The sequence below is a fragment of the Sprattus sprattus genome, assembly GCF_963457725.1.
Source record: "Sprattus sprattus genome assembly, chromosome: 6".
NCBI lineage: Eukaryota > Metazoa > Chordata > Actinopteri > Clupeiformes > Clupeidae > Sprattus > Sprattus sprattus.
Genome location: NC_137925.1, coordinates 21,712,321 through 21,769,820, shown reverse-complemented (window position 1 = coordinate 21,769,820; position 57,500 = coordinate 21,712,321). Strand labels below are relative to the sequence as shown.

At 42.5% G+C, this 57,500-nt stretch overlaps 2 protein-coding genes across 3 annotated transcripts; both read left to right on the top strand.

The window, feature by feature from the left end:
* Positions 1 to 4,735: 4,735 nt before the first annotated feature.
* On the top strand, positions 4,736 to 20,589 carry sh3rf2 (SH3 domain containing ring finger 2; the record flags this gene model as incomplete). Its single annotated transcript, XM_080840894.1, has 11 exons — positions 4,736 to 5,092; positions 7,046 to 7,330; positions 8,154 to 8,249; positions 9,487 to 9,822; positions 14,584 to 14,702; positions 16,677 to 16,847; positions 18,136 to 18,335; positions 18,828 to 19,114; positions 19,291 to 19,580; positions 19,855 to 20,005; positions 20,563 to 20,589. The coding sequence occupies 11 exons, from the start codon at positions 4,736 to 4,738 to the stop codon at positions 20,587 to 20,589; spliced, it is 2,319 nt and encodes a 772-aa protein (XP_080697020.1).
* Positions 20,590 to 20,948: 359 nt separating this feature from the next.
* On the top strand, positions 20,949 to 48,460 carry kif3a (kinesin family member 3A). Of its 2 annotated transcripts, XM_080840579.1 has the most exons (18): positions 20,949 to 21,109; positions 21,894 to 22,176; positions 22,402 to 22,546; positions 22,864 to 22,948; positions 23,421 to 23,526; positions 23,939 to 24,078; positions 24,895 to 25,092; positions 25,305 to 25,479; positions 25,964 to 26,062; positions 27,236 to 27,322; positions 30,626 to 30,782; positions 31,952 to 32,132; positions 37,140 to 37,250; positions 37,660 to 37,785; positions 38,224 to 38,277; positions 41,054 to 41,122; positions 41,294 to 41,421; positions 47,513 to 48,460. In XM_080840579.1, exons 1-18 carry the CDS (start codon positions 21,104 to 21,106, stop codon positions 47,559 to 47,561), a joined length of 2,199 nt encoding a protein of 732 aa, XP_080696705.1. In that variant the 5' UTR covers positions 20,949 to 21,103; the 3' UTR covers positions 47,562 to 48,460. The 2 variants fall into 2 exon arrangements, with proteins under 2 accessions (XP_080696705.1, XP_080696706.1); XM_080840580.1 differs by lacking the exon at positions 27,236 to 27,322.
* Positions 48,461 to 57,500: the final 9,040 nt, after the last annotated feature.

Genomic DNA, 57,500 nt, shown 5'->3' with positions numbered 1-57,500 from the left:
ATACTTCTATAAACATACCACAGAATATATGTTTGTCTTTTTGAATAAATCAAGAAAGACAGAAATAGATCAGGTCCAGAAAAAGAAAAACTATTCCTTGATTTCTTACAATGCTCCAGCACCTAGTCACATGAAATGTGACCAACTGTTATTAATCAGTGCCTCAAACCACCCGACAACTCTCTACCTACTAACAATGTTCCTAATATGTCAGTCATCAATTTTGCTCAATACTGCACTAACCAACGGCTGCCCAATATACTCACAGCATACATAAACCCACGACTGAGAATGTGCTATTTTCAGTGTGCATCTTCAGCAGATCTAAGTCCTGTTGGCATCCAGAGACATAAAATCTGGAATGTATATGTTTGAGGAGGTCCCCATGATGGAAGACGTTGAGGATTATGGTAAGTGACTAGCTGTCAACACCACAAGGTGAAAAAGCCACAGGCCAAGACATCATGCCTAGAGGTCAAACGGGTTGTCATTATAGACTGTGATGTCACAAAGCCCATTTTGACATGACGACTTGATCTCACTGCTGTAAGTTCGGTTTAAAAAATGTCTTCAACAAACCCACTCTTACTCGTTCTGACAGTCCGTATTAAAAACAACGTGTAAAACAAGGCATGTGTCTGATGATGACAAGCGTAAACTATTGGGATTTCCATTTTGGTTCCACCAGACGGTGTACGCTTTAAAAAGAAAAATGCTTCTACCTGACCTCCTTAAACAGGCTGGGAAACAGTGCAAGTGCACAGGTGTCCCACAGATGGATATTAAAGACATTTGGCAGACAACCACCTGCTACCGCGTCTGCACACATGTGGTTTTCAAATTAAATTCAAGGCCCTACAGACAAGGATAGTTGAACTTATCTAAAGTGACAACTCTACAAGCGCCTACGTTCATTGTTCCTCTTGTCTTGGGAACCACCGGCACACAAGTCATAGAAAGACTCTTTTTATAGTGCAGAAGGTAAACGCAATGTGGACATGCAGGTTATTCCTGTGCAGCCAGAATCTCCCTTCCTTCACCTGTGTCAAAACGGGAACCTGCCCACCTATGGAATGACACCCAGATGACTAACCTGACATATGCGAGGGTTTTTACTAAATGGGGTTAGATTAACAGGCAAGTGTGCTGCAAATTAGCATTCCCAGAAATGGCTGCAAGGAGCATTGCCTTAGAAGAGATTAACTCCCCACAACAGAAAATCTTAATTACATTGCTGTGGTTCCAAAAAAATGCAATTAGATTTACTGTTAATCCGTATCTAGCAAGAATTACACTGATAAGGCTTTTCACTGACAGGTTTAATATAATGAGTGGCCAGCCATACGCGCTGTAGCCAGTAGTCATTGCAGGAGTAAATTTAGAACTGGCAAACTCAAAGACAAGTGTCCTTCAAAATACATTCATGAGCTTAGAACCGTCACCCGATATGCTGCTCCTTAACTCTCTGAGCTGAGAAGAGTTCCAGCAAAGCCACAAGGTCAGGACTACATATCCTAAACATCTACTACATAAGCAAATGTAAACAGCATTTACAAAATGACAAAGACGTCTTCAGCCAAAAAAAAGTCACATTGTAGTAGCAATATCACAAAGGTATAATATCAAGTGGAAGGTAGAAATGCTAGTTCACGTTGATCCGCTGACTCTTTTTTGAAGCTTTCAACTAATTAACATATACGCCTTTGGCAGATGCTTTTACTTGAAGGGACATATAGTACAGGGAAGGTACAGGCTATTAGTAAGGATGCTCCCAGGGTATTTAACCCCTGACCCTAATGTTGTTAGCAGCTCCGAATGCAAGCTGAGCTACTGGAACCAATTAGACGCTTTAACCGAAAGCGATTAGTGGGAGGATAATTTCACAGAATAAGATGATAAAAGGCACTTTGCTGTGGTCTTAATTATTAATTAATTACTAAGAGTGATTCACATTATAGGTATGGTGTACATTATTTTATCAGTAGGCCAATGTATGCTCCCAGGGAAATGAACCCCTGACACTGGTGTTCTTAGCACCCCGCTCTTTAAACTGAACTACAGGAACTAATAAGTTGATAAGATAATATCTGTACTTTTATGATTAATGCATAAATGCTGTCTACAGTGACACTATGCATATATTTTGATCAAGTTCACAAAACTGTGCCTGATTGTGCCAGCTGTGCTCCGCAGGGAGCAGTAACACACCCAGACGTGAACTACGCGGAGCAGAAACACACCCAGACGTGAACTACACAGAGCAGAAACACACCCAGACGTGAACTACACGGAGCAGAAACACACCCAGACGTGAACTACACGGAGCAGTAACACACCCACACGTGAACTACACGGAGCAGAAACACACCCAGACGTGAACTACACGGAGCAGAAACACACCCAGACGTGAACTACACGGAGCAGTAACACACCCACACGTGAACTACAGGGAGCAGAAACACACCCAGACAGCCACGTCCTTCACATCCTTTTTCACGGTGGGAATGATATTAAAATTGATCAAACATTTGAGACCTAATCTCCCAGCACTAAAACCCTTTCCTTTTAAAGCTTATCTTAGCCTCATCTTCCCCTGGCTGTCAGCATATTACCGTCTAGACTTGGCTGAACCACCACATTATCTCCACAGAGGAGATGCCATTTTAATGGCAATGTTATTAGTGCTTCCAGCAATTAAATGGCTAATGCTACAGAGTCCATTAACAGCCATTGATCTTCAACCACCTCCCTCCCTCTGACTCGTCACGATCTCCCAGACTGCCCTTATGCTATTATGGCTATCATCCATGTCTAATCATACTCCATTGATCCCCAAAGTACAGAGAAGAGGAGGAGAAATGTAAGGGATGGTTAAAAAGGATTTGATGCCAAAATTGTCTTCAGCATACAGTGAAGGGGCGTGTTCTTGTTGACCAGACATAGGAAACATTGGCACTCTTTAACCACACAGATTGTGTGATACCTCTGCTTAAATATGACTCGTGTTTAATTGAACAAATGAACCAAAGAAAATGTGTTTTTTCAGTGTTTAGTGAATGTTAATGTGTTTTTCGAAGGTCCCTCAAACATTAGCAACTTGCATAAGAGCTAAAAAATGAATGCTTGTTTAAAAAATTCAAGTGGATGTCCTGAACTTGTGCAGAGCACAGAGTCAGTGTTGATAAATAATTGAAGCCTGGGATGTTAGAGGGAACGTGGGCTTCAGGGACAAGCAAGAGTGAAATACTGAGGCATCAAGATGGCTGTCATGAGCAAGTGTGGGGGGAGAACGGGGGAGGCCTGTCTTCACTATTCCTCTCCTCCATACTGCCACAACTGTCTGATTGTCAACATTACCAGGCATCATCGTCGCCATCTTCAATTTCATCACTGTCGTCACTGTCATTAATGCTGCCATCTCTACGAGCATCAGTAGTGTCACCACCACTATAATGAATATCATAAATATCTTATCAATATGAAGTGGAGAAAAATCGTATTTTTATTGGCAATGTGCCATCTGTAAGACACTGTATCTGTAAGACACAATTGTAGGATTTTGTACTTCTCTAGTTAGTGTGAACAACTCCTCAAAGCTTCATCGTTTAGTGTGATGTCCAATATACCACAAGAGGGCAGCAAAGCTCCAGCTTTCATGCATAGGCATCGGCTGTCCTTGAAGATAGTCTTTTCAAACTATTAGATGATTTTAAGATTTAGGGCATATGACAACTGGACAAATAGTTAGTGTTTACTATTCGGAAAGGTGTGTATAATCAAAACAAAAACAATAAGCGTGAAATGAATGGTTCCTTCCATTGGAATTGAGATTTGGCAGAATAACTGATTGTTCTTTTAGATGAGGACTCATGTAATTGTAGGTTGTTAGCCATTACTTTATACACACAACAAGCAGTTTCCAGAGCGGAGGTGAAGAGTTTGGCTAAATTCTCAAGTGTGTACTTTTTCATTACCTGTCAGAGTTTCACTACTGACTGCCACTGAATCGGTGCCAGAGTTCACAATGCGGCGTGTAAGATGATATGTGCCCAGGATTGTGGCGCAGTTTTCAGGCGGTTTAGTTTCCTGCTCGTCCAGCATTGCCTGTGCATCCTGGAGCCTTGACGTTGACAGCAAAATACTGCATTTATTTGAATGTAGTGGTAGCGTACACTTTCGTTGGTGAACACAGTCAGCGCATCACACGAGGATGACAAAACCTCCAATGGTTCTTCTGGGGTTTCTTTCAGGTAGTCTTAGCACTTTGTCTTTCTTCGAGCAAAGCTAATGTGCTACGCTGTGACTCAATTTGCCGTGCTTAGATACTATTATAAAATCCACGTCGTGTAGTTTATAATGTGTATAACCTGTTCGCATGCTAACAAAATATTACCGTTACGAGTGCATATGTTGGCCATCTTGTGATATACATGTTATCTCTCCTACTTTCAGCAGGTGGTGACACCTGTAGAACCAGGTGAAAATGCGTAATATTTACGGAAGTGCCTGTTTGGCCATGTAGGCTATTCCTGACATCGGTTTTCTCCCTTGTGAAGACAAACTACTCTTATAGTTGTTGGTGTCAACTCCGTTCAGTAGACATTTAATAGACAAAGAAAGCGCTCTTAGATGTTGGTTTAGGAAGTTGAAATGGTCTGTGTGGCTCGTGTTCTTGAGACTGTGTGAAGCATTCATTCTAAGTAATAGAATCCTAGATGTAGGGTGGAATAATAGAATGGACGACCTGGCTTTGCTGGACTTGCTGGAATGTCCTATTTGTCTGGAACCTCTTGATGTGACAGCTAAGGTACTGCCGTGCCAGCACACGTTCTGCAAGCCCTGTCTTCAGCTTCAAGAGTCATCGCGCTCGGCCTTGCGCTGCCCGGAGTGTCGTTGTCCCGTAGCAGGAACAGTGGAGGAGCTTCCCACTAATCCGCTGTTAGTAAGACTTCTGGAGGGACTTCAGGATAGACCTCAGGGGCCAGCAAAAGACAAGGGACACGTGGACCGCGTTACCAAAGACTGCACCCCATGGAAAGGACACCAGGACACCCAGTCCAACCAACATACGCAAGAGCTGGAATCTGACAGGGTAAGTGTAGGCTACGGTCTCGCGGTGCAATATCTCTCAAACCCACTAAATCTATTAATCTGTGATTAAACTGGGCACACGTGACTGGTTTAGAAATTCCTGTCACATCAAATTATACAGTTCCATCCGTAAACTCTTAACCAACAACATGTTGTTTCTACAAAGCAATGGGCACGGCCATTTAGTGCCCGAGGGTAAACCTACCGAGAATACTTGAAATTTAGGAAGATCATGAATACTTAAGATTACACAAGAATATTGAAACAATCTATATTATTTCGAGAGAATGTGTATGTGTAGAGTAATTTTTTAGCAGACAAACAAACAAACACTCAAATGAAACACACATCGTACATTCATAAAACCTTTGTTCTTAAAACCTGGACAGACTCATGTCAGACCGTTTCCCTGAACTCCCTGAAGGAGAGCATTGTTAATCATTTCCCTTTGTGGTTTTGTGAAGAGCGGTATCATCTGTCATCAAGGTTTTAAAATAGCATAGCCAGAATGACATTGCTTTGACTCATCAAAAATTACAGCACAGAAAAGGGAAACTATAGTATGTGATTTTCCTGTGTCTGTGTAGTTTTTGGCCTTATGCTTTATGGTCCCTATTAATTTGCTCTCATGCCTGGAGAGACTTCATCGCCCAGGATGCCCTAGTTCTGTGGTAATGCTGCTCTGTCTCAGCTGTTCTTGGATCAGATGAAGGCTGGTATTTGTGTGTGCCCTTTATCTCCATGACTGCTGGTTAACAAAGCCCTCTGTGGCCCTGTGGGTCCCGGTGTCTCCCTGGGTTTTCATTTGGCAGTGGAGAAAGAAATCAGATATTTCGGGTTTAACCGGAGACAGGAACATGTGCAAGAGCAAAAGGGTGGACACATTTAAAGAACTGGTTAGAGCGTGAGAATAAAATGTGTGTTTTTTCTTTTTCTTTTTCTTTTTTTCATCCTAAGGGTAGCTCCTAAATCCCAAAATAGCATTTTACTCAATAATGAGGCGATACCAGATTACCCAGATTAGGCCAGACTAAGGCCGAATCTCGATTCTTCCCCTTGCCCTTTTTGCTTTGTCTTTGTCTTTGTCTTAACCCTAGCACTTGCAAGTGTAAGGGCCAAGGGCTGAAAACTTTCCCCTATGAAATGAGACGCCACTCGGTTTCGGGTACGTCATGAGTGACTGTATGAGCTATGAAACTAGCGATTTAAAAAAAGTTTCAATGAAGAACATGGTTGCAAATCTATATGTTTACAACTGTGTAGAGCATGAAACAAGACTGTCGTCATTTTTAAATTAATTATAAGCCAAAAATACTTACATGTAGTGTATGTAGCATCTAGCTGGCAAGCTACCATATAAGCCAATGGAGTGGTGGTATAAGCGCTAATTGTACCCTAAAACTACCGTTTGAAAGCTTCAGTTAAGACCTACAATACTATGATTCGTTCGTGTAGCACATTTCAGATCAAACCGAGTCATTATAAACATATAAAAAGTTGTGTAGATAGCTTTATTCATGTAAAATATTCCTCGCTTCAAGCAGCCATGTTTTTTTGAAAATTCCCGAGCTGGTTTCGCTGTGTGCTCTGGGATAGCCCTTGGAGGAGCAAGTGAGCTCTGCGAAAATCTTAAAACCAAGGGGTACATAGCCCTCAATCTTATCCCTTAATCTTGATCAAATTGGGTATTGAGACACCACTAGCTCTCACATGAATGCGCAATTTCAAGGGTAAGGGGGAAGATAAGGGGTAAGGGGAAGTATTGAGATTGGGCCTAAGGCCTGATCAAACCAGTTTCAACTGCTATCTAGATCTGTGTCTGTGCAGTATGGATGAAAGGACTGACATGGCTGGCCAGAGAGTATTTCGACAACTCATATCTACTGTTTGTTGTTACTGCATTGGAAAATATGTGACAACGTAACCAATCAGGCTGATTGTGCTGTCTCTTCAGTTCTACTCAAGAACCATCGTCAGCAGAGAACAGCGAGATAAACCTGGAGGTCTCGACATGAAATCGGGAGAGGGCGTTGACGAGGGCCGAAAGGAGGACGACAACCAGCGTTGTTACGCTCACATAAAGGCAGGCGGTGGCCTCCGCCCTGCTAATGCTGTACAGCAGACCGACCAGTCCCTGCCTCAGCCCCAGCAGCAGTTGCCCCTCTGCACTGCCTTGTACGACTTTGACGTGAGCAAGCTGGACCCACAGCACTGCAAAGACTGCTTGACCTTCTTCAAGGTCAGTGTTGTATTGTGTCAGCACTAGCATCTGCCTGTCAGCGACTGCAACCCAATGCATTGATAGTCCAGGTGCATTTAAGAAACCAACCACTCAAGGCTCAGGGAATTGAATTATTTGACCCTTCGGTCAGGAAATTGCAGAGGTTGTCGAGGTTAATTACCCTCTGCGGAATTCACCAGCAAAGGCTGATTTACCCTTGCTTTTGAGGATAATCTGCCATCGGTTGTGGTCATTGAATTGCACAAAGTGAATTACTTCGTATTCATTGTATTTTGACTTATACTAAACTGATGTGTTTAGCATGTGGAATAATTTGCTTTGATTAATTGGATCTTCTCTCCTTTTACAGTCCTAGACAACTTTCAGAGTGAATGCATGTTGTGAGCTGATTTTGAATAGTGGTTTTATTGGATTAGTTATGCTAATAGCATCTTTGATTAGTGCTAAATGCGCATTTCTTATGGAATTTCGCTTGCCTCATGAAATATAAATATTTCTGCATAGTAACAAATCCTTTTTGCAACAGCTCTTTTGGGATTGTCTACACTAATGTTTTGTGAATAGAGCGGTTTAAGCTCTTTGTGGCCAAAATGTTTGACCTTGAAGAACTAGAATCAAGGGTATCTAAGAACTGTCTAATACAGCGATACTTGAACCTCCTCTGCAATGTAGGGTTCAGCATTTTACCCCAACATGATCTCGCTGTGAAGGATGTATTGGCAGATTTTAAATACATTTTCTCCAAGCACAATTACTCAAGGCACTTTTTCTTTTCCCACTCTGACACATGGAAGTCTTCTGTTTACGTTTCCTTTCACAGGGAGATGTCATCACAGTCATTAGACGAGTGGACGACAGCTGGATCGAGGGGAAGTTAAGAGATAGAGTGGGGATAGTTCCTCTGCAATTCACAGAGGTTTGAGTTTTGTCTTTCTTTCTTTCTTTCTTTCTTTCTTTCTTTCTCTCTTTCTTCCTGACACAGAAATGTGCTTTCAAGAAAACACGAGGCCAGTAACGAGCAGGCCTGTCTTTATTCTGCAGCAGCAGCATGCTATGTCATGTGAAAAAGTCATTGTTTATTTCCATCGTTTGTTTGTTGTTTTTTTTCCTCATTGACGCTCTGGCATGGTGCATCTGTGGTGAATTTCGCACAGTGGTTATGAAACAGGATGCTAACCTCTCGCCTCTGGTTGGGTCTCCACGTCCATCACTCCAACGCTTGCTTAAGCAGCGGCGCGGTGAAAGCTGCCTGTTTGCTAAATTAGATTCAAATGAATGACAGCAGCCCCAGTGGAGTGGGGTGGAGCCGAGCAAAGAGCCATGTGCGTGTCTGGAGAGAACCGCTCTGATTCCAGTTCCAGTTCTGGTTTCCAATCTGTTGTTTGTCAGAGTGCCTGTTGTTTTCAGACGACTCCCTAAATCTGTCTGTCTCAGTCTCCGTCCATACGTATCTCTCTCCATATCCTCAGAGTGTTTCTCCCTCTGTCTTTTTTTCCATTGTGCTTTCTCAGTTTACGTCTTAATTTCAGCCAGCTCACTGTTTTTGTCTCTTTTTGTTTTCTCTCTTTCTTGTTCCCTATCTCTTTATCTCTCTTTCTCTGTCATTCTCCCCCCCCTCTCTCTCTCTCTGTTGCTCTTTCTCTCTTTCTCTCTCTCTGTCTCCCTTTCTCTCTCTCTCCACCCTCCGTACAAGCTTCATTGAGCCTGCCATCTCGATACTGGGCAGCCAGGCGTGAAGGCACAGTAATGCTGTATTTGCTGTAGTGCCACAACAGCTACGCATCACTGTAGGGGAAGAGAAAGCATCAATCCCTGCCTGCCTGCCTGTCTGCCTGTCTGCCTGCCTGCCTGCCTGCCTGCCTTCTCTCCCAGGCTCCACCACTGCATCGCTCTGTCGGCGAGCTGCGTAGCAACTCTGGAACAGAGACAACTAAGGGATAAGCGTGTGCGAGACAGACAGACAGACAAACGGTTGGTACCAGGAGAGAAGGATGGGGATGGGGAGAGCTCCAGCAGGTTCAAGCAGGTTGCAGATAGTGGCCTAAGGAGGGTGCGATGTGACTGCATGTGTGCCGCTGGCTGCGTCGTAATTTGTGGCTGTGCTTTCGATGATATCTTAAAATATCCCTTTTCATCTTCATCTTTTTTTCCAGCCCAACTCCGTGGCGAACCAGCTCCTGGAGAGACGGAGGGAGGGCGAGTCGGCAGAGTCGAGGGCACCGATCGCTAGGAGGAGCAACGGGGGTGAACACGGAGCCAACACGTCTGTCCCACGGCACGCCTCGCTGTCAACTCCTCACGGAAATGCCAGGCCCTCCTATGTCACCCTCCTCAACAGTCTGAACCGGCCCTTGGTGGGCCCCCCTGCCCAGCCGTCGGCCCCTAAAGTGGCCCCCGCCACCGTCCACTCAGCGCCCAGCAAGCTGCACCGGCCGGCCCCAAGGGCCAAACACCACAGATCCAGCAGCCTTCGCAGAGGCCTGCATCGGGTAAGATCGCTGTTTCGGGACGGGTTGTGTTGCCAGTGTTACAGCCACTGTGTGTTTGTGTGTGTGTGTGTGTGCGTGTGAGTGTGCGTGTGCGTGTACTTGTGCTTGTGCGTGTGCGTGTGCGTGTGCGTGTGCGTGTGCGTGTGAATACATGCCTGTATCTGTCTATCTGTGTTTGTAAAAGTTTGCACAACACAGCCGGAAGGTGTAAAAGTATGAATGAGTAGAAACTGCCAAATTATTTCTGTCAGGTTGCTGCGTAGTTCACAATCATTCACATTCACACCACACAGTCTTGCATCACTGCGTCAGCTCTGTTTGATATTAATTGTAATCCCTGTGAAGAGAAAAGGGTGGCTTTTTTCATTATGTCAAAAGACAATGAGTGTCACAGAGGAGTTGGCAAACCTGTTGTACTGTTTACTGAAACACGGAGTGTGAAGCGCAGGCTGTTTCTCCCACACAGAAACACAAGAGGAGGGACTCCGAAGTCTTATTTTAGGGGGGGAATGGGAGGGACTGCTTGTGATGTACGTGCCTGGACACTATTAGGCTGACTTTAGTGGTGGCTCTGACGACTGCAGGACCTGGGATTGGGAAGCCGGAAACAAAAGGAGATTTTCCACTGAAATGTTATGGATCAGAATCGTCAATTGTTTTATAGACAGGTAGGGGAGATGGATTATTTTGGGGGGGTTACAGGGTGATATGTCTGAGACAGCCTAGATGCAGTCTTTATGTTCTACCAGAGAACATTTACATGGTAGTAACACACTTAATGCCGTTTGCTGTTTTGGGGATATCTACTGCATCACAGAGGCTGTCTGTCTTATATTATTACTATGACTTAACACATTACTTTGGCTAAACATGGGGTGACATTCAACAAACATCCTCAGAAGCAAAGGTCATCACAAATGCCTTTACAGTAAGGTGTAGTGCTATTTGATTGCTTTGCATAAATGGTGTATTGTTCTGTGAGATATTTGTGATTTTTAATGGCATAGATTTACTTGTTGGAGAGCCAAAAAAACAAAAATCCTCTGCCACTGTTGCTCTGTGCGTAGTGAGTCATATTGGGGGGGGGGGGGGTAGGTTACATAACACACTCTCTTATCTTATTGAAAGGCTCATTCTTCTCGGCTGAGCAGTCTCTCTCCCTCTCTCCCTCTGGCCCTCTATTCCTCTTCTCCTTTTCTTCATCTCGCATTCTCTCTCTCTCTCTTCCCTCTACCCCCTCCTTCCTTCTCCTTTTCTTCATCTCACCCTCTTGCTTCCTCTCTCTCTCTCTCTCTCTTTTCCCTCCACTCCCCCTCTTCTCCATTACCCCCTCCCTCTCACTCTTCTTTTTTACCTCTCATCAGCTCAGCTGTTCCATTAATAGAAGGCAAAGAGCTTCTTGTGTTTCTTCACTTAAGAGATTTTTTTACTCTCTCTCCTACTCTATTTTTTCTCCCTCCCTCTCTTGCTCTCTCTCTTTCTCTCTCTCTCTCTGTCTCTCTTTCTGAATCTGACGTCACTGGAAGGCAACTTTCATGTTCACAACTGAGTTTTAACAAGTTCTGCAAGCATCCAGTCATTGTTTGGTTTTGTGGTATTGTAAAGAAGATGTATTCGTTGTGCTAACATACCACTCTACACAAGTCAGTTATTTTATGGCGGCTCCTGAAAAAATTCTCAGGGGTGGCAATTTTTTTGATAATGATTAAGGCGACCCATTCATTAGGTACATTAAGCAAGACAATTTTATCAATTTGTTGTTAGCTGATTAACTTATACAGCAATAACTCTTTGTCCACTTGATGGCAGCACACAACATAAATATTTCCCCTCTAGCTACATAGAGTAGTTAGTTACAGGTGGGAAGCTATTGAAGAAAGTTGCATCAAGGAGACTTCATAAGCAAACATGATGTGGTTCCACATTAAATGATACCCATTTTTCATTATCCACATGTCTCAAATGTCTTACGATGTAACATAGCTTAACAGGACACATGACATGTTCAGTACCACATAAAGATGGGGCAAAATATAAGTCAAACCCGACCATATTTATTGACGGATCTTGAACGTATTGGCTTACAAAAGAAAAATAAGTCATCACATAGAAAATAACTCGGTGTTAGTGCAGGAAGCGAACATTCTCGCTGTGAAACCTATGAAAAGTGTCAGTGGTATATAGACATACAGACCGTGTTAGCCACTTCACAGCCTGCTAGCCACGATTTTCTTTCGTTTCAATTGTTGGATGTAGGATCTCCCCCCCTTTGTAGAAACCTGTTGAATGGATACATTTGGTCTAGGAAGTCTAGGAATTTCTTTCAAAGACCTTATTGAGTTGTTGCACTGAACTACATTAGCACTGAATGTCTTAACAGATATGCCTTGGAAGCCATAGAGAAATAATTGAGACGGTCTAGTGGTAGAATTCCGACAGAATTCTGTTGCCTCAATCGCCCGTCATGGACAATCGGCCCCTGGTATAGAGGAATGTATAGGAATATAGGATACATAGGATAGGATAACATTATGCATATCATTCTTTAAAATCATGAAATCCGGTTTATGTTTTGGGTGGTTTTGCACCGGGATGGCAGGACGGACAGACAGACAGACAGACAGACAGACAGACAGACAGACAGACAGACAGACAGACAGACAGACAGACAGACAGACAGACAGACAGACAGACAGACAGACAGACAGACAGACAGACAGACAGACAGACAGACGCTCAGGAAAAGTAGGGCTGTGTTATATTTAGTACGTGTCTGATGATGAGTCTCAAGGCCAGGTGTGCTGAAGTAGCACGAGTCAGCTGCAGCGTCTGCCATTGACAGAAGGAGAACAAACCTCCTCCGACACCCAGGATAGGAGAGTGCAGGGCCAACTGGAGTTCACAGGTGTAGAGTTAGTTGTTGTATCTGACGGTGCTAATGTAGGCGCAAGACACCTTTTTACTGTGAGGTGATCTCCCAATGAAAGGGAGGCCAATTTAAAGTGCTCTTAATGTTCCTACTACATAAAAGCCTCACAGTACATGACCCCACACTTAAGACGTCTTACGACACATCCTCTACATCTTGCATACAGTATAACGAAATTACACACTTGGAAGAACAAGTGGAGAGATCACCTCCCACACTGCCGCACGAACTCAAACGCGTACAGTCACACACACACGTGTACACTTATACACACACACACACACACACACACACACACACACGTTATACCCTGGAAACACTGTCCTCTCATCCTCAAGATAAGAAACGCTTATTTAGTTCTTTACTTCAGGTTGAGCGTGTTTTTAAATGTATAGCGCTCTGTGGTGACACTGAAATAGCAGGGTCATGAGCACAGACCTTGGTGTGACTCCCCAGTCTTCCCTCTAGCTGTGGAGCCCCACTGACTTGAGCTGAAAGATGCTCTGAACTGGAAAGAGAAAGATGCACACCAGGGTGGCGTTGGGAGTCTACAGTGCGTTTGTTTGGACTGCCGTCGGCAACAGGCACCTGGGATAAGCCGTTAATTCTGTCATGTCAGGTGTGGCAGCTCACAGATGGCTTTGCAACTTGAACGCAACGCCGGTGCCATTAACACGCCTCCCCTATTACCAAAGGCGTGACTTTCCCTGATAAATCTAGCACTGGCATGGTGTAATTATCAGGCACAACGGTGATAAGGTTAGAGTCTCACAGAGAGCGAGAGAGAGAGAGAGTGAGAAAGAGAGAGAGAGCGAGAGAGAGCGATAGAGAGCGAGAGAGAGAGAGAGAGAGAGAGAGAGAGAATAATAGAGAATAAAAGAGCAGAACTTTATAGCTGTGTAATTATACATTATCCCACATCACGTCCTCACAATTTGGAACCACACCTCAGGGCCGAGCACTGTACTCCACTCAGTCATCGTTTGTTTGGTGAAGGAGCCTTCCAGTGATGCTTAACTCTGGGTTACATAAGCGAGGGAGAGGAGGAGGAGGAGGAGGGGGGGGGGGGGGGGGGGGGTGGTGGTGAAGAAGGAATAAGACAGAGAAGGAGAGGGAGGAAGAGAGAAAGGGCAGAGGAGAAAAAGGAGGTCTGGGAGATAGGAAAAAAGAGAAAGGGGGAGGAAGACACTGGGAGAGGGACAAAAAAAAAACTGTGGAGGAGTGGAGGACAAGAAAAATGTGCCCTGTCAGAAAGGGAAAGACAAAATAAGGATTTGCATCACTAAAACATTTAGGAAACGTTTCCTTTGTAGTCATTCAACAGCATAGCTTGAGACAAACTTAATTCTAACATTACTACTATTGCACTGTCTAAAACTATAATTGGGTGACCACGGCAACTATTTACATTGCATGCTAACTAGATAGTAGCCTCCTTTATACTGCCCTTACTAATGTAACATGTTAACTTTGTTCACTAGCCTGTCTGTAAATGTGCCTCCTCATGCTTCTTAAACCTGGATTACCTAAAGACATTGCAGATACAGACAGAGTAAAGAACATGTATGCATGTATGTATGAACATGTATGGAAACTTGCATGAGTATAAAAACACAAAAAAAAGTGTTCTTTTGGAACATGATCTATACTTCACCCTAACAAGACATACAAAAAAGCTCAGGTGCTGTACTGGCAGACATCATCTTTAGCTCATTCTGTTATAAAATCATCTTGGACATTTTTTGGTGAGTGGAGGGGGATTGATGTGAAAGTTTTTTTGCCTGGAGTGAACTGGGAGCTCAATGTGTTAATGCCCGTCTGCTTGGTCTCAGGCTGACAGAAAGATGAACGGAGACACTCCCTCAACAATCACCATGGCACTGATGGGCCCGCAGGACCACACAGCCGTGTCAGACAAGCACTCATCCACTCAGCGGCTCTCCATCAGCGTGTGAGTGTGTGTGTGTGTGTGTGTGTATATGCTGTTATATATGTGTGTGTTGGTGTTCAGTCTCTAGTCAGTTTATGAATAAATGTGAATTCAGTTGTGTGTGTGTGTGTGTGTGTGTGTGTGTGTGTGTGTGTGTGTGTGTGTGTGTGTGTGTGTGTGTGTGTGTGTGTGTGTGTGTGTGCCTGTAGACCGTACTAGAGATAGACCAATATATCAGTCTTGGCAATATATCATCCACTATCAGTCCTCTTTGACACTAATTGTTCGTAACGGTATTGGCTTCCTCATATCGGCGTTACTGATATATGTCAAAATTCATCCTCTTGTGTTTACCCTACGTATGACAGGTTAACTTGCACACAGAGTTAAATTAGAACTATCTATCAATATTTTATTCTTTCCTTATTATATACTTATTTAAACGCTAATTTCTGGAAACTGGGTTGGTAATTATAACCGTAGTAATTGGAGCAAAGACAATTGGGGCTCCAGGGAATAACATTGGGCAAGGAGGTATTCGCTGCACTTGTACTGTCTCAGGTTAGTTCATCATTTCAGTTTGCCAATTTATGTACATTATACGTCTGATTTTAGATTTTTTTTAAGTCTGACTTTATTTTTTAATCAGATTGCATATCTTACATTTTTTTGTAGATGTATCTTTATTTAACTATGTTTAATTTAGCTGGCTAGCTTGTTAACATTAGCTTCATCGCTGTCTTTGGTACCTTAGTTTATGCCATCGTTGGGGCCATTCATAGCCATCCTATGTCTGTTGACTGCGCGTGTTTTAAAACACTGGCTCAGGGTCAAAAGAAAAGAAAATACCTTTATACTTTATATTACATATTTTATTCAAAGCGATTTGCATTAAAGATTTTCATGTGCTCCCTCGGAATAATACTTCTGGAGACCCGGTGATCAAATGAGACTTGTTTACTAAACACCTTAGCAAATCAAAGCTGATTACCAGCAATGGAAATTATGGTAGGTAACTCGTGCTTTTGGTCATAAAAGGGCAGGGAAAACTATAGCCCTATTTCAAAAAATAAATAATCAACACCAGTCAGAAAGCAGATTTCTTAAAGTAAAGCAAAGCAAAGCAATGATTATTCCCGAGTGGTGTACCATAGACATCTGCGCATTGCCTGTTGTTTCTCATTGAAGGTATTAACAAATTAACTCGTTATATTTCCATGTATGGATTTTGTTTTTGCAACAGCCAAACATGATCAATGAATAGCGGGCATCTGAAGCCGGTATTCATTGATGAAACGAATCGGTATTGGCCCTAAAAAGGCGTATTGGTCTCCGTAGTGTGCTTTTGTGTGTGCATCTCAATAGGTGGTGGGATATATGCTTTCTGCTGTTACTGTGTGTGTGTGTGTGTGTGTGTGTGTGTGTGTGTGTGTTCTCTAACAGTATGTGAGCCAGTGTCATGTCTTGTGGTGTGTGAGTGTATGCACGCTGTCAAGCATCCTTGCGCGGGCTGAATGGGTCATGATGGCATGTTGTTATGTCAGTGCGGGGTGCTTGTTGGTGGTATGTGCAATTGTGAACGTATGCATGCGTCTGTCCGTGTGTTTTTTTTTTTGTGTGTGTGTGTGTGTGTGTGTGTGTGTGTGTGTGTGTGTGTGTGTATGTGTGTGTATCTGTGCCTGTGTTATTATTCTTGGAGGGCACTCTCCAAATGAAGTGGCTGAAATACAATGTGTTATGTAAGCTTTGTGTAACTGAATAGTTTCAGATGCCTTATCAGCCTCTGTGTGTGTGTGTGTGTGTGTGTGTGTGTGTGTGTGTCTCTGTCTGTGTCAGTGTGTGTGTGTGTGTGTGTGTGTTTGTCTGTCTTTGTCAGTGTGTTTGTGCCCCAGTGCTTGCTCACTCGTGCAGCAGCACAGAGTGTAAGGGTAGTCTCATCTGGTAAGCTTTTTGCTGTGTGATGATTTTGTCTGTTTGCCTCTCTGTCCGCTGCAGGTGCGCCGCCCTGTACTCTTACAGCCCACAGCGCTACGAGGAGTTGGAGCTGCGCAAGGGCGAGATGGTGGGCGTCTACGGCCAGTTCAAGGAGGGCTGGCTGCGGGGGCTCTCCCTTCGTACGGGCAAAGTGGGCATCCTGCCCAGTAACTACGTCACCCCTGTCCTCAGGTCAGTGGCTCGGGTGCTGTCGAGGTCACGGCGCACTGGAACATTCTGTGAATCACTGGTGCCTGATGCTTCACTTCGCTCTCCAGTGTGACCCCTGCGTCAAAGCAACAGTGATGACAGAAAGTCCTCCCTCTAGGCTCTGAATTCTGAATTCTGAAGCAAAATGACAAGGGAACTTATCTACTAAAACTACTTTGACCATACTTTGGCCAGTTTTTTCTTCCACTATTGACGATTCCATAGTTCCTCTGTCCCCACAGGTTAAGGACTGGGTGTCATCCTTGACAGTACTTTACTCTTTGAAGCACACATCAATATATAATTCGGCCGACTCACTCGATATTTCCATCTACGACAAAAACCACCTATGCTCATCTCTTACATCTTACAGCACTGCTTTTCTTGTACATGCTCTGGTTACATCTTGTATTGACTACTGTAACTACGTATTGACCACTGTAACTTTCCTCTCTGGTCTTCCACACAAACTCCTCCATAAACTACAACTGGCTCAGAATCCTGCTGCACATATCATTACCAGAACCCCGTACTGCTCCTATATTATTCCTGTCCTTCAGCTAACTTCATCGGCTCCCTGTTAAATACTGCATCAGTTTCAAGATTCTGCCTCTTACTTTGAAGACTCTACATGACCTAGCACCTCCATATCTCTCTGATATGAACCTCCTCCTGTACCTTTAGATGCACATCCTCCATCAATCTCTATACCCTTTGTCTGCTTGACTAAAATGGGCTTGAGAGCTTTTAGCGATGCTGCCTCTCGCCTCTGGAACTGTCCCCCACAAAACATCCGTCATTATGACTCTCTCTCTCTCTCTGCCTCCCTGTCTGTCTCCTGTCTGTCTGTCTGTCTGTCTGTCTTTCTGTCTGTCTGTCTGATTCTAATCTTATGGCTACAATCAAGCTAAGCTCACTCACTAAAGCTTTTAATCGACAGACTTACTTACTATTTGATATCTTAGCCTTGTATGAATTACTGATACTTTTAAACATTGTTGATAATTTGCTTCTGTGCCTTATTGTTATTGTTATTGATATTGTGTGTTTTGTGAGGTGGCGTGAGTGCCTATAAATAAAAAGCATTACTATTAATAATAATAATAATAATAATAATAATAATAATAATTATTATTTACCACGGTTTCATTTGGAGACCTCAAGAATGTGTTAATGGATGCATGTGTTTCCTGGCAGCAAGATTGTTTGTAAACTGATTGAAGCACTCTATAGGGACAGGGCAATAACTGAGAGTTGTTTATCTCTTTAGAACCTCCGCAATGATTGTGGAGTCCAAGCCCACCCCCTCGTCTGTCAGCACTGGGATGGGAAAGAGGCATGGTTCCCATGGTTCCCAGAAGCCTCTGGGCGTGGTCCTGGACCGGGTCAGCGACGCCAACGGAATGACGTCTGCCACTGGACAGGCACCACCGGTCACCATGGCAGCCCAGCCAATGATGTCATCTCACGGTGCGACGAGAAGTTCACATTCAGGGGTCAAGCACGGCTGGGACATTGTGAGGCGTGCCTTCCATTCCACACACAGAGGTGGGGTGGCTAATCTAGCACTCTAACGCACGGTCATACCCCAGGGCGATGACTAGCCAGGCCAAGCTTGACCGTACTGTTTACCAGTTTCACCTATGGCTTTTGTTTGGCTGAATAGCTCACGAAAACGGTGACAAATGTTTTGATTTGAAGGGTGCAAGACAACACTGCTTACGGTTACTTTTTATAGATTAAACAATGAGTCAGTTAAGGCACTTGGGTTATTTGGGAAACAGTTTTATTTACAGAACCATGGTTATGAATTATGGTCCATCATCTGTGAACCTCCAATTGACACTTGAATTCTGTCACATTCCTCAGCCCTGACTGAGAAACAATTTTCTCTCCCGCTGGAGAGCAAGAAAGGTAGCAACCTCAATTGTCAATTTTTGAAAATGTATATATTTTTTCTAGGTTCATTTCAGCGGGGAACCCATCGGTATCACCTGACTCCCAGCCTCCAGCCTCCGACTGTAGACCTAGGGCAGATTTACAGCTATGGCCGCTCTCCTGTGCTGCCCAAAAAGAGGAACGGCCTCTTCTCCAACCCCATCAGACCACAGTGCTGGACCACTGACACACTACCGCCCTCTGGTGGCTACCAGACAGTGCACAGGGATACTTTCCACAAAGAGGCCTCGCCATGTCTCCTCCACTCCATCTTAGTGAAGCCAGACTCTTACAAGTACAACATAGACAAGGTAGGGAACCGTATCTTTAAATAATACATATCTGAGAACCTTAATTCATTAAAATTATATTTTTTTCTTAATTTTAGAACTTTAAATACAACCAAAATTGTTGTCTAAAAGTCATAGATGATTATTTGCTATTTTAATTATAATTCGTTTTTATTATATTTTTACATTGTCCTCAGCCTGTGAAAACAGTACGGTTTGTAACAGAAGACACACCACAGCTGGTGTCATGGACGACCTCCTTGACCTCTGAGAGGCAGAGGTATTCCGGATCCCAGTACAGCCCTCCGATCATGGAGCTGTGGAACCCCTCAGCCATCCTGGGCCGAGATGGGAACAGCTCCGTGCTCAAAGACATCAAGGCCAACTCAGTGAAAAAGAGTGTCGGGCTGGATCACGCTTATGGAGAAGGCTCTTCTTTCAGTTTGAAGTCATCTGTTGGCCTAAACTCCCTGTCAAGTCCAAGCAGGTTAGTGATTGTCCCCTCAGTTGGATTGTGCTGTGGGATGATGTCTCATTTTAATTGAGGCATTTGAATGTGTTATCTCCTCCGCTCGGTTTTCTTTCACTGACTTCAATAAATCAGTGAAGCTGTATCTGCCAATGATTAATTATCAGTTCAATCAATTCGTGTAATACAATGGAGTATTTTCAGTCAATATATGTAGCTACATTTCACAGCCACAGTACAAGGGCTATGGATTGCTTCTTTTTGCTGATTACAATGCTTTTTATCCCTTCAGACACAGAGTAGTTATTGGCTACTCTGCCAAAACTGACGCAGAGATTAACCTATTTGAAGGAGAGATGGTTCTGCTCCAGAGGCTTCGTCAGGATGGACGGCTTCTGGTGACACAGGAAAGCACAGGGAAAACAGGCCTTTTTCAGGACACAGTAATGGGATGCCTTGAGAAATGTATGTGACATTGATGCTTCTGATGCATTGCTGTTTAATGACGACCTGTTCTAAGGTACAAAAAAGCAATAGCTATGAGTTGCGAGTTTCAGTGCACTGATCTGAAGCATGTTTTCATAGTACACACATTCACACAGACTCCTGGACCTGACACTATCCTCTGGGTTTATTTTTCCTAAGCAGCGTGCAACACCTACTGACATGCCTGTGCCTTCAAGGTGGCTTTGCTAATGAGATTAATGTACATGGATATGTTGGCAGAAACAGACTCCCAAAGGGTTAAAACAGTACTGCAAAACTAAAATGATTGAATATAAACAAATGAATGGAAAACAAACTCATGTGGTGTTCCTTTAAAACTAGGCAGTGCTTTTCTGGCCTATGTTGGTGTAGGCACAGAAGTGGTCCTGTCCTATAGTGAATCCATCTGTTTTACTAGACCTTTTTTCTGACTGGATTGGTCAGCCCTGGTCCAGCGTCTGTGAGTGTTGTGCCCACCTGTTGTGAATGGTGAAAATGTGCTCTTGTTTTCCAGCTTATCAAACCTGTGCACTTGTATTAATGTATGGAAGACGTTGTAATAAAACATGTGTTCAACCTTTTAGAGTTGTCATTGCTTTTGTAGGATACACGCTATTTAATTGAATCTCCTGATGTAGCCTTGATAATCTATACTTAGATAGGGGCCTATTACTTTATCATCAACGAGGTCATCTAGCTACCATTGTTGGGGTGTTTTTTTTAACATTATTTGAGGAAGTACCACAGCCATCATTATCATCATAATTACCATTATAGGAACAGTAAAGTAGGCTATACTCGATAACTTAGGAGCAAGCAACTAAGCATCGCGCAGCCGTCGTTGCCTAGATCTCTGTCGTTCTCCAGGCAGTGCGCACGCCCAGTTGGGGATGAGGAAAACAAACGGAAAGGAACAGGGTTGCTAAATGGGCAATTGTGTTTTGTAAAGTAGTAACGTTAAATCACGACAGATACTGTGACAATATCGATTTTAGAAATTTTGATTTTGTAGCTGAGTCGTGGGGTTCCAACGACGCCCATATTAATCAACAGAAATGCCGGTAAGATGTTATTCAAGCGAATTCCATTTGGATCAGCGGTTCCTCCCTTTCTATCCTGCTAGGCTGCTAACAGTTAGCTAGCTCGCTATCAAATGTTAACTGAAGTCGCATCCGTGAAAGCTAGATTAGAATTAATCAAGATAACGTCAGTTATTTTAGAGATATGTTAGTTATACAATAAACTACAATTGTGTGCCTTGTGGTTACACATTTTGTCTCAACATCGTTCATTATTGATGACAGTGGTTGCATAGTTGCTAGGTATGTTTATTAGCAGGCTGTGTTGGTATGCCCATTCAAAATAAATGGCTATTTGCCAGGTAGCTAACTATCGATAGCTTGTTAGCGTTGTCATCTTTGGCTAAAATATGAGATGCGCCTCATTGCATAATATGTATTTATATTATAGTCCATACAAGTAATTGTGGCTGATAAAGCTTTAACTCCTGTTATCGATTGATTATTGTCGTAAATAGCACGTCTTTGTCAGTTTATTTAACTTGATTTTACACCATTCGCAACCGATCTAGTTAAATCAATTGGCGTATTGGAGTATTGATTGCTTAGCAACGGATCAAACCTTACCGCATGTCACACGGAAATATCACCCTTGGCCTTTGTAATAAGCGGAGATTTAAATAATTTAATTACGCATGCATGTCTTCTTTACTTTACTGTCTAGCGCGTCTTCGTATGTTAGCTCTGGTAAACTGGTCAGAAGTGTGCAGTTGTCACTGGTGATGACATGTTTTGAAGACTTTCTACCATGTCATCCCTGCAACAGAGCAACAAGACAGATAAAGCCGAGAGGTCGGAGGTGATGGACAATGTCAAGGTGGTGGTGCGATGCAGGCCCCTCAACCAAAAAGAGAAAATGATGGGACACAGACTGGCTGTCTCCGTGGATGAGATGCGGGGGACTATAACGGTGAACAAACAAGAAACGTCAAACGAGCCGCCCAAAACGTTCACCTTCGACACAGTGTTTGGACCCGAAAGCAAGCAGTTAGATGTCTACAATTTGACAGCGAGGCCCATTGTGGACTCTGTACTGGAGGGTTACAATGGTATGTGAAGGAATGAATTTGGTTTTCTTAACTGACTACCTATGGCCATGGCCATAGATCATCATTAAAGATCACACTCTTTGACGCTTGATTATAGATGCTATGGGAAGTTCAAGCCTTAAAACGTATAAATAGGCCTGTATTTTTAAAGACAATTTCAGGAATACAAATATTCTTAATGTTGTCTAATATAAAAATAATAATTTGTTGTTTTTCTTTCAATAGGAACAATATTTGCATATGGTCAGACAGGCACAGGTAAAACGTTCACTATGGAAGGTGTCCGAGCTGTGCCAGAGCTCAGAGGAATAATTCCAAATTCTTTCGCTCATGTCTTTGGCCACATAGCAAAAGCTGAGGGCGACACCAGGTATGAATCACTGCATCTGAATTTGATAATGCTCAGTGAGCAAGCTTTTTCTTAATTCAGCATCTTTCAGGAACCCGTAATAGATACTGATTGAAGATTGTCTATGTGGTTGTTGTGTGCTGAGTCTGTCGAAAATTAATGCAAGCAAAATCCAAGATTAGGCCTTGTGTAGGAGGTCGTACTTGTCGCTTAACTGCAAAAAGCTGCAGATTTAAATGCCTACTCAACCTAGCTTCACTGTAAGACCTAAAGCCTATCTAAGATAAAACAATCAGCTTAATCAGAGCATCCCCTGTGATGTGCTCTTTTCCTCCCAGGTTCTTAGTCAGAGTTTCCTATCTGGAGATCTACAATGAAGAAGTTCGAGACCTGTTAGGCAAAGACCAAATGCAGAGATTGGAGGTGAGCAAGGGGGGTCAGAAGTCCCCTAAATCAAAAGGAAGAAAAAACTGTGATGAGATGAGATACCGAGACGCAGTTCAGTCTGCACACTTGCACTTTATCAATCATTTTCAGTGTGAGGTATAAGCAGTGACCCGTGCTGTGGTTGCAGCAGTTACAGTGTTTTTTGCCTTGTGTGCAAAATCAGGAGATACAAAGGAGGCCATGTGAACTGAGCATATATTAGACTGAAAATACAATAGCCACAACTTGGCAATCCATTAAATTACTTAATTAGTGTCTTTTAACTAGTCTTCATTAGTTTTCTTTAACTAGTGTCTTCAGTCTTTGACAAGCCTAGTCCTATCACCATCTTAACTTGAGCAAATCGTAGATTAAGTATTTTTGTGCTGATGAAATTGTCTTTTCACTGTATGCATTAGCCATTTCTGCCCCCTTGTCTGAGGTGTGATGCCATTTCTTGTCCTCCCAGGTGAAAGAGAGACCAGATGTAGGGGTGTACATCAAAGATCTCTCTGGTTATGTGGTCAACAACGCAGATGACATGGACAGAATCATGACCCTTGGACACAAGAACCGTAAGCAAACCAGTCTGACAGAACAGTGGCGTATACAAACAATACTTATTGTATACAAACGATACTAATTGTGTACGAACAATATAAACTGTATACAAACTATATGAACTGTATACAAACAATACTAATTGTGTACAAACAATATAAACTGTATACAAACAAGACAAGCATATATACAGGAGATGAGTTGCTCAGATCAGTTCATGCTGCAATAATTGATCCTAAGGGCTATTAGGATACATTTCAGTTCAATGGAGTGAGAGGTAGTAGTTAATACCTTTCTTATTCACATACAGATTCATAGTGTTGTACTTGTCACAAGCAAGACAATGATGGCTTGGCCAATAGCATTGGGTTTGTACCCAATAGTCTGTATACTCTCCCAACCCACTGTGTGTTTTCTTCTTGAAAGGTTCGGTGGGGGCGACCAACATGAATGAGCACAGCTCCCGCTCCCACGCCATCTTCACCATCACCATCGAGTGCAGCGAGAAGGGTGTGGACGGCGACCAGCATGTCCGCATGGGCAAACTGCACCTGGTGGATCTCGCGGTAAGCAGACGTGCTGGTGGCAGCATGAATAATGAGACTTGTGGTGTGGGATTTTGTGGAGGCTGTGCTACAGCTGCATTTTAGTCTTCTTAAAAGATACAGTAAGTTCCAGTAATTTAACACCAGGGTACATATGCCCATTAGATATGATGAGTAGTAAACACCTCCTCAGATTAATGAATTTATCAAGCACTAATTCCCTTGAGTTTGTTTTTTATTATTTGTTTTGCAGTACCAGTGTTTGAGGTTTCCACCTCCTCCCGTTGTCATTATTTATGGCTGCTTACTTTAGGTTTTAGTCAAGTCAAATGTATTTATAACATTTAGCACATTTAAAAACAACTCACGTTGACCAAAGAGCTGTACAATCAGAGTATGCAATCACAAAAAAATATAGAATCAAATAAAAACAGAAACGAAACACTCACATAAGATTCTACAGTATACACAGTGCAAGTGTGCAAATCATCGATTAAGATCAGGAGGATCCAAACGCTAAAGAATAAAAGTGTGTTTTGAGCCTGGACTTGAAAGAGTCAATAGATGGAGCAGAGCTAATAGAGAGGGGTATGCTATTCCAGTCTAGGGGCTGCAACAGCAAAGGCACAAAGTCACCCCTGGATTTAAGCTTAGGTCAGGGGACGGCCAGGGGCTCCAAGCTAGGCTTTGGACGACCTGAGGGGACCTGGCGGTGGAATCAGGGGTTAAGGGCTCTTCACACATGAGGAGGCGGATGAATGCAGTTGAATTAAGAATCAAATGAATCCTTCAAGTTCAATATGTGCCAGTGATGTGATGCAAGGTTTCTGCACACAGGGGTCAGAGAGGCAGGGGAAGACGGGGGCCACGGGGCAGCGCCTGAAGGAGGCCACCAAGATCAACCTGTCCCTCTCCACCCTGGGCAACGTCATCTCGGCTCTGGTGGATGGCAAGAGCACCCACGTCCCCTACAGGAACTCCAAGCTCACCCGCCTGCTTCAGGACTCCCTGGGGGGCAACTCCAAAACCATGATGGTAAGGCTGGAACCTGGAATGGCGCCAGTTTAGTCAACCCTCCGTCCACACTGAGTGCCATTAGTTATTACCATCTCAGTTTGCTGTCATTACAGTTTTAAGCCATAAGGACATTTCCATCAGTGTGGTGGAAGCTTGATCTTTCATATACGTCCCATTCATTCACTCACAGTTTTTTTTCATTCATACACTTTTCCCCTTCCTCCTCTTAGTGTGCAAACATTGGGCCGGCAGATTACAACTACGATGAGACCATTAGCACCCTGCGCTATGCTAACCGTGCTAAGAACATCAAAAATAAAGCTCGCATCAACGAAGATCCCAAGGACGCTCTTCTGCGGCAGTTCCAGAAGGAGATTGAAGACCTCAAAAAGAAGCTGGAAGAGGGTATGTTACATGTTACACTGGCTCACTGAAGTCTGTTTATTCATCACATGCTGAAGTAAATCATCTCAACATGTGTAAGATATGTTCCTCTGTATGAGTGTGTTTTTGTTGGGTGCCTTTGTCTAAATGTTGCCAATGTTTGTTTTGGTTTGTACACATGTTTACAAGGTTGCTATGTGGATATGCACATGCACAATCTACCTGAAAATGTAGAAGCTAAAAAAACTTTAAATTACAAAGGGCTGAGTGGACAGGAAGTCTTTAGCAGCAGCTGTATAGAATCTTTAAGGAGTTCTGAAGCAGCTGTTTTAAAGGTTCTGCGTTTTAAAGAGCATTTTTTCCCCCTAAGAATGAAGGAATTGCTCTTTTTTGTCTCTTCATACACACACACACACACACACACACACACACGTATATAGACTCTAAATTAATCTCTTCAGATAAATAAGTAATGGGTGTCTTTCTTGGCTATCCTTGCTTTCAGGAGAGGAAATCTCTGGTTCGGAGGGCAGTGGGTCTGAGGAGATGGATGAAGGTGAAGACGAAGCCGGAGAGGGGGGAGAGCGACGGCGCAAACGCAGAGGTATTGCCCCGGACCACGACACCCGCCATACTTAATGAGAGTTTGGTGGTAGGCTTGGCATCATCTGAAGCATAGCGCCAGGGGCTTATTCCCTGACCCTTCAATGAACCTTTCCAGCACCACTTTTGTTCCCTAGAGAGAGAGAGGGAGCTACCCTGCCACTAAACACAAGTTCTCAAATTAGGTACGAGTTGATGTAAGGATAGAGTCATGAAGTATGGCACTGAACATTGGGCAAGCGCCAGGTCTGTGTTGCACTTTATTTGCTGCGTAAACATATTTAAGGTTCTTGCTTTTGGTGCTACCGACCAGCGCTTTCTTTGCCCTCATTAAGTTGCAGTTTTTATTCTACCAACGAAACAGATAAACAACAGCTTGTAAATTACTCCAGCGGTAGATTTTTCCGGCTTGGCCAATCACCAACTACCTTTTTGATGAAAAGTGTTGATTATAAGCCTTCCTGTCAATCGAGTGATGAGTTGGATGGAGCAGACCATGAGAATGCCAGAAAATTACGTCTGTAATCTTATAAGAGGCATTGCGGTAGGTTATCATTGGAAATTAATCAAGGCGGAGAGCACAGCCATAGTCATCTGGTATATTACAGGGGCGGTCACCAACACAACGCTGCAAAAAAAGAGTTTTTAGATTTATTTTAGATAATTTGAATAATCAAAATAGATTTGTATATCTACTGAGTTTTGTAAAGGTTAATTGTATAGGTAAATGTAAATAAGTAGGTCGTTTTTTGGGAATGTCCCTAGTCAGATTAGCACTTAAATACCTTGTAACCTGGGCGCTCTGCATCCGCCCGATGCTACGTGTTTTACTCAGAAGCCCTCGTCAAAGACTGCGATCTGCTGTACTGAGGTCAGATGATTTCTGTGGTTTCTGCCGACAGGCTGCCAAACGCAGATGTTTTTTTTTTTCTTCAAAAGCAGGACTCATGGTTCCTGTTATTTGTTCTTCTGGTAGCAGAGATGAAAGCTACACGCCCCCTGTCTCCTGTCTTCCTTGTAACCTGAATGACCAATATCCAGAACGGGTCTGTGGTTTGCCCTGGCAGTTGTGTGTGTGTGTGAGTGTGCGTTAGTGACTGTAGTGTGTGGCAGGCTGCCCTGTGCCATGCCATGCCCTGCCATGCTGTGCAGCCCCTCTCTCTCTCCTCTGCAGGCAGTGACGGCAGCAGCAGCAGTGGCAGCAGCTCTTACTCTGCCTCCTCTTTAGCGCCCCCCATTGACGACAAGCCCCCATTGACTAGTGAGTGGGAGCCTGGTGTGAACCACTCTAACCTAACCCCAGCCTGCCCAGTAATACACACCCACAACCCCCCGCCACTACTACCACCACCACAAGCTGTGCTAACCTTCCATTCAGACCCCCCCCCGCAACTGGAGCTTGTGCATATCACAGTGTGCACGTGCCGCCACATATGGACTACTGCTTCCCATATGTGCCGCACCACACCTAACACTCGTTAAGGCTTTTCTTTCATTCTGTGTGTGTGTGTGTGTGTCTGTGTCTGTGTGCGTGTGTGAGAAGTTAACACCTGCATTACGTTTTGTTGGTGTTAGATCATGTCCGTTCACAACGTTCACTTTAACTAGTTACTGAGGATTTTTTTTTATTTTTGGATTATGTAGGAAAGGTGACATTTATTAAATATTATAATTTAAACAGGTCCCTTACCGTTTTGAGAGCCTTAGGGTACATCTCGTGACTGTCAAACATTCCTTTCATTTGTCAGCAGTGGCAATGACTTGTACAAGGAAATTATTTAGATGCCTGTTGCATCACATAAATTGCATTCTATGTAAAGGACATGGAAGACAGAGGAAAGTCCCTTTTGGGTAAAGCCTCATATGTGTGACCTCTGGTAGAGTGCAGATCTAGTTCATCTTAGTGCATCCTGAATATAGACACAACCCTGCTGAACTCTTATCAGGTATGTTAAAAATGATTTAGTGGCTATTAACCCAGCTCTTCAGGTAGTCAAAACAAATTCAGTTGAAAACATTAATAAATCAGCCACCATCCAGTTAATGGCTTTTGAAAGTGTTATTTTTATTTTTTGGTCCTTGACAAAAATGTTTTGCTTCATATTTCTCTATTTTGTTGCCTTGGGCTTTGTTGACCTCTGGACTGAAAGGCACCTTGTTGTTGTGGCTGACTCTCTCTGACATAACCTGCTTGACCACTACTCCACTGCCTGCAGCAGATAGACCCCCCCTCCCCTCCCTTGCCACCTTGTGATGACCCAGCACTAACCAACCGGCTCTACATCCTCTGGCAAATATCCCCCATACTCTGGTCTTCCAAAGGCGCTCATGTTGCACGTCTTACCTGCAACCACTGAAACAGCCACTGCCCTGAAGCTGTGTGGTGTCTGTGGAACAGGCAGACATAAAACAGGACTTTATTTTGTGATCAGCGAACGCTCTGCTCCCTATCGTAACGGTGTTTATTATCGGACGGCTTGTGGTATCGGCAAACGTTTGCGTTGTCATGTTAACCTATTATTAAACTGAGCATATCTATTGTTGATCCATTAATAAACTTAGCATTTTGATTGTTTAACAGAATGGCCGATGTTTGACACTGTCCGATAACTGACATAGCTGTGTTTATGCTGTCTTAAAGTTGCAGTCTGTGTTTCAGTTTTTACGAAAGGTTGTTGATATTTGAGCGCAATGGTCACTCAAATGACACCCCTCCCTTCTATGCTCCTGAACCTGAAGCACCGTGTTGATTGGCTGGGATTGGTTGTGGCTTGTTTCCCATTTATAGTGCCTGTATACGAACACTGGAGTGTTTTTGAGCGCAAACGTTGAATACAAAAAGTGTATGGGATTAGAATCACGGACTGCACCTTTAAGGCTTGAGAAGTGTTTTAGTTTGTTTCATTTGTAGGGAGCAACCAGACTGATGAAATAATGTACACCACATCTATAATAGAAATGTATTCAGATACAGTTAAGCAAATATATGTGAATGTAAAGGAGTTGTGTGTAACTTGCCAGTACAGTTCAGATTCAGTGAAGGCCAAAGTGTATAGGCTATATATATCTAGGATTATAAGTCATCAGTCATCCTCTGTCACTCTGTGGTATTACTATTCTCCTGTTTTATGTCTGCTCTTACATTTCATATTGATTGTGTTCCTGTCTCTCTCTCTCTCTCTCTCCACCTCAGTCTCGTGTGTGAAGCGTGTTTCTGTCTCTCTCCTCAACAGCATTTCCAAAGTTGCCATGTGTCATGTGTCACACTTTTTGTCTTCCTCTTCCTTCCTCTGGGCAAAAAAATGCCACGTGTGTGATACGCTAATCTGCTGTAAATTCAAGACCAAAGAGGTTGGTGTGAGGTTCACCTTAACTCCATGCTACTCACCCGGGGATCTTGCTAGCACTGAGTGTAGGCCAAGCAAACACTTCTAGTCTGTACACGCACTACCTGCCAAAAGTTTTTGAACACCCCATATTTTACGATTTTTAGATTCAATTTTTCATTCATCGTGAATGCCCTGAGGCCGGGTAGGTAGCCTAATGAACAAATAGGTGTATGTGATTTGATAACTGACTTGAAATGATCCAGAATGATCAAGATACTGACTGAGAAGGACTGGGGACTTCAGAAAAGGTTAATTACTTTGATCCAAAACCAAACAAAACCAGAACTAGACATCAAGGCACCGTAAGTGATTAGCATAAGAAGACTAATGTCACTGCTGTAAGACATCTTGAGCTGCTGTTTTTCTGCTGTAATCCAAATGAATGCAAACTCTAAGCGTCCACTCAAGCACTGGCAGAAGCATTTTGAAGACCAAGTGTCATGGAAGAAGTAGATGTTGAAAGGGTACAATGGACGAAAGTGCTGTTCTTTCCTGTAGCCTACAGTGATGAGAGCCTGTATAAAGGCATAACCTTGATCTCTCTGAGACAACAGCCTACAATAGCAGCTCTGATCTTAGTTCAGTTTTTACCTGCTCCTGTAATTGTGAGCAGGAAGAGGCAGTTATATTGGGGACTCTATTACTACCGTACTTGGTTTTGTCCATGTAGGTGTTTTTCATTGCAGGCATTCCTTGAATTACTTGTCATTCAGTATCAGTCTGTGTTTTTTTGAACAGGTGTTCACAAACTTTTGAATGCCAGTGCCTTGATAATTTCAGAGTTATTAACATTCCATAGTATTTTTCTACTAGTTGTCTGTTATCATATAGGTATTGTGATTTTATCCAACCTGATTGAATGACTTAAATTCAGCATTTTGTTTGTCTGTTGATAAATACAAAATATATAAAAAATAGTAGAAAGATAATGATTCTATATTTATATATTAGGAAAAGCAGCTCAAATGGCATTCATTCTAGGCACTAATAGGACAAAATTTACAAAACATTTATCAGAACGCGTATGTAAGGTATTTAACTTTGGAAACATATACTCATACGGCAAAACCAGAAAGACCTAAACAGTGCTGTGTAATTCTGCCATTGCTATGTCAAACTTGCTGTGTGTAACCGACTCTGTGTTTGCTAACTGTTGCTCCCCTCTCGCATTCAAGGCAAGAAGAAGGTGTCTCCAGACAAGATGGTGGAGATGCAGGCTAAGATCGAGGAGGAGCGGCGAGCCTTGGAGGCCAAGCTGGACATGGAGGAGGAGGAGAGGAACAAGGCCCGTGCTGAGCTGGAGAAGAGAGAGAAGGACCTGCAGAAAGCCCAGTCAGTCCCTTGCATTCCCACTAATGCTAAACTCACATTGTTACGGCTAATGGCTAGCTCCACCATTATACACTGAACAATTGAATGAACGTGGAGCCTCAATATGTAACGTTTTTTCTGGCTCCAGTTTACTTAAAGAAGCATTCCGGATCAATTGCTATTCGCTAACGATATGCTAGCGGCTAAAACTAACGAAATCTCTTGAAATGTGCTGACTTTGACATTATGACAAACTAGTTACTCAACAACTGTCTTAACACAGTCAAACATCAAGCAAGTGCATCACAAGACAAAGCAAGACGGCAAATCAGCTACTAACTAGTTCGGCAGACAGTAGAAAGCCGGGCGGCGTTAGGCAATCTTACATTTAGCGGTTATATGCCTATGGACCCTGGTATCGCAATGGCACAGAGGCGATTCTCCATATTAAAAGCCATTGTAGCGCCCCAATTTTTTTCAAGCTGTTTTTTTTTTTTCAAGGTAAATCTGCTTAACCTAACCCTAATCCTGAAGTATAATTGATGCATAGTGTTACTTTAATATGAATGTGATGCATTCTTGTGGGGGAAGGATTCACATGAGTTAAAGGTATATGAAAACACTCATACTCACATAATCCACTCGGAAAATAAAATTAGACTATTATTAGATTATTACTAATACTAATATTGTTATATGTTTGAATTGACTTTCACATTTCCATATTCAGTTGCATCTATCTAATTGGTGACTAATGTTTAACGAATGCTGGATTTTACTGGAATCTGTGGGTGTTTCCTGTCACGGATTGTTTAATGTTGAGATGTCAGCATTCACCACAAGTGCAACCACAAAACTGTTAGTACCCACAGATTAAAAGTTTCATTCTGTTTCATTAGCATGGATGGCTCAGTGTGTCTACATTGTTATGAAGGTACGGGCCTCAGAAATCCGGTTGATATTGTTAACCAGTGGTTCTCACTCATCCTGATATGGAAATGACAGCCAGTTGGATACAAACCCGTGTCCCCGTGGGCGTTCGTATATGGTCGGCAAGCTACTGCTTGGGCCACAGCTACTGCTTGGTCGGCAAGCTACTGCTTGGGCCCCCCCCCCCCCCGTGCTTTAATTCTTGCTATTTAGTTTTCATCTGAGTGGTGCTTTAATCCATGTCAATTGTGTGGCTTTAGGCAGGAGCACCACCTGCTGCTGGACAAGCTGTCCGCGCTGGAGAAGAAGGTGATCGTGGGCGGCGTGGACCTGCTGGCCAAGGCCGAGGAGCAGGAGAAGCTGCTGGAGGAGTCCAACAACGAGCTGGAGGAGCGCCGCAAGAGGGCAGAGCAGCTGCGCCGCGAGCTGGAGGAGAAGGAGGTGGGGACGCAAGGCACACACACACACACACACACACACACACATATGCACACACGCATACACATATATACACACACACACACACACACACACACACACACATATGCACACACGCATACACATATATACACACTAGAGATGCGCGGATGGGCAATTATTTCATCCGCAACCGTACACAAAACGCATGATCCGTCCGCCATCCATCTGCACCAATTTTTTGGGACCAATTTTCAAAACCGCATCCGTCCGCCATCCGCCTGTTGTTTTTAGGTATAGGCGCTGCTGACGCGAGGCTAGAAAGTTCTTGCCTGTTCTTGAAAGGAGACTGATCCAATGCCGCAAAGATATTTAAAGGATAAAGTCCCTAGTATGATAGCCTATTGGCTATGTTGTAGCCTATCCCCAGAATATTATCAGTGAAGTGACGTCTGTCTCCGATCGATGCACAGGGAGAAAAATAAATAAATAGCCAAGCAGATCGGCAAACCTGACCTTACCATAGGCTAGTAGGCCTAGAATTGTTTATCATTGTAATAAAACGCAATTTGGTACACCATTTTAATATGGTAATATAGCCTACTGGTTTTTTTTGTGCAAAATGAAAGAAAGCCTATTAAAGAAACGCCGACACGAGCCTATTATCTGAAATTTCACCGCATTGTAGGCTATATAGTATACTGTAACAACCCCAACACTTGCCTGCTTGCCTTGCAAATCAAAGTTTTCCGACTATTTTTCTTACCTTCTTTCTTAGCTGTTGATGTTACTGAGCTAGAAGTTTAACTTGTTCTGAACATCTCGCCCTGCCAATGCCCAATGTCACTTCTGAGTCAAATCTCTCCATCATCTCTTTAAAATTCCTTATTCCAGGAGTGGTAGGCTACAATGGCTGTTATAAAATATAACTAATAGCCCAACGAAACAAAATAACCCAGGCAGTTTCATCTACCCAGGCAGTTTCATCGACGTTAAGGCTTCTTCCAATACTGACAGCTGACTCATAGCTTGCAGGTTTGCTGCGCTGCAAGGAGACCCGACATGGGATGGATCGTCAATTAATTTAACTTGCTTTGTATGCATACACGGAACTAGGCCAATTTACTGCCTGATGAAAATTGGATTATTTCAAAATGTGCTTGGATGTAGATAACGACATTTAACAATGTGTATATATTTTGAATTTCGTTGGGTAAACCGCCACCCGCCCGAATTTAATTAAAATACTATTTTTTGTCACGAAGTCCGCCCGATCTGCGGTTTAACCGCGGAGTCCGCGACTGCCAACCGCGCATCTCTAATACACACACACACACACAAACACATACAGCCGCGGAAAAAAAAGTTTTTCTTTTTTTACAATTTATTGGTATGTGTTTGAGTAAAAATAACACTTTTGTTTCATTCTATAAACTACTGACAACATTTCTACTGAATTTCAAATAAAAATACTGTCATTTAGAGCATTTTTTGCAGAAAAATGACAATTGGTCAAAATAACAAAAAAGATGCGTTTTTTCCAGATATTGATTTCTGATCTTTAAGCATTAGTATTGTGTAGTTTAAGAATCTATATGAACTTGTTTTCTTTGCATTATTCGAGATCTGAAAACATTCCATTTATTTTGCTATTTTGACCAATTGTCATTTTTCTGCAAAAAATGCTCTAAATGACAGTATTTTTATTTGAAATTCAGTAGAAATGTTGTCAGTAGTTTATAGAATGAAACAAAAGTGTTATTTATAGAATAGACCCTTTTATGACCTACGTCATAAACGTTAAGCGCACACATTCTGGAGGCAAAAAAGCGGCAACTTTAACCATAGTTAGTGACAGTGCAAGAGGATTTTGGAGAGATAAAGCTAAGGATTTCTTCGTCTCTGTTTCTTCGCTAAAAAAATGCCATCTTGTTGTGTTGTGGGATGCCAAAACAGGTCAACTAAAAAGAAAAAGGTCTCAATTTCTACCGCATTCCTTCGGGGAAAAGACTGTTTAATGCAAACAGGCGTAGATTGTGGCTTCAAGCTATAAAACGAGTGGACTGGACTGAAGACATCATTAAAAATGCACGCATATGTGGGTCACATTTGATATCCGGCAAGTGAATTTTGTTTATGTTAGCTGACTTGAAATTGTGTTAGTTAAATCTGAGATAACTTAGTTGGCCAAAACAGCTCCCTAGAAAGCTAATGTTATCCATATCTAACTTATATTAGCCTTGCAATTTTAGGTTAACTTAACGTTAACGATATCTAACCATTAACGTTAGCTAACCGTTAATGTTAGCAAGTTCATAGTACATTCATCTATTCATTTCATACAATGATACAATGCATACAATGATCGCAATGTAGAAAAGTTTACTGAAATACTGAAGATCACCTACTGATTGTGCTTATGAAACTTAGATTGGGTCTCACTAACACTGACATAGCATTTAGGTTTAAAGTATCGAACAGCACAATATCATGCATTTTGAGAACCTGGTTACCTATGGCTAAAATGTGGAAACCACTTATAAAGTGGCCAAGACAGACTGCTGTTTTAAAGAACATGCCCAAAAGTGGCTTCTCACCCCTCATTCGCTAACATTACAGTTGTGTCTCCTGGTTGCAATTGTTAGGTAGTTCCTACACGTAAACCTTGACGATGAAACGTTTATGATAAGGTCGACTTACTCTGCCATGCATGTGCAATTTAACGTGAAGCGGTAGCGTTGGTGGGTTTGTTGATAAAAACACATGGTTTATACATTATTGTCTTTGTTCCTTGTCATCGGCTTGGTAGCACCTTAGATTTTAGGACGCAGAAATCATCATTGAGGTCGCAGTACTTAATATCCTGGAGTGGACATGCCCGCAGACAACGTTATAGGCATCGAGTGACTTGAATGATCGTAATGTATCTTTTGAGTAAACACTGGGTTTTTCTATTAAGTATGTATAAATATCTGTCCATTTTGATGGGTCAACTATCCAATCCGTGATCGAATATGGATCGGGAAGTTGGATTCCATAACTTAATGTCAATTTATTAACGTAACTTCCGAGATCATTAGGATAAAGCGAACGCAGGTATGAACTTAAGCCATTTCTTTTGCCCCCAGAATGCGTGCGCAACCTAGAACGCTGAGCATTGTTTACCAACGGCGAAAGGGTCTATAAAACTAAAATGTTAACTTTACTTTAACTCATACCAATAAATAGTAAAACCAGAGAAACTGATAATTTTGAAGTGGTCTCTTAATTTTTTCCGCGGCTGTATATAGATACATACATATGCATAAACATATGCACACATGCACACACACATGCACCACATACACACACAGTAAAGTGCAGTGTATGGTCACATGACTATCCGTTGTGCAGACCAAAGGGCTCTACTATGAAGGGAATTTAACCTACTCAGATTTAACTGAAGGAAAGATAGGGTTGGAAAAGTGTAATACCAGTTGTTTTGATTGGTCAGTTTTCGTGCCAGTCTTGTTTACAGTTGAAGAGGATACTATTGAGCTGCCCAAGCAGGAATCATAATACAATTTTATTGTAAGCGTAATATTGTTTGGATTTGAAGGTAATAACACACAGTGCATGCACAGTTTGTTTGAATATAATAATACACAGTGCATTCACAGTTGTTACCTTAATTCCGATAGCTGATTTCTGCTGGAGATCTAGTGTTGAATTCAAGATTAGATCCCTTTGATGACCTTTGTATATTCACTCTGACTTGTGCATGTACTAGGGCTGGGCGATTTTTCGATTTCGATTTTAATCGCGATGTAATTTTTTTCTACGGTTTTAAATGAGACGTTCGATTAGACGGCGCCTTCAAACAAAAAACAAAAAAACAATGTTTTCACAGACCCGCGAATACAGCGCCGCACGTAGCCCATGGGCGTCGCGACAATGTAATTGGGGGGGGACAAGACCCCCTCACTTTTCAAAACAAGTCGTTTCGACCCCCCCACTTTTGCAGTCAAAATAGTGCGTGCGTGACTGCTGGTCTACTAGTCCATTATTCTTTCCATTGCTTCACAATTAAATCCGTTCAACTTTATCAGTGGGGAATACCCACAGCAATATAAATCCACTCCGCGTTTTCCTGGTGTACTACGCAGCCTCATCACGCACGCAGATTCAACTGTCATTAATGTTCATTCATTCTCTGATTTGATCGGAGCGTCGCGCTAGAAGCAGACCACAGAAATGGACATACGGATTTTTTTTTCGAAGAAGAGGAAAGTAAGTCAGAGTTGCCCAAGTTTTACCTGTAGTGGACAATTAAGGACCACCCAATGGACATTATCTGGCCATAATCGTATTGTTATTGCCATAACAACCGTGAGCTAATCTGGCGTTAACGTTAGCTAGCTAATGGCAGTTTTTCTAACGACAGCAGCGACTAAACACACACTCACCAAAGAAGATTTTTTTTTTTTAATGTGTCACTCACTTGTATACCTCTCTTTGACTCACACACGAAAGATTTATGTCAATGCCACAAATAAAATTAACATTGGTGTGCTGGGCATGCTGTCAAGCTTTGCCATGTATGAAAACTATTTCCCCTACGTGAACCGTTTACTTCTGGCAGCTTCCATCCTTAAAGACTTTGGGTTTCAATACACATTTGGCCATTTCTGACCTGAACAGTCATACTTTAATGAGGTGGTCAGTTTGAATGTAGCCAACATAATTATCAGGCCACCAAACCTATATCAATTGTGAATTTGATATGCTGATAACATGATTTACATCTCAGAGAAAAACATGGTAAAATGCACCAGAATGCGGGTATTTGCATGTACGTTTTTCAAAAAATTTTGGGGTGATTTTGTTCATATCGTGATATAAAATCGAAATCGAAAATTTTTGGGGGAAAAAAATCGAAATATAACTTTTTCCCATATCGCCCAGCCCTAGCATGTACTGCTCTCACTGTTTCCTGTGTGTGTGTGTGTGTGTGTGTGTGTGTGTGTGTGTGTGTTTTTTGGTGTGAAACAGCAAGAGCGTCTGGACATTGAGGAGAAGTACACCAGCCTCCAGGAGGAAGCTCAAGGCAAGACAAAGAAGCTGAAGAAGGTCTGGACCATGCTGATGGCGGCCAAGTCCGAGGTAAGCCTGCCTGATGCTAGCTCCAAATATGCCTGCACTGAAATAAAATTGCAAAAATAAACATAGATATGGTGAAAGGAAGAAAGGTAGAACAAGCACAGACAGCAACAATCATCGTAGTCGGGAGATCTACACATCTGTCTAGTATGTGTGAAAAACAGTACTGATCTCAGATATTGTACCTGAGCTGGTGCATATTTTGCATAAAGTGATGGTGTGTCAGAGGACTGGCATCAAACCCAACCCGACTAGCACCATTTCAGTTAGCGTGTACACGTCCTGGTGCACAAACATCACGTTAAACAACTTGTTCGCTTGGTGGTCAAAACTGTTTTAAAGGCTAATAAAAGAGGGAATTGTATTCCACTTGGGAGATATTTAAGCAATATGACCTCTTTTTCTGGTGCAGATGGCTGACCTTCAGCAAGAGCACCACCGTGAGATTGAGGGCCTGCTGGAGAATATTCGCCACCTGAGCCGTGAGCTCCGGCTGCAGATGCTCATCATAGACAACTTCATCCCTCAGGAGTACCAGGTGTGTGTCTGTGTGTGTCTGTGTGTGTCTGTGTGTGTGTGTGTGTGTGTGCGTGTGCGTGTGCGTGTGCGTGTGCGTGTTTGAGAGAGAGAGCTATCCCCTGCAAAGATAAGCAAAATAAGTGTGTGAGAGCAAGATCGATGGAGAGGAGTACAAAGAGAAAAGACTAGAGTGTATGTGCTCATGAACTGGGAAGCAGGGGGTGGGGATGGGGTGGGGGGGTGGAATTGCCGAAGAATCACATCATGTTGTTAAACAGGAGTTTGCATGTAGTAACAGTGGGGCAGTCTGCAACCGGCCCTTTGCTCTATGCCTTCCCTGAAGGGTTCTGATATGATCATTAGACAGAAAGTCCATGAATTAGAAGGGAGGAGGGTCTGGCGGCCATAGTGGGTTATGGGCTAACGGGTTATGAAAATGTCCCTCTGGCTTTTTCAGGAGATGATTGAGAACTACGTGCACTGGAACGAAGACATCGGCGAGTGGCAGCTGGTAAGTGACTGTCTTTTTTTCCTCAACCTCGGTTAAATGTCATAACGTGACCTTTTCACCACATAGCCCAGAGTAGTCATTGCCTATGACTAGGTCAAACAGTCCCCTATAGCAGGGGTTCTCAAACTTTTGCAAGCTGGGTCCCCCCCAAAGCTGGTTAGGGGTAGTTGGGGGCCCCACCGCCAACGCCCTCAAATACACCACCATATATAGATAGAATGATAGATAGCATATTGTTATTGATAGGCCTGACATGTCAAGGTTAGGCTATTGTTATTGTTAGGCCCTTACAGACAATTATTATTACTATGTATTATTATAATTGGTGGCCAAGCAGCGAAGCCACCTATTGGTTTTCTATTTATTATTATACATTATCCTCTGCCATGGGAATCTATGGCAGCCCCTAGAACCGCATGGTCGAAAGTTGTGAAATTTGGAACACATATTGGGACCAGTCCCCTCATCAATTTCACCAAGTTTCATGTGTCCCACTCAAACCCTCTAGCGCCACTAATGGGTCAAAGTTGAAGATGGGTTTATACATGTTACTTTTGAACAATATGCCGCATTTTCCAAAATGAGGTATCTTTGGATTCCCTGGATCAAGACGAGTTTAACGCACTCTATGATATCATAAACAATAAGATAGATTCTCAAGCTATTGTGAATGTTTAGGAAAAGTGTTTTTTCGCAACTCCTCCTACAATTCTTGTTGAATTTTCTTCAAAATTGCCACACATCATCTTCAGACCAAGCCTCACAAAAGTTAACCCCTGGCTTTTTGATTTTCGCAGCCGTTTGTTAGTTACAGTCAATCAAATTGATGTGGCCGAATTGATTTGGCTGCCATTTTGAATGAATGAATATTACGTTTTTGGTGAATATCAAATATTCACCAAATTTGGCACAGATTATCTTCAGACCACAATCACCTCGACTTGTCAAAATAGGACTGAATTACAGCTGTTTAAACTTGGTCCACATTTGACAACCATTGCCACAGGAAAAAACTTTTCTATTTTGACACAGTAACTGAACTCTGTGACTAGGTAAGTGAGTCGGTGTCCTGTTGTTGGCAGCCTCATCGGTTCGAATCCAGCCTCTGCTGAAGGTCTCGAAGGCTTCTTCTGGGTCATCTGATCTGCTTGGCCACCACATCGCTGCTTGCAGCTATATTTGTTATTATTATTATTATCAGTCTATTCGTAGGCTATTCATATTAGCACCTATGTGAGCCTGCATGCTTTCTTATGATAATAATCATCCTTACTATCACCATCATATTATTATTATAATTAATGATTATCGACCAATTATTATTATCAACATAATAATAAGTGTTATTATTGCTATCATTAGGATACTGTTATTATAATGGGCCTCTTGTGATCTTTACAAAAAAAAAATATTACAGGTCTGTCAATGTGACACATGAGCCTGCTTTGCCTTGCAAAGGTCCTCAAATCTTGGGGCAATGTTTGACAAATATATCCTCAGGTCATCCTCGATCTGTGCGTGGTTGCGGTACCTAGTTTTTCAGTCTTGAAAAGCCTCCCGCGATGTGAAAAGGAGGAGCATTTTTCAGGCTATGTAGCAAAGCTGAGGGTATTCTGGCATCATTGCTACCCAAAATGACAAAAGAGGGGGGGTGGTAAACAGGTTCTTAAGTTTACTGTCAGCTCAATAAGCTGCTCTTGCATGTCTATTGACAACTCGTCTGCTTAGCAGAGAAATGGATCCCGAACCCAGGCGAATGAACGGTAGTCCTCTTTGAGCTCTTATCATATTTGCAAAGCTTTGTCTTCGCAACTGGTGCATCGGTTGCCTGACTTTTATGAATCAGAAACTCGTCCATACTTGTGTTTGTTTGCTGAAACAGTGTGTGTAAAGATGATAAAGTTCTAATTTCAACGTTGTGATCTTGTGGGTGTGTACACAATGCAGACAGGGACAGAACAAAATAGTATTCAAGTGCTGGTGTTTTCTTTGTTGCAACACGGTGGATGATCAAAAAATATAAAGGTAGGTGTAAAGCAGAAAAGGGCTAGCTGCAGTTGGAAGAAGTAAGCTAACTACGAGCTTTTTAAAAAGACGGAGCAAATTACTCCTGAGAATAGGCTACGAATAGACCTACTGCAAGTGCAGTAAGGTACTACTAAGGAAGGAGTCATTCTTTAAAAAGACTGTTTAAAAAGCAATGGATATCTAAATGATGGAGGAAACAAAAGAAATCGAACAAACTCTGCAGAGTGTCTACTCATTGAGGGTGAGCGCTTACCATGCCTGCGGTTAATTTTATACTCGGAAGCGTCGGTGCAACTTGCGTTCAAAAGCGTTCAAAAGACTCCGTTTTGATTGGTGAATCTGGAACGAAACAGTATTTGATTTGTTTGTGTCAGTCCAGCCCCTTGCATTTCGCCACTGAGGGAGCTTTCATTAACCAGTGACAGGTCGGCGGTCGTTTTTTTTTCTCCGTCTGTGACATTGCGCCCCCCCTAGAGAGTGTTCGCGCCCCCCACTTTGAGAACCACTGCCCTATAGCATCCGCCTTTCACAAGTGTAGCGCATCTCCACAAGAGCTTTGTCATGCATCGTGCAGCTTGTTGTGATGGCTAATCTCCTGAGTCATTATGAAACTGGTTGCTCTACTTACAATACGGGTGTCATCTGATAATTAATGAGCTTGAGAGCATACACAAAGGGTAAATGTCTGACTGTTCAACCTCAGCAGGGAGTGCATGCATTTAAAGCGTCTGTCTTTTGTCTTTTGCAGAAATGTGTGGCATACACTGGCAACAACATGCGCAAACAGACCCCAGTGTCTGATAAGAAGGAGAAAGATGTGAGTGTCTCAGTCTATGGCCAATTTCTTTTGTTAATTTATCCAGTTGTTGCTGATGGATTCACTTATACTTTTTGCTCACTCTCTCAAACCCCCCCCCCCCCCCTTTCGCTCTTCCTCCCTCTCTTCTTCTGACTCTCTGACTCTCTCTTTGTCACTCACCCGGTGCAGCCCTTTGAGGTGGACCTGTCTCACGTGTATCTGGCCTACACAGAGGAGAGCATGAGGCAGTCCCTTATGAAACTGGAGAGGCCCAGGACCTCCAAGAGTGGCAAATCCCGGCCCAAAACAGGACGCAGGTAAACTACTAACTGCCCTAATACGACCCCCGACCCCCCCACACTTAGCACCTTGGTCACAGAAACTTTGGGCATAGTTGTCCAGGACATCACTCTTGGTGCTGACACTGGAGAAATGTATTATTATTTTTGCCATGCTTAGGATTGATGTCGTGATCAATGAGCAAAGGCTCCATAGGTGCGGTAGTTCTTACACCGCAACGGAAACAGAAACAGAAAGGCTGATTAGTGGGGCGGTCCTGTCAAAGCTCGCAATACCTGGGAAGTGCTTGGGGGTGCCTGTAATGGGAAACCACCTAATTCTTGCATGATGGCCCTGAAAATGTATAATGTAATGTATGATGTTCTGACAAATTCTAGCAAATTCATGACAGGCACTGATGGCTCCATCAGAATATTAGATACCACCTGTCATGATGATTAATAGCGTGACTGCACATGTGCACTAATGGGTTCATGACTATTTTTGTCAGTCTTTTGACTGTAGGTTCAAGTGAACATTTTGCATTACATTTCAAGTTGCTTATTACAGAGCTTGGAACAGAGATGTGTCCTCCTCGATTCCCTCAAGTTTTATCAATACCATGACAATATTAATACAACTATACTAAATTCACATGCACACACACACACACACACACACACACACACACACACACACACACACACCAGCTTGCTTACTAACACAATGGACCTGTTACTGGTTTTTTACACAATGAATTTGACAAGAGGAAACATTTAGCGGGAAATAGCTTATGAAAGCTTATGCTGTAAATGAAAACTTGTGCTGTCCAAAATCCTCGGATGCCCACGCTTGGTTCAAGTTAGCTTGTTCAGAATAACAGACTTGTGGAAGACGGCTTAGCGAAAGAATGTGTTTATTCAATCACATGCCACGGTCAGCTCCATACAACACAAGCATGCACAAGGCACGTCTGCATGTTGAGGAGTCGGTCTCCTTGCTTCTTCTTCTTCTCATTACAAAAAGGTTGTGACACTTATAGTATGGAATTAACATGTAAACAATACCGAGAAATGAAAGGTGTGTCCATAAATGAAAGTAGGAAGTATTACCTAATATGGTCTTACTCAATTAGGTCTAAATGAATTAAGTGTCTGTCTGGGGTCCTGGCAACCATTGATCTCCAGCTGTCTTTAAGACGCTGGACAAAAGACAGGATATACCTTGATGTATCATTAGCAAATGGTCAGGGAGGAAGCCGGCCTGACGTTCCGTCTGTGTGACCCCTATGCGTATTCACAGAATGGGCCTTTTGCTATGAGGCATATGAGATTATACCTAGATGCATATTAGATTATATTATGTAACTAAAACCTATATATTTGACTGAATCTAACAACCCCTCCCTTTGATCATCAAACATTCTTACATCATGATCATAATAAAAAGTAATAAACAAATAACAAAGAAAAATGTAAACAAACACATATATCTCCATAGTGTAGTGTCTAATCATTAGTGTAGTGGTTATTCGTGGTGTTTGTTTTCTAATATGGGTACCAAGTCCCTTATCTTACAGATGAAAGCGGAAAAACCTTCTTTGGGAAAATTCTTTCATGATTCTACGATTATGTAGCAATCCTTACCCTCGGCAAGCTGCAAGTGGCGACTAGGTACCATCCTTGTTATTCATATACGATTGAATCTGTGACTGTTGTAGTATCGATGGGATCCATCTTAATGTGGGCTATGTGTGTCTTGTAGTCATCCTGACAATAATACACATAGAAAATCTGATCACTGCATAAACGCTCAAAATGGGAACAATAACTGATATAATCGTCTGAATGATTCCAGAGTAGTCTCCCCATGAACCTACCCACCCCAACCAGGTTGCGTTTTCAAACGCTTTACATTTGTGTAAATGTCCTGTATGTATGTGGAAATATTCTTATGTAAGTACAGCACTCCTGCTCCAGTCCGGGGGTAAATGTGAATAGGCATGTTTCTCACAAACGAACATACTCCCATTCATAGCCACTTTTACGTCCGTCTCTTGGTGGCTATCCTATGAGGAGGAGACGTCTGGGGTGAAGATCATCATGGTCAGGATAATAATTGCCATCCACTCGATGCACTTTGGCGACGTCACTCTCATGTTATCGGCTGATGTCGTCAAAACAGCTGCTCGGGGTTATGAATCAACAGGTGTAAGCAAAAAATCCCCTTAATTTGTTTAAGTCAAATTATTTCACAGTCCTGCTTTTGCACAGCGACCCATGCGTTCCACATGCTGTGAGTGGCGACTATATGCATCTCTGGTCAATCTGTTTTTGATGTCAAGCTTTGAATATTGTGTCGTCACTGCTGTTCAACGGGTGAGGTTAGTCTGGACGACGGTGATGGCTTGGTCAATGCAGCGGGTCAATGGTTCCTGCGTTCCAGTTCCCCTCATGCTGCACCTTGGACTTGTTCTGAAAAACAAACAGAGAAAACGGCGGCAGTATCACATATTCCAAGAATGTGGCATCTCATTCATATGACCAGAACAAACAAACTTAAAAAAACACAACATTGAACATTTAAACTGCCTTAATACTAGGGATCTGACCTTTATCATTAACCCCTATCTCATAGTCATGTCCATACAAGTCATCATCTAAATTCCCATCCAATCATCATATCATTGCTAAAAGTAATGTTATGATTAACACAAACGTGCATGACTTGAGGTTAGCCGTAATCATGTTTTTTTCCCTTGCACTCCACCAGAGAGGGTTGTTCTGGGGCCATGCATTATGTGCTGTGGGTGGCATCAGTTCTCCCTGTACAATGACTGCAGCAGAAGAAAGTGTACCTACTTTGAGTGGTCTTTCACACTTCAAAGTATGTTCCCCATCAAGTGGCTCTGGATACCTCCTTACCACTCTGGCTCTCTGCACTGCTTTCGTCAATGTTGTACCGCGCTGACTCTTAACTGGCCTAGCATTTGAATGTCCCAGGAGGTCATAGCTGTCATTGCAAATATCCAGGTGGTTAAGGGCTCGTTTCTGACAATTATTGACCATGCTTTCATCATCTCCGTTGTTATAGTTAAAATGAAAAGCATGTCTGCCTCTGCCCTGAGCCCTGCATTCTCTAGCCCAATGGCCATAATTCCAACACTTACGGCATACGTCATGTGATTTTCTCCCCGACCCACATCTAGATGTCTCTTTTTTCCTAGTTCTGATGCTTCTAGGATCACCTTGATTACCAAATTTCTCATTTCTAATCATGCACTCTGGATCGGTGTGTAGGCCATGGATGCAGACCCTTCTGATCTTTTGTTCTGTGTCACGTTCCATTCGCCTTGCTACACTTATTAGCATTTCAAAGGTAAATGAGCTGTCTTCCCAACTAGGTGTGCTCAGCTTAACAGCCTGTTTCACCTCTGGAGTCAAGCTATGTAACAGATTAGCTTTAAGGGCTGCATTGTTGCTCTTCCCAATGTTCTCCTCTGTAAATCCAATCATGCCAGAATGTCTTAAGAATGTTTCAGCAAATCTTTGAGCAAAATCATCCACAGCTTCACTGATTTTCTGTCTACAACCTGATATTTTTGTCCAATCTGTAGTCGCATTGGTAGCCTCCTGAATCCACTCACGGACTGCCTTCCAGCCATTATCTAGGTTCTGTTGGTCCTCTCCTAATCCAATGTCAACATCTCGCTTCACCTTGTCAGCCTCAGTGTTGTTTAACACAGTGCACAACAGTGAAACGCCATCATATGGGTGCAACTGATAAATCTTTTGCAACCGGGTAATCTTGGACCAGATATCCATCCCTGCTTTACGCGGATGTTGCAGATCTGTTGACCACTTGTCAATATCTTGCGGCTTTGCAGATTTATAAGAATGCAGTACATTTCTACCAGTATATCTGGATGTCAAAGGTCTCAATTTGGCCAAGTCATCATTAACACCTGAGTCATTCATGTCCTTTGACCCACAATTAGCAATTAGCATTGGCATCGTTTCAAAAGCCTCTCGTCTCTCCCTGGGTTCTTTCAGGCTTGCTATGTCTGCCTCGTTCTTAGCCTGTCTTGCTGTTAATGTCTTCACATCATCTGCAATTGCTCGAACTATGCTGCGCCATTCTAGCTCAGTCTTTTCATGTTTCACTTTAGCCAATTCACCTTCAAGTGACGATACCTTATCTCTCTCAATCTTCAGAATTCTGTCTGATTCAATTTTTTCTTGTGCCCTCTGACGGCGCATTAACTGATCTAAGGTAACGAGAGAAAGTTTGATGTTATCCTTCTCGTGCAACAGCTTTTCAAAACTGCGTCTGATGTCATCAAGTGTCCAAAAACCATGGTCGGGCAGAATGTTGTATTGCAGCTCAATCTTTCTCTCAGTCTCATTCAACTTGAGATCACTATTTAAAAAACTCTGTATTGTCTTAATCATGGTATTCTCGTCAAACTCACGCACTGCCAAAACGCCCATCTCCATAATAGGGACGCTTTTGGCCTGGCTGAAACTTCTCATGAACATCTTTGATTTTTAACAGCAAAACAAGCGCGTTTCGCTTCCAGCAATGTAATGCTCCCTCTTAAAACTTCAAACGATGTTACAAAAAATGCATTTAACAAAAGTAAAACTATGCAACTGGACTTTTGACCAAATCTCTAATAAACCAAATAAACAGAAGTTCTTCACTTCAGCGAGCTCATAGGCTCTCGGACAACGGCCAGCTTGAACTACCAGTTTGAATTCCTTTGACGGCAATTCAAAAACACAACGCTATGAAAATTACTCTTGCAACTCACCTTACTATTACCCATCCAATGGTTGCAATTAATACAGTTTACTCGGACAGCAAATCAAATCGCTCACTCTGAAAAATGTATGCCTTGCTATGCCACTTCTGTGCGCAAAAGCCAACGATATAATTATCAAACTAAATCCTACACTGCAGTCACCGCTCAGTCAGTTAATACTGCGAATTCTAATAAGCGTCTTTCACCCTGTAAAAATTCAACACTGGGAATATTTCCACCAAGGACCTCAGTCCCAAGTCATTTATCAAACGTTTGTTCACAGCCTACACCGTTAACTTATGTATCGTTTTCCGAAAAGGTAATATTATCCTACTAATAATAGATACCCTTAACAATACAACTCAGAATGCTTATGACTACGAAATCGTAACACTTACACACAAATGATCTGTCTCAGAAAAACAATAACACTTGTAGGCCCTAGTTTACAAATCCTTATTCATGCTAACTGCCTCTAATTCATTACACAGCAACCTTCTGTTCGTTTTTTCAGCGATAAATAAAAGATGCACTCACCGTTTGAGTTGAGAAGCTTCTTTTCTTCCTTTATCATGAAACTGGGTGGAAACACCAAATGAAAGCTTATGCTGTAAATGAAAACTTGTGCTGTCCTCCGGCAAAATCCTCGGATGCCCACGCTTGGTTCAAGTTAGCTTGTTCAGAATAACAGACTTGTGGAAGACGGCTTAGCGAAAGAATGTGTTTATTCAATCACATGCCACGGTCAGCTCCATACAACACAAGCATGCACAAGGCACGTCTGCATGTTGAGGAGTCGGTCTCCTTGCTTCTTCTTCTTCTCATTACAAAAAGGTTGTGACACTTATAGTATGGAATTAACATGTAAACAATACCGAGAAATGAAAGGTGTGTCCATAAATGAAAGTAGGAAGTATTACCTAATATGGTCTTACTCAATTAGGTCTAAATTAATTAAGTGTCTGTCTGGGGTCCTGGCAACCATTGATCTCCAGCTGTCTTTAAGACGCTGGACAAAAGACAGGATATACCTTGATGTATCATTAGCAAATGGTCAGGGAGGAAGCCGGCCTGACGTTCCGTCTGTGTGACCCCTATGCGTATTCACAGAATGGGCCTTTTGCTATGAGGCATATGAGATTATACCTAGATGCATATTAGATTATATTATGTAACTAAAACCTATATATTTGACTGAATCTAACACTTACATCCTTATATACTCAAAAGTGTGGCCTGAGCCTATCTCAAGGTCGAGGCCAGAGGTCAGAGGGTGATTTGTTGACACTCCAAATGCTGATTGTCGTCTTCTGTTTCTGTATCAGGAAGCGTTCATCCAAGCCAGAGGCCGTGATTGAAACCCTCCTGCAGTAGGCGAGTGCGAGTCGGAAGCGCTCGGCGTAGATCTGGAAGCGTGGAGGAGCCCCCTAGGAAGAGTACTAATCTATCAAGGTCGAACCTAAAGAGCTACCCACGGAGAGGGTGACAATGGCCAAGTGTTTCAAAAAACTCTTTCCAAGTGATGTGCAAAATATAACATTTCAGGAAAGAAGTCTTAAACATTTGTACTCATGTATAACTCCAGACAGTGGAATAGCTGTGGTGTGTGTTTTAGATGGATGGGAAAGGGGGCGAGGGTCCCAGAGGCCTCTAATAAATGTTCTATTGTAATTTGCTCTGCTTTTGCTGAAAACACAAGTTTGATCTAGCCAGTTAGGGATTCATTACAAGTATGTCTGGACATTTCAGTGAATAAGCAAGGTTGCTAAGGGAAGCAGTTTGTTTTTGTTTAATCAGGTCATGAAGCTTGAAAGAAAACATACACACTAAAAATGTGCCCATGATTTCATCTGGATGGCAGTGACAGGCATGGAGGATATCATGGGTTAGAATTCAAGAAATTCAAATATGCCGATTTACAACTCTAGAGGAATCATAGGTGGTGGTGTCACTGGATGGGTGTTTAATGAACTTGGAGCCTTTTACCAGACACAGCAGTGAGTGTGCGCTTTGTACATTTATTTGTATTTGTCCTTTAGGGGAATGGGTGTGTGGGTGTGTCGGAGGTGAATGAAAAAGACTTGCATGCTAGAAGACCATACCCCCTCTTCCCCCTTCCACTTTTCTGTAGTGCCATACAACACTAGGTCATTTTCAATATGCACTGTCAAGAACTGCTTGATGTCTTTTTATTTTGTATTATATTTCAAAATGTTTACATGTTGTGTGCTTTCATCTAATGTATATCTGTTAATTTATTAAATTATTTTACTGATTTACTGGCTGGTTTTTGGTTTTGATCATTGACATTTATGATACACTGTTTCAGTAAATAAAACAAACAAAAATTGGCTCATCCCAAAATGATTTATTTATAAAAGTATAAATCCAAGTAAAAATAAATAAGCAGAAGTATATTTTAAAATTGTAAATCAACTAGAAAATGCATTTCATGAAGGAAATACCAGTGCATGAAATGCAAAAGTTAAGAAAGGAAGAAGAAAAGAAAGAAGAGTGAAAGAAGGAGCGAAACAAGGAAATAAGATAAAAAGAAGGAAAGAAGAAAAGAAAGAAGAGTGAAGAAAGGAAAGAAGAGTGGAAGAAGGAAAGAAGAGTGAAAGAAGGATAGAAAAAAGAAGAGTTGAAGAAGGAAAGAAGAAAGGAATGAAGAGTGATAGAAGGAAAGAAGAGTGGAAGAAGGAAAAGAAGAGTGAAGAAAGGAGAGAAGAGTGGAAGGAAAGAAGAGTGAAAGAAGAAAAGACAGAAGAGTGAAAGAAGGAAAGAAGAGTGGAAGAAGGAAAGAAAAGTGGAAGAAGGAAAAAAGAACGGAAAGAAGAGTGGAAGAAGGAAAGAAAAATGGAAGACGGAAAGAAGAGTGGAAGAAGGAAAGAAAAATGTGAACAAGATTGCTCTGTATGAAGAGATAAAGAGAGAGTGAAAATATTGAAAAAAGGAGATAAAATAAAGTGAAGAAGAGAGATGGAGTGTGAGAGAAAGTAGAGTGAGAGGGATAGAGAGAAAAAAAAGAAGAGAATGGAAGGGATCTTAATGTTCCTATACAGTTAAATTGAGAGGGACAGAGAGAAGAGGTTCCTTGGATTTGGCGCATGTGTCAGTGAAGCACAGGTGCAAGCCAGTTTAAAGAACCTAATAGCTATTATGATGTCATAATGGCCCAATGTAAGTCAATGGTAAAATTTATATTAGTTTTTCTTTAATATCTTAAAAAGTATAAAGTTTAGAAAAGTGAAAAATACATAGCATAAGTGTCCTTCACAAGACCTACGCGACAAAGTTTGAACGAAGTTTGTAAGTTAAGCGGTTCGAGCTGAATTAATCGCAGAAAAAGGTAAGAAGAAGAAGAAGAAAATGCCTAGGAATAACAATACAGAGCATTTCAGGCACTGTAATAACATCAATAGTTCACCGTGATGAGCATTGTATGGTTGGGTGTGAAAAATGCTGCTGGACGCAATGAATGATGTCTTCTTTAAGGGACTGCAGCTTGTATGTCACCCCTGATGCAGTATAAGGGCAGTGATCCATCTGTGGAAGAATGATAAGTGTTAACTAGAAAATGCATTTCCTGAAGAAAATACCAGTGCATGAAATGCAAAAGTTAAGAAAGAACGAATAAAAGAAAAGTGAAAGAAGGAAGGAAGAAAGGAAAGAACAGTAAAAGAAGGAAAGAAGAAAGGAAAGAAGAGTGAAGAAAGGAAAGAAGAGTGGAAGAAAGAAAGAAGAGTGGAAGAAGGGAAGAAGAAAGGAAAGAAGAGTGAAGAAAGGAAATTAGAGTGGAAGAAGGAAAGAAGAGTGGAAGAAGGAAAGAAAAGTGGAAGAAGGGAAGAAGAGCCGAAGAATATAAGAAGAAAAGAAAGAAGAGTGAAAGAAGGAAAGAAGAAAAGAAAAAGGTAAGAAGAGTGGAAGAAGGGAAGAAGAAAAGAAAGAAGAGTGGAAGAAGGAAAGAAGAAAGTAAAGAAGAGTAGAAAGAAGGAAAGAAGAGTGAACAAGAGTGGCTCTGGATAAAGACAGTAAAGAGAGAGTGAAAATATTGAAAGAAGGAGAAAAAAAAGAGTGAAGCAGAGAGATTGAGTGTGAGAGAAAGTAGAGTGAGAGTGATAGAGAGAAAAACAAGTAGAGTATGGAAGGTGTCTATTAATATTCCTAGTTATACAGTTGAATGGAGAGGTTGACGGGGTGCGGTTGGATTTTGATCAACGATTTCATATTATTTTCGAAGTCTGTGTAGCAGGTTGGGCAACGCCTCCACCGTTCTCCCCCCAGGGCTCATATTTTGATATATAAGCGGTGTGTACATGGGGGGGCCTCCACCGTTCTCTCCCCCATGCAATCTGCTTTCCAGGTGTGATTAGTTCAACCTTAATGACACTGCTTACCGGGTGGGCTCATATTTTGATATAGGCTATAAGCGGTACAGCCCAACCTGCTACACAGACTTCGAAAATAATATGACATCGTTGATCAAAGTCCAACCGCACCCCGTCAACGGACATAGGCTATGCTTAATCTATCTGATCATGGCAGTGGCCTCCTCCACATACGATGTTGATAATTCAATACAGACTTCGAAAATAATATGACATCGTTGATCAAAGTCCAACCGCACCCCGTCAACGGACATATGCTTAATCTATCTGTAAATCTATACTTCAGTGTAACCTGTACCTTAGTGACATCGGGAGGGACTTTGCTTCTACTCGGTTTGTTGTGCTTCCGGGGTGCCCCATCAGTTGGCATGGTGGCATGGGATTGTATTTGGCATGGTTCGACTAGTACTGCTAACTAAGCGTGATCTGTTCACTGTTACTGGCAAGGCCAGTGTAACGTTGTGTGCTCTGTGGGAATCCGCTGGAGCCGGAGCCTAGCTGCGTCCGTGGCCTGTTCCCGAGCCGGCAGTCATTGCTGCTCCGTCGGTGACACAGAGGCTCAACAGGTGCCCCCACTCCCTATCAAGACTGCTGTTCAAAGCTGCTGTTCTGTTGCGTCTTAGTTGTGAATTTCTAAGACAAATTGGTACACTGGCGATTAGCTGTGCTTCCTCTGGGTCTCCGCATACACGGGGCTCGGTTTACTGTCGCATGAGCTTGTGTCGTTCAGTTCGTTGCTTTAGTGCATGATTGTGTTTGTTTTGTTTATTACTTTGCTTTAATGGATGAGCTTGTCTCGTTTATTTCGTGGCTCTAGCGCATGATTGTGTTTTGTTTTGTTTATTTTTTGGCCTTAACGCATGAGCTTGGGGTTATTTCTTGGCTTTAGCGCATGCTCTTGTTTTTGTTCATTGCTTGATTCAACGCATGCTTCTGTTTGGTTTCTTTTCTTGCCTTAACGTGATCTTGTTATTGTTTGTGTCCTTACTTAATGCATGGGGCTAGGCACTGGTGTGCTGCTCTTCCTCTCCGCTTGGCCTGCATGTTTGTTTGGTTTGTGTTGTGACTTGTGGTGGTAGGAATAGGGAGTGTGACCGTCGTAACCTAACCAGGTGTCTTCAGCATTGTGAGTGTGCGTGCAGACGGCTGCTGTAACCTAGGTCACGATGACCTAGGATCGCGACTCACTGCCGACCCTCCCTGGGGTTCGGGACGACGCTGGAAATCCCCTCCGTCCTTTGTCCAGTGATTAAAGCTAAGTGGCATAGCTTAATATATCTACATCACCTTCCCCCCCTACTGTTAGGTTCCGGTATATTACTAACCCCAGTGCCTCTCTCCTTTCTCTCTCTCTGGACAGGTGCAGTGGTCTGACTCAGGCGGCAGGCTGACCCCCAGGTGGTGGAGCTCTGCCCTTCACCTTTCATTGCTGTGTGCACAACGGTTGCCTTTATTTTGCAGTGCGTATTCGGTTTGAGCACGTGTGGTGTGTGTTTTCTGGCTTTCTTCTCTCCCCCTCCTGGGAAGTCCTGCCTGCCACGGTAAGCCCTGCCCTGCTCCACCGAGCTTCAGCTAGTGGCCACTGGTCCATTATTAAGGCTTCGGCCATCCCACCGGCTCCATCCCGGGGTCTAGCCCCCTGACGGCCATCGTCACTGTACACTACTACTGTGTGTTACTATATGTATGTTATGTGGTTACTGTGTGCGCTTATTGTATGCCTGTGTACTGGAAGCCATCCTGTACAACCAGTTGTGTGAGAGACAACAGCCTGTGCTGGAATTGTTCTGTACTCTTTTATGTGTTTTTCTATCTGTTAATAAATGGTATTTATGGAACCCATCTCTCTTGCCTATGAGTTACGAACCTGTGTTGTGCCTTGTTAGATTTAAAGGTACAGTTAAGTCTAGTTATTCCTAGGGTGACTCCCTAGGTGGCGTAGTCGTCATTCTTCAATCTCCTGGCCACCGTCACATCTGTATTGAATTATCAGAATAATACGGGGCACTTTTTAAATATCATTATTTTGAGATCCGGGGCTAGAATCTCTGAGAACACTTTAATGTAAGACCCTTGGTAACCAATAACAGTTTACCATTCATTATACTCTGAAAGGTATGATGGTCCCATATGGTTTCCATTCAGACCATGTTTGATCTATAGGAAACTCGCCTTGTTTCACTGCCGTATGTAGTCTGTGTTTTCTGGTTCCAGTATGTGTAAATAATAAGCCACTTAATTGTCTTGTTGCAAAAACTGACAATCGAGTTTGACCATCCGATTTTATAGGTTCTGAGCGTGACGTAGCTTGTTTGATTGTGACGTCATTTTGGTGCACAATCGGTCAGTGGGACTTGCTACAGGAAACGATAACCCATAGTGCCTGGGGAAACGGTAAAATACAAATATCTCGCAAACTATGAATTCAAAAACGAACGATACGCCCTAGACGGACAGACTGACAAACAGAGATTTCTGGATTTATAGATAGATAGTAATGACATGGCCATATTACCTACTGTTAGTTTACCTACATGTATCTCTTTATTTGTGTATGAAAGTGATGTTTACTAACCAAATGTTGTCTCTCTTATAGAATTACCCTTGCTCGTAAATGCCAATGGCTGTGGAAACCTTGTTCCTCATCACCGTATCCATTAAGTTCACAACTACGCACACTGGCAGCTGAACTCTACCCTTTCACTTTTTGTCTCTTTCGTCACCTCCTAGTCTAGACTATCTTTGCTGTAGTAGTCGTAGTCTCTCTACCTGACCTACTTGCAGAAACCCACAGCCTACGCTTACCCACGCCCACCACACTGTCCCTGTCACTTATTCTACCTGATACTCCTCATAAGTATAATGTAAATAATTGAGAGTTTTCTGTTCCATTACTCTACTTACCCTTGTCATAGTAACAAGCACACTGCATACCCCCTAAACTGTTCTATAATACTTGAATGCTTTCTCCCCACCTTATCCACTATCAATTTGGTATGTATCATGTAGATACCATGTTATGTTGTATTTACAGTATGTATTGTGTACATTTACCACATATATGCCAGCATGGTCACCCTGATAGCGTGTACAAATGCCATCTGGAAGTCCAAGGCCCGAGTCTCTCTAATTGTCCCTGGCAGTCCAAGGCCGGAGTTTTTCTAAGGGCCCGTGGCAGTTCAAGGCTTTGGGTTTTTGGCCCCCACCATCCCGGTCCATAATCCAGCTGTGATCCAGTGATCCAGTGGAATGTTCATCTAATGTATATCTGTTCATTTATTAAATTATTTTACTGATTTACTGGCTGGTTTTTGGTTTTGATCATTGACATTTATGACACACTGTTTCAGTAAATAAAACAAACAAAAATTGGCTCATCCCAAAATTATTTATTTATAAAAGTATAAATCCAAGGAAAAATAAATAAGCAGAAGTATCTTTTAAAATTGTAAATCAATAACATCAATAGTTCACCGTGATGAGCATTGTATGGTTGGGTGTGAAAAATGCTGCTGGACGCAATGAATGATGTCTTCTTTAAGGGACTGCAGCTTGTATGTCACCCCTGATGCAGTATAAGGGCAGTGATCCATCTGTGGAAGAATGATAAGTGTTAATAACTTAATACACTTGACATCAGGAGTTATCCATTGTTGATCTTTTAAGGAGTTCACATTTTGAGATGGTTCTATATTGCAGTGCCTTTAAGACGCCAACCCTTACATTGGAGTAAACCCGGAGTGCCCTTGATAACTTCAAGTGCGGATGTAGTTTTCCAATGGCCCGATCAATGATTTTCCGACCGATGCAGAAATCTTTACACTATGGGGATGAAAACAACTGATCAGCACGGAGTGATCCCTATCACTTATCAATATTGGCAATACAAATCAGCAACATATCAATGCCAACTTCCAGTGTCGTGGTGGACTGTCAAAAGCATATACTGAATAAATCCTTGTTAAACATCTTTCAAGACCATTTTACCTACTGACCCCCCAGTTAAAATGTCCAGATAGCTTCAAACAGCACCCACCTGACAGTTAATCTTGTCAAACACGGCATCCACTGACACGTTCTGTAAAGCCTGCAGAGAAAGAGAGAGGTTAGATCCTAAATGGTTTAAAAACGGTGTCCTTGGACTGGTACCCATTCCCATGTTACGTGACTGCTTTGGGCAGAGGATTTTTTTTCTCACCCCTGAAAGTTGATGTGCTGTGTCGAAGATTTGTTCAAGCAAGTGATTTCGACCGGAGGGGGCGGCGTCCACCAGGAGGAACGTCAGGAAGATCCACACTGCCGCATTCTTCATCTTCGTTAAGATTTAGTCAGGTGAGTTGAGGTGTCGGGTCAAGACTGGGCTCTGGGGTGCTGTGTGGGGTGCTGTGAGCTGTGCTACTTATATGGTTCCAGCAGGATATCCATATGCTGACTCAGGCTTGCAAACTCGCATCAAGACATGAGGAGATGGTACTGATTAGATATTATTTTCCGCAGCAGTTTGAAAACCACTGCTTCACCAGCCCAGTCAAGACCGCATGATTGATGACAGAAACCGAGAGTGGTCTTCCCCATGGCTTTCTAAGAAAAAGCATGGGAGAAATATATAGGCCATACACATATTACATGATCCTTGTTAGAGTACTGTATATTTGAAATATTAAACATGTTGTATTAAAGAGGAACCTAATGCTGGTACTTTGTAATCAGAGCCAAACTAGCCAAAAATGCCTCAAGCCCATTAAGCAACAACGAAGGTATAGGAGGCAAGGTAGAAACCGTGCCCAGAACCCAGCTCGAAAGGGGGAACCCATATTCTTTCCCACATAATCATCTCAGATTGATTGAAGCATTCCCCACCAATCACTTACTTGTTGACCTTTAAGGTGCTATCACAAATAATATCCCCCCCACCACCACCATAGATTTGCAAGTAAAAATGGCATTGGGAGTTTTTTTTAATGTGTCTGATAAAGGCTGTACTAAACCATTTTTTTGGCAACAGTAATGATACATTTTTGTGATCTGACCACAGGAACCATCAAGTAACCCAATCCAAGCGATTTACACTACTCAAGACAGACAGATTTTCTTCCTTATAAAGGAACTCAAATTTGCATGCACCATGTCAGCCAACCAAAACTAAAATAACTCCTCAAAACTATACAAAACAAAATTCCCATACAGCCTCTCCCTCTCCTTCATACATCATATTATGCTTATAATGAAAGTAATGACGTGGCCATATTACCTACTGTTAGTTTACCTACATGTATCTCTTTATTTGTGTATGAAAGTGATGTTTACTAACCAAATGTTGTCTCTCTTATAGAATTACCCTTGCTCGTAAATGCCAATGGCTGTGGAAACCTTGTTCCTCATCACCGTATCCATTAAGTTCACAATACGCACACTGGCAGCTGAACTCTACCCTTTCATTTTTTGTCTCTTTCGTCACCTCCTAGTCTAGACTATCTTTGCTGTAGTAGTCGTAGTCTCTCTACCTGACCTACTTGCAGAAACCCACAGCCTACGCTTACCCACGCCCACCACACTGTCCCTGTCACTTATTCTACCTCATACCCTAAGTATAATGTAAATAATTGACAGTTTTCTGTTCCATTACTCTACTTACCCTTGTAATAGTAACAAGCACACTGCATACCCCCTAAACTGTTCTATAATACTTGAATGCTTTCTCCCCACCTTATCCACTATCAATTTGGTATGTATCATGTAGATACCATGTTATGTTGTATGTTCAGTATGTATTGTGTACATTTACCACATATATGCCAGCATGGTCATCCTGATAGCGTGTACAAATGCCATCTGGAAGTCCAAGGCCCGAGTCTCTCTAATTGTCCCTGGCAGTCCAAGGCCTGAGTTTTTCTAAGGGCCCGTGGCAGTTCAAGGCTTTGGGTTTTTGGCCCCCGCCATCCCGGTCCATAATCCAGCTGTGATCCAGTGATCCAGTGGAATGTTACCATTACCACAAATAGTTTTCATGACGGTTCACAAAGTGTTAAGTGGCAGATTTTTGGCAGATTTGATGAGGCTATTGCGCATTCATGAACAAAAGGTTATGTTGCTCTTATGTTAGTGGAACAAAGCAAAGTTAGAATCCCAATGGACATCCATGTCCTTGCATTCTACACTGACACAGCTATTCAAAAGAACAGATCTGCGCTGTGCAACAAAAGTGATTTCCCCAAATGTCCAGACAAAGTAGCGATTTAAGTGTGCAACACTGAGATGAGTTGAGATGAGATGAGATGATGAGATAGACAGGCAGGTTACAGTGTACACCTTTTTCTCATTTCTAATTTTCTAATGACTTATTTCTAATGTCTCCCTACTCTGCTGCTGTTGGCCTGGCCAGATCCCTAATGAGCCATGAATCTAATGCTCTGACCTACTTAATATTCCCTTGAAAGAATCTAGCCGCATCATAACCAGGAAGGAATTTACCCCAAGCAAGGCATGGTGACATCATGAAGTCTCAAGATTGCTCACAAGGTGACTCAGTTTGCACTGTAGAGTCTTAAAGAGCATTCTTCAGTCAATGAAACGAGGGCAAAAGACCCACAGACATCAAAGCGGGCTATAGTTGCTCTAAGCTGTACGTTAGTGCAGTGTTGCATTAGGCAGTGCAGTGGTGCATTAGGTTATTATGCCCATAGAGATAGAGGTCTGAGTGCCACGGAAGAAGCACTCCAGAGATGATTCAGAAAGGTAGGGCACAAGTGTGCATCACTGACTTGTAATCTCTTACTGGATGTGAATGTGGTCACAGATGCTTTTTGCTTAATGTCTCTGGGTGAGGATGGGCGGTTAGTTAGAAAGGCATTTTTTTTTTTTTGCCTGATGTATTGAAGATTCAGTGTTAATGTGAAATTAGATTAAATGAAATCTTAGACCATTG

Excerpts from the sequence above, each read along its gene's own strand:
- kif3a (XM_080840579.1), top strand. Across the intron at positions 32,133-37,139 it reads GCGAGCTGGAGGAGAAGGAG|CAAGAGCGTCTGGACATTGA; the intron begins GTGGGGACGCAA and ends GGTGTGAAACAG. Across the intron at positions 41,422-47,512 it reads CGGCCCAAAACAGGACGCAG|GAAGCGTTCATCCAAGCCAG; the intron begins GTAAACTACTAA and ends TTTCTGTATCAG.